General features: G+C 36.6%; 4 protein-coding genes across 9 annotated transcripts; 1 reads left to right on the top strand and 3 right to left on the bottom strand.

Moving 5' to 3' along the window:
• Nucleotides 1-21,101: 21,101 nt before the first annotated feature.
• dpr9 (defective proboscis extension response 9) lies at nt 21,102-43,305 on the bottom strand. Of its 6 annotated transcripts, none has more exons than XM_068301071.1 (8): nt 43,051-43,286; nt 42,108-42,224; nt 36,809-37,742; nt 32,203-32,759; nt 28,918-29,140; nt 28,086-28,213; nt 27,027-27,195; nt 21,102-23,821 (listed from the first exon to the last, which is right to left on the bottom strand). In XM_068301071.1, the coding sequence occupies exons 3-8, from the start codon at nt 37,218-37,220 to the stop codon at nt 23,529-23,531; spliced, it is 1,782 nt and encodes a 593-aa protein (XP_068157172.1). In that variant the 5' UTR covers nt 37,221-37,742; nt 42,108-42,224; nt 43,051-43,286; the 3' UTR covers nt 21,102-23,528. The 6 variants fall into 6 exon arrangements, with proteins under 6 accessions (XP_068157172.1, XP_068157168.1, XP_068157171.1 ...); XM_068301067.1 differs by having other exon boundaries at nt 21,103-23,843; nt 43,281-43,305; XM_068301070.1 differs by having other exon boundaries at nt 21,103-23,843; nt 42,108-42,221; nt 43,281-43,302.
• A 1,252-nt stretch (nt 43,306-44,557) lies between these two features.
• Nucleotides 44,558-45,313, bottom strand: LOC137585525 (zinc metalloproteinase nas-13). Its single transcript, XM_068301330.1, has one exon. The coding sequence runs from the start codon at nt 45,311-45,313 to the stop codon at nt 44,558-44,560; it is 756 nt and encodes a 251-aa protein (XP_068157431.1).
• Nucleotides 45,314-46,728: 1,415 nt separating this feature from the next.
• On the bottom strand, nt 46,729-61,964 carry LOC137584903 (protein fem-1 homolog CG6966). Its single transcript, XM_068300498.1, has 5 exons — nt 61,402-61,964; nt 49,461-49,821; nt 48,799-49,399; nt 47,894-48,740; nt 46,729-47,832 (listed from the first exon to the last, which is right to left on the bottom strand). The coding sequence occupies exons 1-5, from the start codon at nt 61,459-61,461 to the stop codon at nt 47,647-47,649; spliced, it is 2,055 nt and encodes a 684-aa protein (XP_068156599.1). The 5' UTR covers nt 61,462-61,964; the 3' UTR covers nt 46,729-47,646.
• A 7,988-nt stretch (nt 61,965-69,952) lies between these two features.
• Nucleotides 69,953-71,416, top strand: Or98b (Odorant receptor 98b). Its single transcript, XM_068301983.1, is given in 4 exon segments — nt 69,953-70,286; nt 70,338-70,512; nt 70,701-71,301; nt 71,366-71,416. Coding segments are annotated over 4 exon segments (1,161 nt in total).
• The last annotated feature ends 673 nt before the right edge of the window (nt 71,417-72,089 follow it).

The raw sequence follows: 72,089 nt of genomic DNA, 5'->3' as shown, positions 1-72,089 counted from the left end.
AAAAGAAGAAAGATGTTACACAATAAATTCTACACATCATTTTACATGTAATAAGTTTTTTAGTTAATTGAAAAGTTTTGTTTTTTAATTTTTGCGTATATAGGATGTTTTGTTACGCTTTTTTTTTTCTTCCTATATCTGTTCATTAATAGTTGGTACTCAAAATGGTTTTGGTTGCATCCCTAGGGCCAAGGCTGTTAACCGTCTTGCAATCAGCGGCAATTGTAGAGCTTCTCCAATATATAAAAGCTGAGCAAGGCGAACAGCAAGGATGAGCCGTTGAGTAAAGTATCCCAAGTATGGCACTCCATGGCTCGACCACCCTCATTCCCGCATTCCCACAATCCCACTGCCAATTCCAATACGATTTCAGACTAGCGGCTGTCACTCACTGCGCCACTACCGACTGCCGCCTACTGCTGACTGAATGCATGATGCATGATGCTCTTCCTCCCCCTTCTCACTCCGCTATAACTTCTCTGGCAAATGGCGATGACAGGGCCCAAGACCAGCGTTCGGTCTGGGCAAAGTTGCAGTTGTAGAGATTCGTTTCATTTCGTTACGTTACGGTTCGCTCCGTTCTGTTCCTTTTTTTTTTGTAGTGTTTGTTTGTTTTGGCATGGCAGTTTGTTGTTTGCTTTGCTGGTTGCTGTTGTTGGATGTTGAATTGGTCGGGGATTGGAGTGACTGCTCCTGCTGCTGTCGCTACCGCTGCCATGGCTCCTCCTTCGCTGCTACTACTTCTTTTTGTTTGCTTTTTAAAGTTACAATCATTCTACACATTACACCATGGCAAACATGACCCATTTTTTGTTTCTTCTTTTTTTTATTTTCGAACTCACTACCCTGTCTGAGCATCTTTAACCATCTCCCATGCGCCTTTCGTTTAGGTGTTGATTTAAAAAATTCATTTCGCCTTTTCTTTTCATTAATTGCAAAATAGGCACAACTAGTCAGAAGTCGAGGCTAAAGAACTGAAACTGGGCCTTTTCTCTGTTTGTCTCTGTTTGAAACTTCCTTTCAATAATTTATGCCAATGCTTGGCAACGAGGATACTAATCAGCAGAACTCCTGCCAAAAGCATTTTCTCCACGAGAAGTAGTCTCTACTATTTGAAGGCCTCTTTCTAGGAAGCTGTTGGCATATTTGTTTCCTGCTTTATTTTTTTTGGCAGTCACTTTATTTCACTCTATCTGTCTCACGTTTTCTCTCTCTGTCTGTTTCGGTAGCTGCCTGCATTTCCTTTGCTGCAGTTTTTGCCAGTTTTCACCATTTGTTTGCTATTGTCGTTTCTGGCCCCTGTCGTCGCCGTCTGTGGCAAGAATTTATACGTATGTATGCGAATATACGTCGACGCCACCATCAAACAATGAATTTTATGGCCGCAGTGCGTGAGTTTGTTCCTCCTTTTGCTTTTGTTTATGGAGATTTTAAGTTGAGCACTTGAAATTGATTGGAGCAACTATGGGTAAAAAATTAGACCGAAACATTTCACATAAAACTCAAGTTGTAGGGCCACAAAAGGCAACATAAAAGTCAGAAATAGGAAACATTTACAATGAACTCATTGTAGCAAGAAAGTATATTTAATGCACAATATAGACTTTGTGCGTGATAAAATATAAAATAATATTATTTTATGGTAAATTAAATTCTATTAATTGATAATGATTGAATTTTAATTAAATGTAAATTAAATTATATAACAGAAGGGAATAATAACAATATACTGACAACTGATACTCTCTATTTTAGCATTATGCGTAAAGGGTAGTTTAGTAATTATGGAACAAATATATTCAGGGGAGAAAGCAAATTTTTGAATGTTCTTAAACATGAATAGGCTGAGTAATACGAATCATTTATAAAGAGTATCGGCTAGTTGGCATTTTATAATTGCCCATATTATATTTAGCAAAAGTCTTTGATTATAAAGAATGACAAACTTTGTGAAATCCACTTTCGAATTTTCCTTTTCATTCTGTTCTTTTATTCATTTGCCTGAAGGATAACTAGCTGAAGGTTAAGCTGTGACAACTCAAAGTTTCCCTAATTTACCTAAAAATTTTGAACATGTTTTTTATTACGTTGAAAACTGTGGAGTGAAAGTTGCAGAAGAAAATTGATTTTTCAACAGTAGCAGTATGGGAAAACGCCAACCAGGTAACACAATTCTGAAAAGCTTGGCTTGAATCTGGGTTAATAAACCACAAAAGCACCGTGAACTCATGAGGAGCAACAGTAATACATGAAATTATAGTGAACTACCTAGGTAAGCAAGAGGCAATTTCAAATGGCGAGGAAAACAATGTTGTGTGTCTTGGAATGAAATGAAATGAATTCCTGATATAAAATATTATTGTCAAAATATTTTCTTATATTTATTGCCCATCATGGCTTCACTTACTTAAATGTCTTTGTTTTCGTATATTTTTGGTGATTAACTAGAAGTATCTTCAAAGAAAAGCTTAATTTAGCAGATAAATAATTTATAATTTTCTTGTTTAAGCTTAATAAATTGAAAACTAAAACAACACTTGATTGACTGTCATTGGTTTGTAATTTTAGTAAATGACTAAAATGCCACTTCGACTAACCTGTATAATAGCAATGGCTTTTGGTATTAGCTCTTGAATTTATCGATGGACTAGATGTAGAGCGGTAACGCAATCAGTAAATGCGATAATGGGAATTGAAATAATTTGCCATAACTTTAGAGTCAGCGAGCATTCAGGGAGCAAAGGTGTGCCCATTTTTTTTTATAGTAGCTGTTGCTCTAACCTTACAGCGTAAATCAAAACTGTGCACAGCATAGTTGACAGAAACGATGCCCTGGGGAACGGGGAGTAAGGTGAAAAGAGTTTTCAACTTTAACATACAACAGCCACGCAAGCTAAAATGAATGCTATAGAGTTTGTAAACACACACATACACACACATTTGCTCGCACATACATATGAAAATGGCGTATATAATAATAACTTCATGGCTGCTGCTTACAACAAGAAACAAGAACGAAAATAAAAAGCAAAAATATTGTTGACTACTTGCAGGCGCAGCGAGTCAAAAGCTGAAAAAGTTTTGTATTTTTTTTTTATTTTGAAACTGCCGCAGCTAACGTTTTAGCCCCACGTTAATGTAGAGAACATGCAAAAGTCTGAACTTGCTTCGACTACCCGCATCTCTTCTCGGTCTCAACGATGCCGCTGGTTGAAGTTTTTATTATAGGCAAACAAAAGAAGCTAATGTTAAATTTACTGAAAACGTTTGTTTCAAGTGCTTTATGATTATTTTTTACACTTTATGTGCGTTCTTTGAAGCAAATCAGGTCCAGACTCAGTCTCAGACAGGTAGTGGTGTGTTGGTCGTCTACGAGCGAGAGAGGTAGCTTCAATGAATGCATTTTAAACTGATGGCAGCCTTTAATACTGAACGATTATGCGGCAAATATACACAATGTGGGTAAATGAATATGGGGGACAAAGAAAAGCAGACTGCCCAGATAGCAATTGAAGCACAAAAGCATTGTAAATCATCTTGCGAAAATGGTAAAATGCAGACCGGGCGCAGGTAAAATGGTAAAGGGTAAACGAAGTCCAAGTTGGACATTGGGCATACTGTTTATTTTTCATCTAACACTGAGTGAGGGGTTTCGAAGAACAGGGACAGACAGAAAGAGTGAACGAGGTGAAGCATTGTGGCATGCCTTCAATGTGCCAGCGCCATGTTCACCTCTCAACCGCATTGGACACTTGTGCAAACAAAGCGAGAGCAGAATAAAGCAGCTAGGCGGCACCCGTTGAGACTCGAGTATAAAAACAGTTTGCATGCACACAGACGCATGCAACTGGCCAGCCGCAGCAGGTAAAATGGTAAAGCAACAGCAACAAAAATTGCCATTGAAAGTGCTAAGAGGTTAGATGACTAGATGGCTGCAATCTATGCCACACCTTGCCACCCACATTACTTAAAGGAGGCGAAGCAGTCATTGTGCAGCGACTACAAATTACCGACATTCACCCGCCGTTTTGCCCGCTCTCTGTACAATCTTGGTAGGGAAATAAAGAAATTTCGCCCCATTGCGCAAGCATTTAATTTTGCTTTTTTCTTGCGATTTATGTTTACTTAAGAGCAACTCATTTTGCATTTTTATTAGCGAGACATAAAAACTGACAATGAACATCTAGCGAACATCCTGTCAAAAGACAAATGTCATTTTATGCATAGAGTAAGCTATTAAAAAGAAAAAAACTAGGCAGTGTCACCAAAATGTTGCCATATAACGACTGCTTTTTTTAAATTTAATTTCATTAAAAGTATGCAAAATGGTCTACTTTTAATTTATTATTCTTGCTATTTCTCAAGTTGACCAAATACTTTCTCTTAGTTTTCCATTTTGCTGTGGCCTTCTCGTTTTTTTTTTTTTTTTTTCCATTTCCCTAACTGACTATGAAATTTTCCTAACAAGTTAAAGTGGTTCTGATCAGCCTTTAGCATCTATATTTTTGCTTCGTTTTCTCATTCCTTTTTGCCTACTTCAAGACTCTAAAGCATTTTTGCTATCAGTTCTTGGGGTTTTGGCAAAGCACCCGACGTAATGCATAGTTTGAAGAATGCGGGAAAATGAACCGACCCAGCTCCAACATAAAACCCATTAGCAAGCCAGGCGAGGCAGCAGTAGCAGCAGACGTTTTGTATTTAAGTGGAGCAAACAGCGCAACAGCAAAGTAAAAATCAAAAATAAAAATAAATTGTTGAAAAAAAAGTTTCACGCAGCTAAAAAGGGAGATATAAACAAGCTGGTCCAAGACTTTGAATGTCCTACCATTCTCCCCCTCTTCCGGTTTCACAGAAATACTGTTATTAAAAAATATATCTTTTCTGTAACAGATGAAAGGCGAGAAGGGACAGATGTTCAAGACAATGTTGATGGCAAGACATTTAGAGGAAGGCCGGGAGAATTGTTTGGTGGCATTCATCCGGCTGGGCAAATTGATAGGCCGCGCAAGTTTCTCTCTAGGAGACGAGTACACAAATTCTCGACGAGCTGACGAGCAATTACCTCCCAATCGCTTTTGGGTTTTGACCTTTCGGCTAGCCAAGACTTTAGGGCACTTCTAGCATTAATTGGAAGCAACATCGTCATCGGCATTGCCATCATCACCAAGTTGAGCAAGCCTTAGGAAACAAGTAGAAAAAAATATGCTACTCAAATATTATTTGTTTAGGCAAGCAATTAAAAGTAGATGGCCACAATATGAGTTCCTGAAGAGCCAGCAGCAATGATTGTTAAAATGTTGGCAAATTGAGTTTTTCGTTAGCTCGTCTGCGTGCCAGCAGGCAGGCAGGCGGGCGAAAGGCAGCTACAAGTGCCTATAGGTCACTTTAGGGGGCATCCTTGGCCCCTGATAATGGAACTGTGGACCAGGGCAAAATAGGCGTAAAATGAAACTTTTAAGTACTTTATGGCCAACACTATAAAACTGCCAGCAAAACACAAAACACAACAACTACAATAACAAAAAAAAAACAAACTGAAGAGGAGAAGCATCAACCATGTGGCGGTATTCCAACAAAAGTTGCCATGTAGCAACAGCAACTAAAAAAAACAAAAATCAAATGCAAGGCAGCAGCAGCTGGTTAGATATGAAAGGATATTTGTAAGTTACGGTGAAGTTACAGCAATGAAGGAACATTCGGTATAATTTGGATTATTACACCGGTTATAAAATGATTACATAACGCAACCCTCATAGAGAACAGAAACTTTAACTAAGAAATGGAGATAAACAGAATACTGATCTATGTAAATCGTTTTCTATGACTTGTTCTTGAAGTTCAGTTAGATTGAAGTAGACAGTTGCGAGAAATTGATTTAAAAACAACTAATGACAACTTTTCACTCAACTTTTCACACAAAAACGTTGCAAGGGATATTGAAATGTCAGACAAAAAATAGATAAAAACTACAGAAATTCAATAAAATGTCATTATCAATTTGCACCGCCTGCTGTTTCCATGGAGTTTAGTTGAAAACAATGTGAGTGTCAGAATGATGTTATGGCAAATACATTGCCGGCTTTTAGGCGCGTGCCGACATCAAAGGCAACGCAAAAGACAATTGGGCAATTGGAGAGAGAGAGAGAGAGAGAGAGAGAGGGATGGCAATAAAATGGTAGTGACAATCAGTCAGTCAGTCCGTTCGTCCCTCGACTGACAGTAAAAACAGGAGTCAACAGCAGTTGACAATTGAAGTTTTTCTTTGGTACTCGCATTACGAAAGCTGGGTGAACGTGGCGTATGCGCAATGTGAGATGAGGCAACACGTTCAGTCAACGAAAGAAGATTGACAGGCTGTAGAAAATGCAATAAACATCACCTAGACAGAAAACTTGCCATTGAAGTGCAAAAAAAAGAGACCAAAAGAACAATAAAATTAAAGTATATTCACTTTAATTTTTATTTAAAAAGTATATTCTTAAAAAACGATGTACTAACTAAATTAAATACCCTAACAGTGGAAGTGTATGCCTACGTATTCATGTATATATTTGCTTAGCCAGTGAAAGAAAAAAATTTATATTGAAATGGGCTTGGAAATGGCAACTTACGCACTGTTAGGGACACATCTACATACATACAATATGCTGCAGGCAGGGCAAATCCAAGTGTTTCCTCTTTTTTCGGTTCCTCAAATGTTTGCAAGCCCCAACCCCTTTGGGCGAAACACAGAGTCATACACACACACACATATATATATATACACTCACACAACTGCACAAATAGATATCTTTTGGTGATTGTCGATTTGATTACGTCAGTGGTAGCTGGACCAGTTGGTCAACTTTGTGTGTCCCATGGCATGATTCGAAGTTGAAATTTGTTTCAGCCTCTCCTGAACCAAATTATGCCAAGTATTTGCTTATTACTTTTTCTCTATCTTTGACTTATTTGGGTCTCCAATATATACGCATACACATATACACAGATACAGAGATTCTGTGTTTTTGATGCTGTACCAATAAAATTAAGGGTAGACGTTATTTGAAAAAGGTTTGGTCTGATAGTGCAAAAATGCCTGCAAATGGCTTTGAGAGGACTAAAAGACATTTATATACATATGTATATATATATATATCTATATATATACATTCGTAATATGATATGAGCAACGCAAAAGCATTCAATGCTTTGGTATTTGAGGATTGTGTGGCTAGTTGCCGATGGAATGAGAAACTGTTATAGGGTGTGCGAGTGTGTCTCTGTGTGGGGTGTTGACACTAAAAATCATTAAAGTGGTATATTTTCTTTCGGGTTTGAGAATGATTTCATTCATTCATTAAAATGAAAAACACAATGTCACCACGTATCAAATTTATTAAAGTATGGGGGAGTTTCTCGTATTAAATGTTGAAACAAATAGAGTTCGGGAAAACTTTCAATCATTCTGCCCATTTAGCCTACACCGTGTTTAGCGATTGGTATTGAAAAATGTACCTAGACATTTAATTGGTTTGCTTTTCAGAATTTCACACCTATGTATGTACGATAAGAGGGACTTACTTTTAAATATTAATTAAACAATCATAAAAGGTTTCATTAAAATTTCGTAATAATTTTTCCCAAATTGCAAAGTTTTACAAAACAAATTTCAAAATTCATGTTATTGATTAGCAAAAGCTTGACAATAATTAGTTTTTGCACAGTGTGAAAGCTAAAACTTCAATCGTTGAAAATTTGCGATATGGCTCTATGGTTTTGGCTGTTGTCAACTTGTGCCTAATGGATATTTGAGCGTTCCCGAATGCCCTGAGCAGTAGCAGCCTGGCATGGCCTGGCATTGCAAAATTTGCCCATGGACATGCCCAGGTGATGGCTGGCCGACGTTTGGTATGGATAGGAGGAGGAAGCAGTCGGCGGTGCACACACAATCCGTTCTTCTCAGTTCTAACTGGTTCTCTCATGGCTGCATGAGCGTGAGCTAATTAGGCAAAGTGTCGCCTGCAGGTTGCTGGCAAATTTTTTGTCAGTTGGTCGACAACTGTCAGTTGAATTGCCTTTTGCAACTGCTGCAACTATAGCAGCAGCGACATCAAGTGCAAATCTAATTGGAGATTTTGAGTTTTGCTTTTCCGGTTTTGTATGTAATTATAAACGAAATTATAAGCTGTGGCCTTTGGCAACGGAGATTAGAAGGGAAATTGCCAAAAGCAAATGTTCAGCTGAGTGTAGTTTAGTTCGGTTCAGTGCAACGCACCACTGAATGATGAGTTATTGTGAAGATGAGAATGTACAATGTTTGGGTTGCATTAGATGCTAATTTACACATTTTGATTTGCGGTTTATGTCGAGTCATTCGTGGGAATTGAGGGAGGTGTAAAGGAGGCAGGTAAATCACCTTTGTCCTACGCCTTCAACTTGGCCTGATAACATTATGCGGCATTTTTCTACAGCTTAATGCATAATTTGCGTCCTGGGAATAACGACAGCAGCTTCAACAGCAGCCCTCGATCTCTCTTTCTTTCTCTTTAAGGGAAAAAAGGAAAAACAAGATGGGTGGCTGGGAAATGTAGTAAAGGGAAGCTTCGTAAGTGCTTGGCAGTACTTACCGACTCTCTGACTGCCATTAGATTATTTTATGTTGAGCTGCTGCTTGGGTGGCATTTTTGGGATTTGACTTTGTCAAGGCGTTTGCCTACTCACTGGCCTATCAAGATCCTGGCCGGCTTGTATACTTCATGCTTGTATTGAATTGAGGGTATATGGGAGAAGAGAAGTGTTGACTGCATTTAAGCCTCTAAACGGCAATGCCAAAAGAAGATAGATAAATGAACAAAAGGAAAAAGAGTCAAAGAAGAAATTACTGAAGATGCCAGATTATGATACTGTTATATCTATTGAGGCTTATTTTCGAGCCAAGCAGGTAGACCAATGCAAATTGTATCCGATAAATACAAAAAAAGAATATCTTAGTAATTAAATTCAGTTAAAATTTCTTGTATAAAACATTCGCTTCTATCTCTTTCAATGTCAGCAAATATAAACATGGATTCAAAGCTGGTGACATAATTTCTATTTCTTGCGACTTTTGTCTTCCTTTCCCTTCTAATCTTTGGTGGGCTTTTATGGCGTACGAACAATCCCTTTTCCTCAGATGTTCCTTGTCAACATTCTTGTTGCTTGTTTTTTCTTCTTTCCCCAGTTAAAAGAAGACATATTATAAATTTTCTGGTCCTGACAGAGATAAGCACAAACTTCATGGCATACATGCTGAGCAGCCGGCTAATCAGCAAATAATTTGATTGAAGGACTTAGCTTTTAGGTTAATGGATGATGGGAGAACGGGGGGTAGCCGAACTAGCCGACAAATCTGCTGTGCTGTGACTAATTCACAGTAATTATACCCTCTCGATACGAGATACTTCTTGTAATTAGAAGACGCCAAAAGGGCGCCGCCTAATGACAAAAATTATGGAAGCAAAAGGCCAAGAAAATTTTGTAATTGCATATGCATAAAATGTTTTAGACGTAAGCAAAAGCAAAAAAAATGTTCCTAATATCTTATTCAAATTGAAAATGAGAACATAAGCAGACTTTCATACTTGAGACTTGGGACATATGACATATAGCAAACTCCAACTCCAACAAAAAAAAAATACATTTCGAGAAACTCAATTACGAATTCATTTCGCTTGTCAACTTTGACGGACAAACAGAGAGACAGAAAGATAGAACCAGTATGTGTGTGTTTGTGTATATCTCTTATAAGCAGCGGGCACTAATTTCAGCTTGTAAACATATTTTAACAAAGATGTCAACAGACGTGTGACAAAGAGATGAGATGACTTCTTCGAAAAAGGGAAAAGTGGAGTAAGGGTGACAGCCTCCTAGCAGAGATATATGTCTTTCATATAGAAATATCATAAACAATGTCATTTCACATGCAAATTTATTTATGAAAATAACACACACAGAAAAAGCAGGAAGAATGATACGATACGAAAAAGAAAAACCCAGAGAAGTTTACCAAAAAGACAAGGGCCAGGAACAAAAATGCCAAACAAAAAAGGGGTCAGGAAGATGGAAAGAAACGAAAGAAAAATCACAGAACCAACGCACATGCTCGATTGAAAATGAGCTGCTGAGCTCAGCGCAAAAGGACGAGGAATGAGACAACACGAAAAGCAAAACAAGAGAAAGGGCAAAAAAACCAAGAAATGGAAGAAGAAAATTCAAGCGTAAAGCAAAAGTAACTTAAGCAGCGGCAAACTGAGCAAATAAAGTGTGGGGTAACCTTGGTGCAGGATTGGTTGGTATAGGACAACAAAGTGAAAGTAACGGCACTCACTCACACACATTCTCTCACACAGGCACACACACATTGAGACCCGCACACGAAGTGCTGAAAAATTCAACAGCATGTGGCCGCATGCCGCGTGGAAGATAATTTTTTCCCTTTTTTTATATCTTGAGTAAGTAAGGGTATTTCGATTGGGGTAAACGTAATTGGCATTGTTTTAGCAATGCATCTCCATAATAGAGTATTTGCGGATCGCCTATCTTTTATTTCGTTTAACTGCCTACTACTTTGCGCTTCTTGTATTTTTGGCTTCGTTTTCGGACTACTAACGTACAGCAGATGAGTGGCAGTGGCGAAGAGGTGGCCCCGATATCTTTATGTTTCATGCAGACAACGCAAAACAATATGTGTATCGGTATGTATATCTATTTATGTGTATATAGGGCCAATATTTTGATAAGTGTAAGCAAAAATAAACAAGCCGTGAAAAGAAGAACCAAAAAGTTGTGCAATCGTCTGCTCAACAAACCCAAAACCGAAACCAAACGAAACCAAACCATTCGAGAAAGGTTAAGATTGAGCGTGTGTTACTCTAGGGAATAAATGCCAAAGCAGAGATGCCTCCTCCCCTTACTGGTAGGTGGGGACACTGTCCATTGGTTAAGAAAGTTTCAGATTCTTTTTTTGCTTACTGCAAACTGTTTTCGTTTTCCGTTTCAGTTTTCATGAGTGGAGAGTGAGTGCATGTGAGGTGTATGGCTTTTTGAGTGGGGCTACTTTGCTTTTTATGGCATGCTTCGTGGGGTAAATGAGGGAATGATTTGAGTCTAAGCAAATGGGGGGAACAACTTACTTCCGTTGGGGGAAATTGTGTACTAATAAAAATGGATTAAATATTTGGTTGAGTATTTTTAATATAAAAGCTTTTTGATGACACATATGTATCTATTCGCCACTAAATTCAACAATACCACGCTCCACCCTCTATACAATTAGGCACTTGCTCTATTTGTTTCAATCATGGTCCATAATATTATTATGCCAAGCGGCATGTGAAAGCCCAGAGCACCAAACCAAATGTCCTTGGGCATAATCAGAGTTAATTTATTTAAGTCGCCAAACCACATACATATCTATATATGCCTATATATGCGCTTATATCGTACATACATACATATAAATGTATGTATATATTATGCCGGACCAATATTTGATCATACCGAGGGAAACGTGTACACTAAATTATAATTTCGCAAGCGACCTTTACTCCTTAAGCTAAATAAATGTCGATATGTTATTCAAAATATATCAAATTGCTTTAAGTAGGCGTCTTAATAGGTAATCAAAAGTACATTTCTTGCAAATTAAATGTGCTAAACCAGGTCCCCTCCTTTTGTCACATGCAAAATGCAAAAAAGCTAAGAACAAAAAACATTTACACGTCATTAGATCAACAGCTTAGGTCTTTCACAAAATTGTGTACTTAAAATGAAGCGTCTGTCGCCTTCTTGAAAACGAATGACAAATGTGAGTTCAATTTAAATACAAAATATCTTTTCAGGGTCGACCTACGAAATATCTCGCAGAAAGGTGTAACAAAAAGAGGGTTATTAGCCAACTGAGATTTCTCCAGTATAGACTTTAGTAAAAACTTTTCAGTATACCCTTTTGCTACCCTAAACAGCAACGATGGAGTTAAAGGGGAAAGCCATATGTGTAATATTTGCATAAAAATGAAAAGAAAAAATGAGAAAAACAAAACGAATGTCGATTGTCTCATACGGATTGTGATTGTAATTCTAAAATTTCCCTTACCCTTGCCTCAGACGCTGCTTGTGCCCTGCTTTATCATTCCAAGTGAATAAACAGCAAACCCCAACCAAAGGATTTTGTGGCTCAAGAGCTTAGACATGGTCGATGAAGGGAACGGTGAAGTGAAGAGCGAAGACAACCAAAGACTTGTTGATAGGGGGTTGACCAAAGAGCCACCGCAGCAAAATCAATTCCGATTTAAATGTCTGTATTCTACCCCTAAAACGCGGGCCATGACAGAATGGGAGGAGAAAGACTGCAGCAAACAAACACAAGCGCAACACACACACAAACAAATAATGCATTTAAATACTATATACGTCTATGTATATATGTATGTATGTATATCTCTAGATATAGATATGATAGATTTGCTTCACACAAACAATTTCACTTCCACTTCAATTCGGACTATCATCATGCAATCAGTGCGAACCAAATCCAAAATCGCATGAAAATAGTTTTGCAAATCGAAAAACTTCATGCGTGCCGTCATCGTTTCATTTGAAAGAAGTGAAGAAAGAGAGAGGAGGGAAAAGTGAGGTCAGTTGGGAGTTGTTATAGAACAAATTGTATTGCATAAATTGCGGAGCCATTGTTTGAAGTGCTTGCCGTGTCCGTGTCCGGCTTACTCAATGAATGAACCAGTAAGAAGTGTATGTGTGTGTGTGTGTGTGTGTATTGAGAGTCAATGTGAATTCATGGACCACAAATTGTAGTTGTCGTTGCCAACATTGGCTGCTGATGTTCTGATGAGCGAGTGTGCATAAACATTTTCCGTTTGAATATTTAACATAATGTCACATGAACTCATAAATGTTTGTTCTACCTACATGACACACCCTGCTTTTGCTGGCAATTTTCATTTCATTTATCTCATCATCATCAACATCAACATCATTATCATCAGCATCAACATCATGGTTTCTGCTGTTGCTGACAATGATGGAATACTGTTTTGTGGTTTGATTGGTTTGCTTTTGTTGATGAAGATATTGGCTACATTGCTTCAACATTCATATGTGTATATGTATACTGTTATTTGGGAGGGGCAAACCAAACACACAATAGAATTGGTAACTGGGCGTCACGTGTGTGAATGTTTATATGTGTGTTATGGAATGAGCCAAAACTGCGTATGTACATATGTTGTGTCAAAAAATATGTTAAACCAATAACTTGAGCCGTTCATGATGTGAAGTTAATGAAGCGTCCGGCGATGCAGATAAAGGAAATTGAAAAATGATTGTGATACAGGTAAATATGCTTTGCATACATATGAAATATTTTTTAACATGTTGCCTGAATTATATAGAATGCTGTACCTAAGTAAGATATAACCAACATGTCTCTAAGAGATGGTCTAAATAGTAAATAATAATAGTTATCCCTGTCCTTCTTTGGGCTTGAACATTGCTGTTAACAATTTACTGTGCTAATTTCTTCTAATTTACGTAATCGACATTAATGTAGTTGCAAATCATTTTAATGCTTGTTAAGTTTAATTCACTAATTAGTTAGTCTACAAGATTGCCAAAATTCTCGTCTGGTGAATAATTATAGCATAATTTTTTGGGTAAAGCTTTATATCATTTTTGGCTGGTATTTATAATGTTTAGAATTTATGAACTGACCATGCTAACCGCAAGGCAACTTTTGACAACACTTCCCCTTCACCGGTTACTCTCTCTTCCCTTGACCACACCTCTTTAACTTTGTATTTCACGCTAAAACCAAAGTTAAACCGAAAATGCACATAAATCAAATGCAAAAACTTTTGTTTTCAGTATACTAGTTTTTATCGTTAGCCATGCAGACACACGCTCTGCATGTACATGTGTGTGTGTGTGTGTGTGGTGACAAAACAGTTAGTTTGTTGATGTTACTCTCTAAGCATTTCAGCAAACAAAATACAAAAGCAAACCAAACGTAAATCAACAGCAGCAGCAGCTCATCATAAAACTCATTTGGCTACAGAAACGGAAAAAAGAAATGAAAGAGGCAAAAACCAGGAAAAGAGAGTGATGACTGGAGAGAAAAAAAGAGGGGCAAAGAGGGAGAAAAGTGAGGAAATAAGGGAACAAAGCCAAACTGCTCGTTTTGCTGTCCGCCCCTTTTTCGTTTTGTGGGACCACAAAAGTTCCTCACATACACACACTGGCTGGAACCCAAATTAAGTACAACAAATGAGTTTGTAGGCGTATCCAAAGCAAACAAGGCAACAAAATAAATTTCTGTAATTGATGTTGCTAATTTGTCATCTACCATTTTCTGAGGCCATTTCTTCAGACACATTTACAGGTGGCCAGGTTTTACTCTTGTACCTCTGCAGCAGTTTAAGTTTCACTTGACTGATATGTCAGGTCGAAAGAAAAGTCTTTCTACCAAGAAATATCTCTTCTCCCGCAATAAAATTTTGATTTAAAAGCCGCAACACGCGTATGACCCAAAAAAAACAGAAGGGCAAACAAAATGTAATCTTATGCGCCAAATTAAACAGACGCCAAAAGAAAAACAGTACAAAAATACAAACAAAGGGGAATCAATTGTTGCTCTTATTGTGCCCATGGATGAATCTTTTCCATTTTAGCAAGCGATCAGTATGAAATGTATTTATATAGAAATGTGTTCTGAATATCTATTAATTAACAAACTAACAAAAATGAATGTAAATCTTTTGAATTTCTACCATTTGAAGAAAATCTTGTTACCATGACAATTCATTTTAATGTTATATATTTTAATTTCTCAGAAGAAAACAGAAACTGTAGTACAGAGTAAAACAAAAATTTGGCTTGGGCTTCAGAAAGAAAGTTAATAATGTAAAGCTTTTGGAACATTTTCTTAAGTAAATTTTTGTCGCAACTTTTTCTGTCTTTGGGCAATGTTAAGAGAGAAAGAGTCTCCGGCGGAAAGAGTCGGCCCAGGCGGAAATGTGGCGGCACAATTAAAAACAGCGTCCCATAAAAAAAAAAAAATTAAAAAGAGGAAAAAAAACAATAAGAAGAAAAATATAAGAAAAAGAAAGAAAGGGTTTCTCGAGTCTTTCTACTACTTCGTCATCTCGAGTTGAGTGTAATTAATTCCCTTTTTGGTTTTTGGCAAACATTTTACGCACTGCTTGCTTGTCTTTTGTCTTAACAAATGAAAAGTAAAGAAGAGGGCGGGAATTGAAGAATATAAAGATCGCCGCTGACAACTTTAAACTGGCGGCAACTCAATTCAACTTTTCCTTTTTCAAAGTTATCAGCGGGCCAAACAAAGCATAAATAAACTAATTCAACTTTAAGGCAAGGAAAAGTCTCTGCAGTCGATTCCACTGCTGCTGCTACTGCTCGTCTGGCAACAGTTGCTCCATCATCATCATCATCATAAGGCGACTTTAGCATAATTTTCAGGAATAATATATATCTATATACATGTCCATGTCCATGCTAGAGGTTTTTCGTAGCATTAGCAAGAGGCAACAGCTCCAGTTCAAAGTTCAACATTCCATCTCAGGCTCAGGGATTGTCAGCCTTCCTGTCCAGAAATTTGCATATTTGTGGTTGCCATTCCCGTGCCTTGCCTTCACTGCGTGTCCAACGCATGTGAAATTCTTTTTTCTCTTGTCCTCTCACGTTTCTTTTTTCTCCTCCTTTCAATCTTACACAGTGTTGTGTATGTGTGTGAAATTTAACGCCAGTTTTTGTCGCATTTTTGCCTTGGCATTTTGTTACGGTTTTTTGGAGGGCGTGTAGGAGCAGAGTTGGCAGCGGTGGCAAGCCATGGCCATAATAGACTCTGCATAGAAAATGAGACCAGTAATTTGATGGCACCATGGGTTACATTTCTTTGAGCCCTCTATTCATGTTGTCAAAAGGTAATACTAAAGCCATCAACATGTGGGCAACAGGCAAAGGATTTTGTTCAGCAACAACTTGCCAACTCAATCTATGATATGAAAGCTAACTGTATGTTACGGGAAGAATTGTAACCTTGTTCAACGATGCAACAATCAGCTCTAAAGAAATTCGAATAGACACATTTGAAATATTTCTTATAATTAGTTTCTGGAAAAAAACTAAATTGAGTTACTCTTTCTCTGAAAAGATTTTTATTTTATTTTATAAATTGTATTGAAATGCAGAACGTTGTCGAGCAAAGCTGCTTATGGAAACTTATAACATTTTTTACTGTTTGCATCTTTTTTTCCATGACTTTCTCTACAAGTAACTACCACTTTACATTTTCGTGGTAAACGTACTTATTTTTTCATCTTTTTCATTGTTTCCAAGACTTTTTATATTCATTCACATTGAAATTATTTGTACATATTATAGTTGCATTGTTGAACTCACAATTCGTTCACAACTGTGGGGTTTAATCACAGCGCAGAGGTTCAAGAGACGAAATAGAGAAGCACAAACTTTGATCTTTACTTGAAAACCAAACCCATTCACAACTCCCAACCAACCGCCAGCAAACCTTCAGTCTTTTGACATCAGCAAACGCAAAGTTCGCGCTCAATCAACCCTGTCTTGAGCCCACTTAACACGCCCGCACTTCACTTAGATTTATTTGCCATTGGGCCACGCCCTTCGCTTTCAACAATTGGCTTTGCGGCTACTTACTTCACTGCTGTTCACCGTCTCCATGTCCAGGTCCATGTCCATGTTCGAATCGGTAATGTAATGTAACTTTGTTTGTACATTGCTGTTGAATGTAGGTCTGTGTGTGTGTGTCAACAGTTTGGCAAATTGTTCAACATTGCGTATACGCAATACTCAACTCGCCGTACGGTTGCGTATGTATTTAGGCCTAAATTATTAACCGTACAGCAGTGGCTGATGTTGTAAGGCAAAGGCAAACAATATTGCTTTCCCATAAACGTGACTGAGAGGGGATGAAAACGGGCACTTGAAACTAAAATACACACGCACACACAAGCACTCGAAATGGGTCGCAGCAGCAATTTCATGAGTCATTTAACCGAGTTTTGCCACTGCAAAAAAGGAAAAAAAGAAGGATCGATGGATGGATGAATGGATGGTAAAATGGTTGGTTAGTATGTATGTTGTCGTATGGCACATGATTATGTTTATGAAACTGTGCTCCGTTTTGTGTGTGTGTGTGTGTGTAAGAGGGAGGGCTATGGTTGGTTATTGGACATTCATGTTGTTGAAGTGCGCACAAAAACATAAACACAAAATCGAAAAAAATAAAAACTTGCAGCGGATGCGAATGGGCAGAGAAAAGGTCCTTTTCTATCGTTCCATCCTACTCCTACACCCACTCTTTTGCGAAAATGAGCAAAAATTTTATGTGTCTATGTGGCGTGAGTGTGTGTGTGTATATTTGCTCATAAATACAAACAGGCAAAACGGAAACACGCAACATTCACATCCGCCCTTTGCCTTTAATCTGGGCTCTCATTTTCAAGTGAATAAGCGCAGTAAGGGGCATTTGGGAAGCTCTTGTCTATGGACTGACCCAAAAGTGCGGAAATTAAAACATATGTATTTATAGCCCCACACATGCTAGCTAGCTAGCTGGCTATCTAACTGCAATGGTAAAAACAACATCAACGACAGCCACAAGAAACAAGTTTGCCTCCAGCTTCAAACTGACCCCATATTCCATAAAAGCAGCAAAGGCACAGAGTATGCATCTGTTTCAATAGAGAAGTGTATGTGTGTAGGGGTGATGGTTTGGTGTAAGCGTGTGTAGGATAAGGTGGACAATCTGTATGATGAGCATAAAACAGGGTATATGGCATTTGGGTCACAGCTTGCCAAGATATCAAATAGCATTGGCCCATGATGTTTTCAGCTATACAGTACTTTCTGTTCCTCTTTACGATGTATTTTACGTGACTTTCATGATATAATTGTGGCATTTCACTATTTCTGTTTTTATTGCAAGTTTACCTATTTAAATTCTGATCAATGCCAGATGTCACAAATAATTTTGTTTTATTATCCATAAAAGTGTATTAAATCTTCATTACAACAACGTGCCATATTTATTTCACTTACCCATTGGTTACTTACATCCTGGATTCAGAACTTTATGCTATTCACTTGGTATGAAACAAGTTTGTTCTATGGGTGTACCTCCTGTTGCCCAAAAACAAAAAGGAGAAAAAAAAACATGCTTGCACTTGGCCTAGGCCACACTAGTAAACCGATAGGAGAAGCCCTCAAGTGCTGGTCGAGTCGAGTTCCATGCTCGCTCCCATGGTAAGTATCTGCTTCCTTGTGTTTCCAATGTTCATGTTGGGTTGCAATAATCCGCTTTGCCACGCCCACACACTAGTTGGTTGCCAGATGCTGTTGGGGCCCTTGCCCCATGAGTTAAGTGGTTGTAAAATTACTGTTTGTGGATTTTCGAATGGAAATTAATTTTCAGAAAAAAAAACTCATAAGAGATTCTGAGGAATTACTGATAACATTTGGCTTAGGTAATACTTAGGATGATTGTGAGGAATTTCATTCTTAGTTTTATCATTCAATTATTCCTGGGCGACTCTTCACTTTGAATTCTAATATTTCAGCACCCCTCTTTCTGTTGCTTTCATTGCTACTTAAACCACATTGAATCTAATTCTGCAAACAGTTTATCGTGTTAAGTATACGACGTGTTGTGCCAATGTCCGCTGAACTAGCTGGCATACAGTTTTCATTTCTTGTTCTCTGCCTTTACTACTTTTTGTGTTTTTGTGTTGTTTTAATATGCTGTAGATGGGTGTGTGTTTTTTTTTCTTCCTTTTACTGCTCTCTGCTGGTAAAAGTTTTAATTTAATTATAGTTCCATTTGTGGCCAGAGCTCAAGAGGGCAGAGAAGCATAAGACCAGCCGGATTATGGGGCCGTAATAAATGTCTGTGCACACGTAAGCATAAGAGCAAGCTTTTGTATTTATTCAACACTTGCTGGTACAAACACACACACACACTTAAACCAATAAGACTTGAACGTTGCAGTTAACCGGACCCTGCATACTCCAACAAGTACAAACTTTTTTAATGCTGATTATCTTCTAGTTTTGTATGCTGATGCTGCTGCCCAGCTGGCCGAAAAATCTAATAAAATATTTTGTTCTCTCTGGTGTGGGCAGATTGTGTTTTCGGAAACTGAACACTATGTAGAAGACTTTGATACTCAAGACGAAGATTGAAATCGGAAGCTGAAGCCCACATATTGGCCTTAATTAAGCTTTATTCGTATTTAAGTCACTATGGAAACGGCCAAATAAATGTTCGTATATAAATTTGTGACAAATAAAATAAACCACCATGGCCAAGCATTTGCTTTGCTGTTTTGCCTCGTTTCATTGATTTATCAAAAGTGGCTGCTGTAACAATTCAATAACTTTTAGTCCAGTGAAGAGCAACACGAAAAAAAAAAAACAAACGAAATTCAGAAAAAGAAGGACCACAAACAACACAGATTCAGAGAGTGAATGTGTAAGAGGCTCTCAGGCGAAACGTATGACGGTCATAAACTGCAGCATACACACACTGGGAAAGAAGCACACACGGGAACAACATCAACGAACAATGTGTTACATACACCGTAAAAAAATAGTGCTTAAAAGTTTAGCTTTTCGCAATACAAATCGACAGGAAAGTGAATGCAATTTATCCAAATCTAATATGTACTTTTATTTTAAAGACAGTGAGAGAGTAAAAGATTTTAAAAAGAAGACCATTTTTTTGTTAAGTGTATGGATGTATTGTTCTGTTTTATGGCCATCTGGTTTTCAGAGTGTGATGACAGCGTTGTTGTTTCTCTGTCATTTTCATCAACGGCGAGCTTTCCCCTCTTTTTCTGGTTGTATTTTTTATCTCTCTTCCTCCTTACTATGTGTGTGTGTGTGTGTGTGTGTAAGCTGAAACCAATGAACCCAAATCAATTCAATTCACACATGACTCGCTTGATAAACACTAGTCAATTAACACCTAAACACACAACACACTCACTGCATATCAATAGTTTAACTCTTCACCTTACCCTGTTCCACTCAAAGCGAGGTGTACTTACCCATTTAGCCTCATCATCGCCAACCAATTGCATATATTTCGCAATGGCTGCACTTCACAGTGTCAAACTACACATTAAGAGCTGATGGTTGGGGAGAGCAAGAGGTAGGGTAAGTGCGCGCACGTTAGTCGTGTGTGGGTAAAAGCCATGCATATTGGAGTGGGCATTATATGGCCTGGCCATAATATATGACACATTATGATGATGCTGGTGCGTCTGCAACTGTTTGTCCTGGTCCTGGTCAAACTTCTGTCGACATAAAACAATAAAAGTTTTTCGCTCATTGCCCACTTGTCCTTGAGTGGTTTTGCATGAAGTCCACCGGCCACAAAGCTAACCAAACCAAACAAACTACCAACCAACAATCCATGCTCTTGACCATTGCCCTATTTTTTTCCTGTGTTCTCTTGGTGCTGCTGCTGATGCTGTATCTGTTAGCTAGGGCAATTTTTCATCAATAAAATATATGTGTGCAAGTATACGTAGCATACTTTCCAGCGCCTTGCTATTAGTCGGTGGCTTTTATTGATTTTCCATCAGTGTGGTGCGCTCAAGTGTTTAACTATGTGCTAATATTTATTAAAAAACACGTAAAGCCATGTAACGTAATGGCACGTAACAGCGTAACGGGTCTAAATTATGACCCAAAGGGAGCAACGAATAGATGAATAAAACCGGCTAGCCGAGCTAGCACGAAGTCTCTGCTGTAAATGCTGTTGGCCTACATGTCGTATGATTAATCCCATTTCATTAGCTTATCGCCTGGGCCACATCTTTCTCTCCATCTCGCTTGGCTTTCGCTCAGCCATGAAAAATGATTATGCCTTTGTTTTGTTAACATTTACTTTCACTTACCCTTACACTCACAAACACACATACATATATGCATGGAGTATACACACATAATTTACTACCCATTTACCATTAAAACAACTTAATTAACAGTTGACATAATTTGCTTTAGTTTTTCATTTTTCTTTTCATCATTTTTATTTTTTTCTCTCTCTCTTTCTTTGAAATTCTTACAAGATTTCCTCTTCTTTTTTTTCGTTAGATTTCAAATTTTTTATTAAGTTTTTTGTTTTTGTTTCTCATATTTAATTGAAAGTTACTTTCAAATTTTGTTTGGTTTTCATTTTGTATTGTGTGTTTGTGTGTGTCTGTGAGTTTTTTAGCTTTAATAACATTTTTAATTTTTTTCTTATGGGTTTCGTTTAATGAAATAAACTATTTGTTTATTATAATAATATTATAAATACACATTTACATATACAATATTTACCTCAGTTTTAATTTTCCATGTTTTACTTTTCATTCACTCGCTTAGTCTATATAAAAGTGATGATGAAACTATAAGTTAAAAATTGTTAAAATGAAAATTTTGCTCACAATAGAAAATATATAAATTAAATAAAAGTATAAAAAAAAAAAAAAACTATATGTGTAAAGCATTGTTAACATTTTAGCTTTGACAACAATTTCCAATAAATGTAAAATTGCCCATAAAATGCCTGACCAAACACAATAGAATGAATTTTCCATTCGGAATATCGATGGTTTTTTTTTTCTTGCATTTTTACATTTTTGTGCAATTTTTAATGAATTTTCACATGAAAAAGCTATAGACGAGATATTGACAAAATTGGCAGATGAAAGAGGAGAAGGGAGCTGTAGAACAGAGGCATTTAACTTGATTCGTATCGTTTTTCTCTTTGTTACTTGTTTTTATATGTTTCTGCTTAGCTTGATTAATGAAACGTTTTGTGTATCTTTTCGTTAAATTCTATCAATAGGTTTATCAACTTGTCTTTTTTTTTTTTGGATTTAATTTTTTTACTTGGTTTTGCTGCTGTTTTGTCTTATTGTTTACCTGGTTATCTAAACACTGAAATGGATTCATTTATTTATATATGTATTTATCTCTATGCGATTTAGTTTCATTCTGGTTAGTTTGATGTGCTCCATGGCAAAATTTTATTGGTTTTTATTCTCGGTGTGATGATAGAACTTAGCGTAAACGAAAAGAACACATTATAGATAATTTGCAAAAATATGAACTCAAACAAATGTATATTAGGAAAAATCTGTTACACATTTAAAGTCCTTTTATTTCTTACTTTTTTTGAGTTTCTGTTGCTTGGCAAACTATAACTTTTAGTTTTACTTTTGTTTTCACTTTTTTAACACTTTGTCTAATGATTTTTATTTTTTCTTTTTTTTCGTTTTTTGTGGGTATGTTTTTTTTTTTTTTCTTAACAACAAATAAATATTTATTTTTTTCTCTGAGAATGTGCAACAATTTAGCATTTTAAACCAATCAATTAAATATCTTTCACTTGAATTCAGACCCATTTACCTATACATAATATTTATAAATATATTTATTTATCCTTCTTATTTTGTTTGTACACACATAAAAAGAAAAAAACATTTACGAAACCGAGTTCAAGAAACAAATCGGTTTGAAAAATGTTTGGTTTTTCTTTTGAAACTATCGGTTTTTCTTTTGGGGAGGAGCTTTAGTGTAATGTATTGTAAAGGTACGCTTATAATTTATTTATATATTTATTTCTTTACAGTGTGTGAGTTGTGTGTATATGTATTCACTTTCATTTTGAGTCAGTACTTGAAATGTTTGTAAGATGATCATGATTCTCCATTTTTTCGTTTTGTTCTCTGGTTTTAGGTTTTTTTTTTTTTTTCTTGATTTAAGTTACCAAACATTTATGTCCAATCGACAGACTATTCGAATTGTACAATATGCAAATGGCATCTAAAAAAGCTTCGTCAACAAAGTTTCGATTAGATTTTGTAATTTTTGAGCAGTGTTAGTTTTTGTTTTATTTCTACACAAATTACACTGAAAGTTTAGTCCTTGATTAGATCTTAGATATAAATTAATATAGAAAAGCAGACTATTTACATTCAAAATAAGAGATTTAATAATTTAAACAAAATAACAAAAATGAAAGTTTTACATAAGAAAACCCAAAGAAATTTTGTATGATACAAAGTCGTACATAAAAAAGGCGACAACTTGGCATTGTTTTTGTGTTTTCAATTCTGATTTCTAGTTTATATTTTGTGCTAAATATTACGTATACGTCGCTGATTTATAGAAAACTCCAAATAGCCCATAGGTTTCAATATATTATAGTTATTTATATATATAGTTACAGATGCTTATATGTATGTAGATCCTGTCCATGTCTGTCTGTGTATAAGTAGTTGTATTTTTGTTCGGGTTAAAGATTCTAGATTTTTATTGTAATTCATAGTTGTAATTTCAAGTCCTTTGTCGTTTCAACGCTCACCTTATGTCTGCCTCATAGATTCGACCAAATGTATTCCTTGATTGTAGTTGCCGTTGTGTTCTCAGCCAAAAGAAAAGTCTTAAAATGCACTCGACAAGGAAATGTCGTTTGTTGAAAAGACATTCAGTCCCTGTTGTCGCATCTTCACATTGCCGATGTCTTTGGCTGTGCCCTTTCGTCCGGGTTGCTTTGATATTCGCATTATATTGCCTGTGGTGGATAAGGGAGGAGATGAAGTCTCCCAACAGCGTGGCAAGCGTCCGACACATGCCCAACTGCAGAAGCACACAAACAGGTACACCAAGAGATATCGAATGGCCGAGTTGGGAGGATGCATTGGTGCCGCGTGCTGCATTGCTGCTGGGAACTCCCCTGGAAACAGAATGAGAAACACCTGTTTAATTTACATCTTTATTGCTGTTCTCATACTCAGACATTTTGGGGTTTGTGCTAAAATTAAAAGTTGTTAACTTGTCATGTGGGTTTCTTTGTGTGTGTGTGCATGTATATGTATCTCTATGTATAGAATACTAACGTAAAATACTCGCCTTTTATACCCTTACCAATCACCTTCACCTCACACAAAAAAAATCCTTTTTTTTCACAATATCATTGAGTATTTGGTTTGGTCTATGTAATCCCTTGTCAAAAAACTACTTTGACAGCTTTTCAGTTGTTAGACAACAATACGAAATAAAAACTAAAAGGAATGAAATAAACAAAACAACGTGTAAAGGAACGCAGAAAGAGTGTCATACAATAGGTTAAAAAGCCACAAAACTGTCGAAGAACAAAAGCAAACTAAAGTTAAAGCAGCCGACTTAAAACAATACAAAGTAAGTTCTGTCAGTTCAACCTGAAGCAGGTGTTCCAAATTCTCAATTAACAGTTAGTTGAAAGAACAGATACAAGATGTTTTCCAGTTTTAATTCTAGTTACTGCTTTTTCTTTAAGAAAACTTAACTAGGCAACTTCAACTTTACTTTATCTATAAAGGATATGTAATGTAATGCAATGTAATATATGAATTATTTTCCCTTGAGTACTTTAACTTTTCGCTGAATGTTAGAGCTGGAAGAGTCTTTGGTACGTCAAATGTCGTTGGCAGTCGATATTGATGCGGTAAGCCCCACAGAGAGTAAAAGCTCAAAACAATTCCTTGGCTTCACTTTCGCTCCCTTCTATCACCCCCTCTCTATCAAAGTCACTTGCTGTTTTGCTCTAACTGACTCTCCAGGTAACGATGAGCGAAACGAGGAATAAGGGGGGCAAGGGAAATGTTAGTGGAAAAGTTGCCACTGCAACATGATGGCACAACACAAAAGGAAAACACAAAACAAACTGAACAATGTTGACGGGCGGCGTACACATAATAGAAATAATAGTAGGTAATAATAATAACAAACAAAATGTAACGGCAAACAACAATAACTAGCAAAAGTAGCAGAGAAACAAAAACGACGAAAAGCGAAAGAAAAATACATAATAATAATCAGAAACAAGTGTGCCAAAGCAGTTAACGGAAGCAACGCGCATTGCATGCACAATATGGTGACAAGGATGAGTACCCACACTAGAACCAGCACCAGCAGAAGCACCACCATTCCCCACACCCCTCTTATTCGAGTGGTAAGTGGTAAAAGCAAGGCCCTGTGACATTATCTAGCAGACACGGTTGCTGCGACGACGACTACGACGAAGACAACGACGACAACGGCAACGACAACTTGACATTAGTGAAAGTCGCAAAGGAAGTGGCATGCAGCAAAGAGTGAAGTGGGATATGAGCGTATGTAGGATTGTGGAAGGATGCGGCTTGATGTGGGGGACAAGTTGTATGAGTATGTGGCGGCTGGAGCGCAACATAAACATAATTTTCATGTGCCACGCGTGCCAGATACTGCTGCATGCGGGAAAATGTCACAACGTTTTGGGGCTAAAAACAAAAGCAACAAAAAAAAAAAAAAAAAAAAAACACAAGCATAAGAAAATGCGAGTAACGTCGACTTGGAAATTCACTTTTATAAACATTTAGCTAGACTAAGCAATAATAGAAGTATATCTAGTCAACAAAGAATAAATGCAAACAATAAATGCAATTAAATGTCGAATTTTCAAGAGATAATTTAAGAAATTTCCAAACATTAGGATGAGCCTATTAAAACTCACACAACGAAAAGTATAATATGTACGAATAGTATAATATATTAAAGAAAGTTAACGAATAATTCGTAAAGCAAAAATAGTCTATAAAAGAGAAAAGTGAAGAGCAGAGTATGGCCCTCTAGCTACATTTCTTTGGTAAATTATAGTAGCAGATGAGGAGAGGTTATGTTGATTGTAAGTAGGTATAGGGCAGAGGAACAGAGAAGACTGTATGTGGTAGTGAGGATAATGATTACTGCTGCGCACACAATATTCAACCTTCCGGACAGAGTTTGCCACTCTGACTTTCTGTTTAATTTTCACGTGCCCCTTTTTTTTGCGATTTTCACTTAACCCAGCTCACTCACACTCCGTCTCTTTACATTTTTTGTCTCTCTCCATAGTGTCATCTTTTGACAGGGAATCCAGAATATTGAAACAGTTACCTTAGCAACCTTTAACTTCACTCCTCTGCAAACTGTCAATTAGTAACATTTCATCGCCCTTCGAATGACACTTTTAAATCAATATTTTTACTTCGTTTTGTCATTCTATGGCTAACGTAAAGTTGTTCAAGTGTAGAGCAGTATTTTACCAACTAGTTTTGTTCTGTCTTAGTTTAAAGTTCTTTTGTTGAGGTTTTCGCTTAGCTTGTAAAGACTCTTACAACTACAATTTGCGACAGACAACGGCAAGACTTATTGTCAACACCTAATACTTGCTTTTAAACACTCGTTTGGTTTTTTGTATTGAACTTTTTGACCTGAATATGTGCATTTCTTCGGTTACGTGACCATTTCCATGGCTTCCTTTTCGTCTAGATTTTCGATTGATATGCTGACTAAGCGCAAAAAAGAATGTTACAGCTTTAACTGTAAAAAAAAAACGTGACCCAAAATAAGAGACTAATTTAGACTAAACCACTGAGTGTAGGCTACATTAGAAAGTCAGAAACTTTTGCTTGGTTTTAGGTCAAATCACTTTGAATAGAAAGGCTTACATGTAATATCTTTTGTACTATCAGTAAGTTTTCAGGTATTATCTGATATATATTTTAATGTAGCAACTAAGTTCTTTAACTATTTCAGTAAGAGACTCATTGAAAAATTGTTTCTTAATTCATTTACATAACATCAGAATACATGGCAAGCTTAAGGTCATGCCGTCTTAACTCCTTTGTCTACTTCATTAGCGAGTAACTGATTGAGATTTCATTCTGTTGCTCCGACTCATTCTTTTATCCTTCTCACAGTTAAGCTACATTCTCTTCATTTGTTAAAGCTTTTACTTTGTGTTTTACTTTTTGTAGTTATCTTTTTATTTAGGTATTCATATTTTTGCTTCACGTTGTCCTTCACTCATTGTATGTCCTTTCTTTGTTCGTGATGTTCTCAGTTTGGTTGTTTGTTGTGTTGTCGTTCATTTTACTTACCATTCAGCACATGTACCGTTACGCTTTTGGCTTTTGCATTTGATGGATTACATTGATAATGCCCTGAATCCGATGGACGCGCTGATTTAATCAAAAGGAATGATGTCGTTGTATCACCTTTATTGGTTACAACCGAGACACCACCACGCGGCGAATCATAGTTGATAATCTGTGAATAACAAAGAGAAAAGAGATAGTGAAAGAATGAAAATGGGGAAATTACAATTTGTTATTTGAAATTAGATTTCTTTGCTCATTCATCGTTACTTTCTGCTGTTTGTTCATTTTCTAAGTCATAAAACTGAGGGACAGATTACGCATACGCACTGTTGCACAGTTGGGAAAATTAAAATAGGGAGAAACAACCCAAATGCAAACCCAAGAAGAAATATAGAATTCAACAAAGCAAAAGGACACGAAAAGAAAGATTGCGCATAAAAGCCAAAGGAAAACAATAAAATTAAATCTGTTCCAGGCAACAAAAAAAAAGAGGGAAAAACATGAAGAGAAAAAAAAGGTGAAAACGGGCACTAATGGCAACTTCTCTATAGAAAAGGTATAACAATAGCCTTAACCCTAGCCTGCGTGGTTGTTCCTCCAGTTCCTTCCCCAACAATTGTTGTCTAAATTCCCCATACAATAAGCTAGGATCCAAAAGCATGAAGTGTGTGGAAAACACCTAAAGTGGAAAACTAAAACGTGGCTTAGACAGTAACAAAGAAAAACCAAAATCCATTTTGAAACCCTTTTTTCTATCTCACTTTTTCTCTCGTCTCTTTTCCCTTTTCTTCCAACCTTTTTCCCGTTAAATGGCATTTTCTAATACAACAACAACATGAGGAAAAATTGGGGTAAAACTTTTTTCCCCTAGCAAAGCTAATTTAAAAGTTACTAAATTGAACACTAAAAGGTCTTTATTCTTCTCTTTTCTATTTATTTACATGCATATACATATATATATATATAAATTTTTTTTTTTTTTTTAGATACTAAGGAAGCGATAATCATTGACCAACGTAATTGTCAAATTGACAAAAGTTGCAAAAAAAAAAAACTTACAGCATTATTATGATTCCAAAAGATATAGGCCGGAGGCTCTGGTGAATTGAGTATGACACAGGTGAGATTTATAGTTGAGCCGCTTTCTATATACAAATCGGGTGCCCCGATAATCTCGGTCGATGGTTCTGCAAAGTAATTTTAAGACGGAAATATTAATTAATTATTGTTTTAATTTTCAATCTGACAATTATTTGTTTTTTCAATTTGTTTGTTTGTGTGCTATTTTAGAGATTTCAACGAATTTGCAAACGATTTTTGTTCAGTAGAAATCAGAGAACGGTTTTGAACCCTTTTCCCCACATTCCTGACCGCTACACCGCATTTGCATTAAGTTAATTTTCAAAGAAACCAATTGAAATGCTGAACAGGTGAAAACGAGGTCGCGCAGCACGAAATACGAGCATTTTAAAGTTATTTAATGCGAATGGCATTTTAATTTAAGATGAGTTTACCTTAATTGCATTTAACTTTAATGATATTAGTTGAGATGGTGACTAAGGAATATACAAATGATTGAAACCTGATCAGAAACTTAAGAGAAACTCAAGACATTCCAATCAGATGTAATTACATAGGTAAATGAGAGGGAAATAATCACAATGGCGAATGCATATTTCCCATTTCATTTCCCTTAAGCATGCTCAAATCAAAATCGATTTGTTTTCATTAAGAAATAGGTTAGCATGAAATTAATTGCATGATTTAGACAGTTAATTAGTATTAATATAGACGGGTTTTCAAAATGATGAAATTCCATGAATTCTTGAAGTACATTTAATGAAAATCTATTATACTTCAAATAGAACTAATTGATGTTTTCTGCACTTACCAACAACATTCAGATGAATGTAATGACTCATATGTGGCGTTGTCGATACTTGGCACTCGTAAACGCCTGAGTCACGATGTTGAGGATATTTGATTTGCAGCATCCAGTCTTCTGTTTGCGGTTGGTGTATGGCGCGAAAACGTTGATCCGATGTATAGGTATAACGACCAACTGTCAGCAAGTGTATATCTCGATGTCGCACCCAAGAAACTTGCAGCAACATCTTTGAAGGAGAAAAAGAAATGGAGGTGAAGGAAAAAGTTTATGCAAAAGATTTCATTTGTAAAGTAGAATTTATTAGGTAAACAGTTTAAAAAGTCAATATACAGACATGGCGAAGGCACAATTCGCTTTGTGTCAGTGGCACGTGTAAAATGTAAATTTTGTGTTGAAACACTTTATGTTTCTCTTTTTTTTTTTTGTTTGGCAACACACATGACATAAGAGAAAGGGCAGACCCCCTCTCAACATACCCTTATCATGACTACAGACAAATTGAAGGTAGCACCACACATATGGCCTTCTTGAAGTGGGCTTCCTCCTCCCACACCATGTAAAAACCACCTGCTGTTTAACTTTGGTGTTCTGCCTTAGCAGCCAGGCGCAACATTTTTCAATGACGCTGATTTAGGGTTTCTTCTTAAGGGAGTGCCTGGGTTCCTTTGAGTAGGGGCTGTGCTCGTGTCATACGTCAGCTGTGAGCATTTTCAATTTCAATGACAACAGCTTAGCAACATGCTGCTTAACGACAACGACAACTACGGCTACGACGACGATTCTGATGCCGCCAAAGTTAATGGACAAGAAACTCGGTCTTAAGCAGGAGCCAACGAACTGGGTGATGCTCCAGGTGTTAGTTAGCAGCAGCAAGGTAAGTATAAGGGTAAAGTTTGATGCTGCTTAAGCAAAAGTTGCGTGTAATTAACACCAAGTGTTGAAACGGTTATACAAAACACAAAGTCTCTACCTCCTACCTCTTAGCATTCATCCCCTTGTTCTCCCTTCACCATTTTTCACAAAACTCAAAGTTCAGGTCCCCAACCAACCGCAAAATTTGCTTTTTATCAACTTTTTCCCTTTCTTCACTTCGTTTTTCGCGTTTTATGATCTTCATCTTTAGCAAAAGCAACCAAAAACAAAACTTGATGCGCATTATGCTTGTTTACAGTATCGTAAAATTTTGGTATATCGATAAATATATATTTATATTTTATAAAGGAGGTGTAGCTATGTACATATATACGTATATACACATCTCGCTTGATGTTTCGCAAACACATAAACAGCCCCAGAAATCTCCGACATTTTTACAACTCAATTTGCAGAGTGAATGCAGACCTTAAAAGAATAAATTGTGTCATGAGCACGTTTTTTCTACACTTTTGACTAAAAAAAAAAAAAAAACAAAAAAATTGGTGGTGGAGTATTTTTATTAAAGATAGAGAAAATGCAAACACTCGATGTTAAAAGTGTCAAGCAATTTTATGTTCTCTATAAACTTTGAAATATCTTAAGTTAAACTCCAATCCACCGTTCCAACTCAAACGGTTGCCAATACAATTTTTTTCACCGTCAATTGCTCTAAAAATTTATACAATGAGAATAAATCTGAATTGAAAAATTGAAAATATTTAAAAATTAAATTTAATATTTCCCAATAACTATGACAATAAGTCAGGAGTATCTAAGCCATTAAAATTTCTGATCAAGCCATTTTAAAGGGTATTCATTAGTTGTGTATTCGTTTAATTTCTAAGTACTTTTTTGCATTCGTGTAGTAACTGAATTATTTAAAAGCGTTTCGTTTTTCCTTTTACAAATACATTTTTTTGGCGCAACTCATTCCCTAAGTTCATTACCGCCTGCTATGGAAAGCAAAGGAAACTGACGATGGGCGGAGGTGCTAAAGTGCGGTTATGAAAAACTCTAATGAAAAACGTCATTAATAATGTAGAAAACATCAACATCCGTTCGTTGTGTATATCATTATGGATGGGTGGATTGATGGAGGGATGCCGAGCAAAGCATACACATAAAACAGAAGGTTTTTTACATCTTGCTTGTGTTTGTGTTTGTATGGGTTAACTCAGGTGTTTTGGTTAAATCTCAGCAGCAATGATGTATTACTTTAAGGTAATCAGACGGAGGTGTCATGGGGGTGGGCAAGTTGATGTTGAACTTGCGGTTGCTGCCTTGTGGTAGTCCACAAAACTGAAAGCTAATTAGGTTTTAAACTGACAACCGTAGCAAATGGAAATCTACAGTTTCGTAAGCATGAGAATAGATGCACAGTTTGTTAGTCAAAAACTATAGATTGAGAGACAAATTTTGTGTAAACCATAAGCAGTGGAGGAAAGTTTGTAAAAAGAATAATGGAAATTTAATATATCTTCACTAATGAACTTAAACTTTCTGTTGTTAACATTCGAGCGTCTACATACTCGTTTATCTAACGAACTGAACTGACCTGGCCCACCAACATCCTCTTGGCATATAAAACTTTTCAATTTCCCCACACTATGCTCATCCCTTATTTTACCTATTCCTAATTTTAATAATCACGCAAATTAGTTTTCAAAAAACCGCAGCTTAAACAATTCTCTGACCCCATAGCAGGAGGTTCAACTGAAGGTAATCACAGCCTGCCAGGAAACTTTTACAAAAGCTTAGGTATTTCCATATGTGTGTGTGTGTGTGTGGAGAGAGCAAAAGTTTTAGGAATGCGGACAACTAACATATTATTATCGGAAAAATGGCATAGACGCCGCCGGAAATGGCGGAAGGCAAATGACTACGCCGCACAGGCTAGAAAACTAAAATCCTCATACTTCTACTTATTGTTTTCGGGTCCGATTTTTGTTTTTGGGTGTAGCCCCAGGACCGGAAGTATTGCAGGTGTATGTCGGTTGTTTTTTGTGTTTTGTGAAAATGCTTGCGGCATTTCCTTCCGTTCAAGTTGAAGTTGAATAACGTAAAATCTCTTTCCTGTTTGGGTATAATTAATCATTTTGTTTTTGGCAGGCAAGAACAATTAGCCAAAACCCGGCATGTGGGCGCAGTTTATGTGCTAATTACCTTAAAAAAAAACATTCCACCCACAGGAAGAAAAAAACTGAAAGAGTCACCCGCTAAGCTCATCGTGGTCGTCTAATATAAATCGCATTTTGATGGCAATGACATAACAATTACATGATAATAGAAGGTGGGTAGGGCAAACCAAAAGTGAGGCCAACAGAAATGAAAAATTGGCGTCGAAAATTATCAATCAAATATTTGTGAACTCACCGTTTTGTTGCCTAAATTCTTGACTCGACAATTCAAATAGGCTGTCTTGCCTAATAGGGCGGTCACATTCTTAGAAGAAGCCTTGTCAAAATATGGCCCAGCACTGCGTGCGTCTTCGATTAAATCAATGCTATTCCTATGGATGCCGGATGCAGCAGCAGCGCCAGCTGGCGAGGCAATTGTATTGCCATTGCCAATGGCCTTATGCAAGCTGCCACTGGCAATGCCAGTTATGGTGCTGCTTGAGCCACTGCTACTGGCATCGGTTGTCATTGAGCCTGAACCTCCGGCTGATGATCCTGCTGCTGCTGCTGCTCCTAATGCTGCTGCCGATGCAGATGATGATGGTAATGATGATGTTGCCTGAGCATTTTTGCTATTTCCGTTGCTATTGTTGCTATTGCTGCTTCCGCTTCCGGACCCAACGCCATTGGGAGCACCAGCAGCAGCAGTAGATGTAGCAGTTGCTGATGAAGCAACATCGCTTGCATTTGGTATGGCATTATTACTGCTGCTCATATCCTTCGATTTGTAGGAGTCCCGCTGAGCGGCAAGCACTGCAAGTAAAAGAGAGACAGAGAGCAGATGGTTACAATTTTATATAAATTTCGATCTGTTGTCAAAAATTTATCTTTATTTTTTCCAATATTTCTCGGGCACCAAAAAGTTACCCCAAAAACTATGCTATACTTTTTACTAAAACTTTATATTTAGTAAAGTTTGCTAGCTTTTAACATTCAAAACATACCTTTTACCAGCCATTTAGATAATTAGCAAATTAAACCCATACACATACACACACAACCTTTAGGGCAAACAACTTTTGCCATCTCCACTGCCTGCCTCTCACTCACTTTTGAGTTATCCTTCGTTATGTTGAGGCACATTGAACTTTCTTATTTTTTTTTCTGTTGGTTAGTTACTGTTTTCCGACTTTTGTTTTTATGTTTTTCGTTTATCAAATTTTCATGTTATACACAAGTTTCATCCTCATCAGAGCAACAACTCCCACCCCTTTTTCGCCCGTGTTGTTTGTAGTTACGAGCAATTTTTATCCAACCATTTATCCATCACTTAACTGCTAGGACGCCGCAGTGTCTGGCCCCAGACCGAGACTCACACACACATATGTCCAGTTTATATATATCCTCTGATAGATACATATATATACATATATATGTATGTATATCTCTGGGTCACTTGATACGCTTATTACGTCGCAGCTAGCGTCTTTTTTATGACACTCAGTCAAGGATGAGCATGAGGAGGATAAGTTTTAGCCGGCAACCATTTTATAGAGCCAAAGCCAGGCTAGCGACTTTATTAGATTAAACATGTTGGGCATGACGTTTTTCTTGTTGTGGTTGTTGTTACTGCTGCTCCTGCCGCTGTGGTTATTGTAAGCCCAGAGACCGAGCCACAGACACACAAAAAGACAAGAAAAAATTCAGCATAGAGATGCTTCAATATATCAATGTTAAAGAGAATAAATAATTTTTTCATGTTAATTTCGCAATTACTTCTGTAGGTTCATTACATACAGCTAGTTTATACCTACATATGTCTAAAGAGTTCCGATATATTATTTTTAATTGTTGCAATACATTGAAACAAGGAAAGACTGAAGCTTCGATGGTATTTCAGATTTATAAAAATATATTACGCTCATTCAAATATAGTTGTAATCGTAATTCCGATAAACAAAAAAGGGGGATGTTAGATCTATTAGTGTCTTAATTTATGTTGACACTAATCACTCAAGATTATTCGAAATACTAATGAAATCCCTTAAGCTACGAAAATATCTCAATTAACATGACGATATCCCATTATCCTTGATAATTCGCCATTGTCTGTTCACAGTGATGTCAGACTCGCTGAATTTAACATCTCTAACAGACACACACAGACACAAACTCACAGGGATTCATGCACATGTTATATGTCCTTCCTACACCCGCCGTTTTGGGTACACCAAACTATTAGCTTAGCTTCAGCTTTAGCCCGTTGGCCATGTTACTGACAGATAAGTCGGTAGATCCTTGCCATTTTAGCTGCTGCTGCTGCTTCTGTCATTGTTGTTGTTGTTGTTGTTGTTGTTGTTGTTATTGTGGTTTTGTGCTATTGACAGACAGCCAAAGCTAAAGTCAGTTTGCGTTGCTGTTGTTGTCGTCTGCTTTTAGCTAAACTCGCTAGTTGCGTATATGCGCTCAGTTCAATTGGCAAAACCCAAACAACAATGTTGCTAATAACTTCGCTTACCCGTTCCACCCGTCTTCCAAATAGCTTCTGCATTTTCTCAAGCCCCCTTTCCGTTTTGTCTGGCAAAACATGATAATAAATAAAATGCCTCAAGCTAGAAATTAAAATAAATTGACTGCCTGGGACGAAGACCGCAACGTCAACTGTTCGCTGGCAAACATAAATTAGAGCTGAACCAAAAAAAAAAAAAAAAAAAAAATTGTTCGCAAATTTCACCCCTCGACCCTGCTCTCATTTTTGTGTGTGGGGCAACCTTACTTTCCCACTGCCATCTTTTCGTATTTTGGCTTAAAAGCGCCCTGCAGAAATCACAAAGTCATATGCCGAGGTCGCAGTCGCTGTCTCCGTGCCCGTGTCCATGTCCATGTCCGGATCCGTGTGTTCGTATTCGTGTTCATGTCCGGGATGGCTGCTATGTTACGTTGAGTCGACGTCAACGTCAGCAGTTTGAACACAACTAGACCGCAGGGCATGTTCCTGTTGCTCTGCCGCAGCTCCTTTGCAGTCAACGTCGACGTCTTCTTGTGGTTGGTTTTACGCCCGCGCAGTTATTATTAACATTGGCCCCGTGTTCATTGTTGTTGCTCCTTCTGCTCCATTTGCTGTTGTTGTCATGAACATTTGAAATGTCAAAACTTTATCCACGTTGTCTTCTCCTTGCACGTAACTCTGTGTATGCTGTTCGTGTGTATCTGTCTGTGGCGAACTTTTAAATTTTTAAATTCACTTAAAAAATTAGAAATCGCTACACCCACCCACCCAACAAACAAAACTTTTCTTATTTAAATATTTAAAGGTTTCCATTTGTCAAATGTTAAATTAAATGGCAAAAAGCCATATGAACGCTGCTTCTTCTATAATTCTGTCTCCGTGAGTGTGTGTGTGTGTGTGTCATTTTGTTAATAAAATTTCATGACACAATTTTTGATATAAATTGTTTAAAAGTGTATTTTTACTTTCAAACGTGAAATTGTTCTGAGAAAAGTACCAAAGAAAAAATCTAAGTAATTCGAACGAAAATTTGTTGAGTATTTTGTTTTGGATTCACATCAAATAAATTTTTTATTTAAAAGTCATGGATTCAAGTGAACATGAACGAAACATTCATCGAACATGTTAAGAGATTTTACAGATGTTGTCTAAACTTTTTAGATTGCTAAAGGTTTTCAATTTGAAATTTGTTTTCAACTTTGAGATTACGAAATTAATTTAATGGCAATAAGAAATTTAAAAAGTTCGACAAATATTAAAAGATTGATCAAATGAGAGTGTTTATTGTCAAATCGAACACTTATTTAGTTGACCTTTAACATACAAATGCCGATAATATCGGAAAATATGGCTAAAAGCGATAATTCTAGAATTGAATAAAATTAACCGTGAACTCATTTGTCTACTCGATTAATTATAGCGTGTTTCTTATCTACATATATTTTACGTGGCCCTGGCCAGTCTATTAAAGCCTAATGAGTTCGCTCAGGTGCTGCCCAATGGAACTAGACTTTTCCTCATTAAGCCAATGCCGCCAGTGGCATACGAAAGCCATCAGCAGGAGCAGAAAGCTAACCCAAACAACAACGGAAAAAAAAAATAAAATGAAAGTTAAATACGAGTCTAACCATGCCAAAAACAAACATATACGTAAACCAAACACCCTCCTAACAGATTCACTCTCACTTCACCTCGCCCACCCTTTCAATCAGAGCGTGTGGAATTCGCATCGCCTGGGAGTTGGCAGAATGCCGCCCTCCTGTGCTCGTGTCCCACTCTCCTACTTTTAGGCCAAACAACATTGATTTCCCAAGACTTTTCAGGCACAGCAAAATTAATTACCTAACCTAAAAACGCAGCCCAAAAGAGCGGCCAAAAGAAATGATGTAATAAAAGAGGAAGCCCCAAAGACGAGGACAAAAATGCCGATGCCGGAGGTCGATGTCGATGCTGCTTTCTACTGAATGATTTTTTTCTGCTGACTCATTTGGGCATGACAACCAAATGAATGATATCGAAAATCGAAATCAATAAATGAAATTGGTCAAATCAATTTGGCAACACAATTGCAATTTGCCCAAGAACCGCAAAACAAAAGTGGGAAAAAAACTGGAGCACCAATTTTGATTAAAGTTCTGCCTTTGCAATGATGTCCCAAAAAAAAAAAAAAGTTCTAAGTTCGATACAAACGTCGAAATTGAAAAGGTCAATGAGGCGACTTGTTGATGCTCTACCATAAATGACTTGGCTTTTCTCTCTTTTTTATACTGTCTGCATCTTATACATAAGTTCACCCTGCTTAAAGGTAGGTACTATTTAATAACGGAACTTGAAATAAATTCTTGGAACTTACCACCATTGCCAGATATCACAGCGACGATAACCACCAGCATGCTAAGCATTATCAGTGCTCTTCGTCGACAGCTGCACGAGAAGAATCTCTTGTAGCAACTGTTGTTGGTATGTGAAGTGGATGAAGTGCTAGTTGTAGCTGTTGCTGTTGCTCTCGATGAGCTGCGGGCGGTGCTAGGCCAGAGTCTAGGGCAATCCGTTAAGCGGATTGCATCTGCTGTCGATTCTGTTGCTTTTGGTGGGGACTCCAAGTGTAGTCGTCGTTGTTGTTGCTGTTGTTGTTGCTGTTGGTGTTGCCTAGGGTTCTGGTGTCGTCTTGTAGCTATTAGTCGTTGCTTTAAATTCGTTGGTTGCTGCTGCTGCTGCTGCTGTTGTTGTGGCTGCTGGCGCATTTCCATTTGAAAAGTTGCCATAATATTTCACTTTTAGGCTTAGTTTATGTTGCCGTTTGTTTTTTTTCTTTTTTTCTCACACTTTTCCTTGCCCACTCTATCTCTTTGTGATTTAATTCTTTCTATTTGAAAAACAGTAGAACTGTGGGGCGTGGCTTCGGTGGGCGTTCTGCTTAGCGCCAGCCATTTTGCCGCGATGCGTGAAATTACCCAAATTTAGACTCTTTATTTATATCTCTCTATATATACATACATATTATATACATAGAGGAGAGAGATAAAATGTAATTCTATGCGGAACTTGTTCTTTTTTTTTATTACATTTGGTGACTCTCTTTGCTAGTTGAAACTACTTTGCATTTATTCTGCTTGGCTGATGCTGACAAATCGCTGCCATTTTCTAGCGATTTATATTCTATTTAATTTCGAATGGCAATATCTTTTTTTTTTTTTTTTTCTTGGTTTTCCATGGGATATCAGTTCATCTTCATTAGCGGGACCCTTGTTGGCCATGCCATTTCCAACAGTTTCTTAGACCAACAGCTGCAAAAGAGATACAAAGAAAAAAAGATGAGCAGAGTTAGTAAGGACAAAAAGAGAAAACAGTTTGGGGCGTTAAGAATGTTTGGAATTTCATTAAAAATTCAAACGTCAAAGTCAAAATAAATGGAAATTTGTGTGCGTATGCCGGCACGTGCTGTGTCCTTGCTCTTATCCTCCAGGTTAGACCAAAGAATGGGAACATCGTTGTTGTTGTTTTTTGTTATCTACCAGCGCGTGTCTGTGGATTGCCTTGCATCTGATTTTTCTGCTGTTTGCTTTATGAATTTTTTTGTTTTTTTTTTTGTTTTTGGTCTCTCCTTCATTTTGTAGGGAAACACCAAGAGGCCGGCGTGCTTGGCCTATATCGTTATGTGATTTTATGACAAACCAAACCAAAAACAACATGAAATACAATTTCATTTTTAAGGGGGGCACATTTTTTAGCAAATTATTTAATTGCTGATTTAAATTCCTCCTTACACCCGAAATTTAATTTGTAAGATAGGTTTATTAAATTAAATTAGCAAAACTTTGACAACAGATTGTCAGCAATTATCAATTATTTCATCTATCTCTTAAGTCATTTGGTTTAAAATTGATAATTTAAATGAAAATGATTCTTTGTGGTTTCGTTTCGTTACGAAGCGGTATTAATTATAATCAAGTTACGAAATTAGGAGCACTATTTAAGTATCTGTTCCGATGTTCCAAGAATATCGTCTCAAAAAAGACATTTAGCATATTTCCTTAGTCTGTGGCTCAAATCTATAATCTATCTAAATCTATACTTCTGTAACCCGATGTTTTTTGTCTTTTTCCTGAGTTATATTTAAAGTCACAACCAAAAAATTCTCATTTCATTTCGATTTCGATTATTTCTTTTGTTTAATTATATTCGAAACTTTTACATAAAAACTTCAACCACATGTGTAAAACCGTGTTTAGCTTCGTATAAGCCCTGGTCCTCTTAGTAGTCTTCTTAGACTTCTTGCAATGAAGTCAATCAAATCATTATTTGGTCATAATAACTAACTTTATTTGAAACCTTCTCCAGAGACCTTATTGATATTTATTAAATTTGTTATTTGACTGTTAACAGACGAGGAAAAACTTTATCCAACATCATTTCCCAAGGTGATCGTATTATGTCTATTTAGAAAACTTTTATTATTCATTTTCACAACAAAACAAACGGTAAAAAAAAAAAAAATTTTTTAAAAAAATGCAGCGACAAAACAATGGGCAAAGCAATTTTCGGTGACACAATGTCCCTGTGACAGCTAGAGAAATAATGGCACTAGAGACAAAAGAGAAAAGTACAGAGATAGATAGACATAGAGAGATAGAGTGAGAAAGAGAGGGACACCGTGAAAGGCAAGAGAACAGGGGAAACTGAAAACAAACTCGCACAGCAACTCGTCAGAGTATAAGTTACAGCAAAAGTTTCATTTAAAACTGTCGGAGCAGCAGCTATCGCACTTTAGGAAAAACGAGAAACGCTTTGCGAAAACTTTTTGTTGTTTCATTTTCAGATGCCTTTAAAAAAAAAGAAAGAAAAGAAAAACAACAAAGTTTAAAAAAAACTACGACGAGATGTCGATGTCGATGTCGAAGTCAAGGAGGACACAGGACACACACAGTTGGGGTAAGGAGAGACAAGTCATCAAGTGCAATGCCAGAGCTTGACATAATATGCAGCAGCTGTCATGGTTCTGGCCCCTCAGACAAGTGTCGATGCGTGGCAAATTCCAGTGAAATGTGCCACAAACTATTTTTGCCTCTATTCTGTACGTTGCTTGGTTTTTGGGTTTCCGTACATTTTTTGTTTTTTTTTTTTTTTTTTCGTAGCTGCAGAACAATGGCAAGAGATGTTGAAATTGTTTGTAGAGGCATGCTTCAAGGTGTTAGTTTTAATTAGTGCCAAGGTCCGCAGGCAACAGTGGGTTAGCGTCACGGCGATGGGACATTAAATTGTACAAGCAGCCCATTATCCATCCAACTCATCCTTATGCCATACCCACAGCCTCACCGTTCCTTCCGACATGCATAATTAAAGTCAGTCGCCTCATTATAATTTCCATTAAAAACAGTTCGAGTTATATCCACGTGCCTCAACCCCATTCCCTCTGATGTTTATTCAAGCGCATTGGGTCATTGGGTTGACATATTAAACTGACAGCTGTCATGTGCAACAAAGTGACTTTATATGCATATATCGCTCTTCTTCTTTCCACACACACACACTGCCTCAGGTCAAACCCCCTTTAATTAATTTAATCTATAATATCCAGGTAATTATGTTTGATTAAAACCTCCAACTCCATAAATTTACTTTAATTATGTTTCAATTTTGTATGTTACCGACAAATGAATTGTAATTTGTATTCTTTGCATTTCCAATTTATTTGTTCAAATATATTTACAAATGATTTTTATTCAAAAACGTATGCCATTAATTTACAATGTCCTTTATGCACAACAACAATAACCATGATTAAGTGAACTAACAAAAAAAAAATGTTCGATTAAGCCGAACTAAAGCTAAACTACAATTGAATGGGAAATCATTTTAATATATATTTCTTTTATTGCGATGCTTTCATTCATTGTTATTATCTAGAGTAAATGTTAAGCCTTTGTTGTTGAAAATGAAATTGCTGAGAAAAAAACGAAAGTATAACTGAATAATGTATTCGGGTTGGTTGCTTTAACCCCAATTTACACTTCCCCAGTGACCTAATATTCAACAAAGATATGTGGATAATCCTACTGAAAGTGGGCTTTAAAAAATACCTAAACATGTGTTGAGCTAATTTTCTGGTCCGAATCCGGAGACTATAAGTATGCGATTTCTAAATAACATAAAACATTTCAAAACGGGAACAGGGTCACTTATAACAAAGATAAGGTTATTTAAAAAAGATAAAACAAGAGGAAAATATAGGTCTTTGTCTGTTTTCAAACCTATTTTAAGTATTCTAAAACTACGAACAATATTTGAGAGATTGGCCTTCTTTTCCACTGGGTTCAAATCCACATTGCACAATTCGAAGCATAATGCTTGAGAATTTGGACTCAGCTTTAATTATACCTACACTTTATTGATAAGTGTACTGTGATCACTGGTTCTAAGTTTTAACGACCTCTTCGTTAAATTCCTAAATAGTTAATATTCATTCCCAATGATTATGTCAGATGTTTCATACAATTTACAAGGACAGGTTGCTAGGCCAACAAATTACACGATTATGATAAAATGGGTCACTTGGCATGTAATATTACGATGGCGAATTTAGCATCGAATGCAGATCAATCCAATAAATAAAGTGTACTTAAACAATTATGAATTTTGGCAATCCTTATAGCGCCGATGTCCAGTATAAGTCAATCGGTTCAGAATAGATTAATAAACATGCAAAAACTGTATTGTGATGTCATGAAGATCGAACAATTATTACATCAATATTTTAATGAATTTTTCAACAAATAACTCAAAATTAAAAGATGAAACAATCAAAAAGTATCTTAAATATGATAAAACCTTTTAGATAAGCTACGCTTAATTGGCTGCCTACGCAGGGATACTATTATTAACATTATCGAAAAACATAATCATACCAAGACGTAGTAGAAAGTTGTACTTCGTAAATATTTACTTTATACTTTGTCAATGAATTACTCGTGCGAGTCAAAATCGAAAATAAGACAAACTTTTGTAGTTTCTTTGACAGTTTTACTGATAGTAGTCTAATTTTGGATTGCTTGGCCAGTGGCTAATGCAAGTCGAATTCCAAAGAAACGTTATACATAGGACGCATAAGCATATGGATATTGTTTATTCTTAACTGAAAACTTTCACCCTTAACCCAATCAACTAAAATTAGTTTACCTGAACATCCATCTATTATCTACTTATATATATAGGTATATATCGGGACGATGAATTAATTATCTTGTCTTCATAGCTTTTCTAGGAAGTTAATTATGTCCTTACGTAGACAGGCCGCCGTTTACCTTATTTCATTAGCATAATTTCATAGATAATTTTAAGTATATAGACAGATAATCCTTTCATAATAAAAGTATTGATCGAACACCCACCTGTTTACACACAAACACACACACACATACGTTGTGTATTTGTCATAATGAAATGGAAATCCTCAGTTGACCTTAGAACGAATACAAAAAAAAAAAAAATAAACGCTATGCCACAACAAACAATTAAAAACGGACACGCCCACCTCACCCTTCCAAATACTTCGACACATGTCCCCAATGACGTTTTGTATATTAAACGATTATCGACAATAAAAAATAATTATTGAATAATTAATTAGCCTACTAAATGGAATCAGATTTTACCTTTATTTGTGTTAGCAGGTTTCTCTTCGGTTTTAATATTTTTGTCCTTGTTATGTATATATAATCATTTAATTGATTTGCGGCTTTCGATTTTTTTATTCACACTTTTAGTTTCTACTGTTTAAAAGGAATTTTTATAAACCATCAAAAGGGTTGTTTAAAAAACGTAAAAAAAGTAACAAAAGAGAAGGAATCAAAAGCAAGAAATACAAAAAAAAAAAAAAAAAAAAATGATTTCCTTAAACCTTTTTGTGTGTGGGCGTAGAAGGGTAGCCACACACACAACCACCCCCACCCACACACACACACACACACACACGTGTGGGAACTCTGCCGTGTGATTTCTGCGTTTAATGTTCCCTTTTTTCTCTTTCCCCCCTTTTTTTTTATTAGAAATGCAAATTGTTATGGGTTTATTTTTATTCCTTTTTTCTTGTTGTTTGTTGGTGGCCTTAATTTATGTGCCTCAAATGTATTTTTTTTTTTTTTTGGGATATTTTGTTGTAATTTTCCTGATGAAAAGTTGCCAAAAATTAGGCTAAAAAGTTAGGACCAGTTGACGGGCCATGTTGGCGGCCTTCAAACCACACAACAACATCAACAAAAAGAAAAACATGGGGGGGAAGAAAGTTCAAAATAAAAAAATGTTGTTCAAACTTTTACAATGCCCTTGAATTGAGGGGAAAAAAAAAACGTAGAAAGTACCCAAAACGACAGGTAAACTCTTAATGGAAATTATTTATTAACAAATTGTATGTCGAAAAGTTCTTAATCAAAATGTATTAATTTGTTGTTTTCTTTTTCGTGGCTTTTGTTTTGCAAGTTGTTAGCACTATTTTTCACTTTTACACACTTTGCATATTTAATTTGCTTTCTTTTTTTTTGGCTTTAATTATTTTATTTTATTTCCCAAATTTGCTGGTTTTTTATTATTATAAGTAACCTTTTCTTAGTGCACATTGAATTGAACTTTTGTTTTTATATTTTTGGTTTAAAACTTGGCCATTTGCCGCACCTAAATGTTTGGCCCACTGTCACTCTCTCACAGTGGGTGGAAATCTATTGAGGTTGTCCCTTTATCCTTTTATGCTTTCTCAATGCCCCACTGTGTGATATGTTGAGTGAGCCTGAACCTGAGCCCTTGCCTGTGCGTGGGCGAGGCGTTTCAGTTACCGCTAGAACGACCGAACGAAACGACTGCACTGAATACACTGAAATCGTTTGGCAAACGATTCGCTGTTAGGGCCAAGCCAAACCAAGGCGAAGCCAAAGCTCTTTCAAATGTTGGCAAGAAAGAGATAGAGCAAGAGAGAAAGCTTTTCTGGTGGGTTGCACAGTGGGACAAAGTTACGTTTGCTCTAATAACAAGCTCGTTTAGCTCACTTCCAGTTGGAAGTTTCGGTATGTTCGAAAAACTTCACCGTTCTCTTAACTATTACTCGTTTTCTTCTCTCGGTTTCTTTCTCTCTTAAGCTATGTTATTTGTTGACATATTCACAAGAGTCTCGAAATATAAAACAGAATAAAATGTTTGCTCTGGCTCGTGCTAATGGCCAGCACCACGGGCTAAACACCACAAGCCACCGCCAGTTACATTAGATGCATCTTTGTGGCGGCTACAACTGACGAAAGATTTACGATTGCCTCTCCATTGTACACTATTCTTTTGCGTTAATTGGACTCACTTCTCCCAATGGCTGCAGTTTTCAGTCCTCACTTACATAAATAGACAGAGCAAGAGACAGCCAAATAGGCAGCTCCAGACACTCCGCTTTGCTTAAGCACTTAGTGCACATTAAGTGGACTTGGTCTTGTTCTTGGGATTGGAATTGCTATTGGCATAGAGTTTAGTTGCGAGATATGTAAGTTCAGAGGTTTGGGTGGGGTAGAATGGGTGGATGAGTCTGTGCGTCGTTTGGCTGCCTGCCCAGTTCAGCAGGCTGAGGGCCATTCTCTGGCTCAGCCTGTCCTCAGAGTTAACTGACACTTACACATCGCACACTTATGCCAAATCAAACGCATTCAAGGATATGGCAGAATTCTGTTCAAGAGCTTTGAACTTTAATCGAAATTTGCACAGAATTTTCATTAAATTATTTAATCCCTGCAGCATGTCTAATGTCTAGTTATTCCTCTATTTTATCATTGTATTCTGTTATTTTTAAAACTATTTTTTAATTAGTTGGGTATTAACTCAATATAGCAAAGAAAAATATTTATAAGTAACCAAAATTGGCTGTATTTATTAAAATTTTCTCTTTAATAAATATTCCGAATTTTGTCTCGCACAGCTTTCAATTGACTTTGTTCTCTTTAATTAAATTGTAATTTTTTTTTCAATATTTCTTATTATTGTTAAAAAGGAAAAGAAAAAGCTTATATGACTGCATTTTTGTATTTATTTCTTATCATATTTTAATTGCCCATCATCACCAAAATATTATTTTTCTTTAACAATTGTACATAATGCGAATTTTAGCCAAATCTCCTTCAGATGGTCCACGCGTTTGTCCCATATCTCTTTCAACCGCCTTTCCTTCGACCAAAGCGCGTATGGTTGGCTTAGTTGGATCCTTGGCAAAGGCATTCTTCGAATAATGCATTACGCTTTGATAGTCATAGGGGACATTAAATGTGGTAGTCTGTTCCATGGCCATGAATTGTGACCAATATTTACGTGGAATATTATCATAATCAATTTCCACATATTCGTTGCGATCCGGACGACTTTGTTCGTGGAAAAGACCCAGCACATGCAGCGTTTCGTGCTGAATGACACCCGGCATGGAGAGACAACGCTCGGTCAGCTGAACATCATGGGAACCAAATTGTAATGGCTGATAGCCAACACGAGTGCCGCACATATTTTTTGACTTTTTGAAGTAGACATATCGACGACCGGCCGGAGGATTGCCAGTCATTTCCTCAAACTGCAGGCAGGTTTGATCATTAAAGCTGGTCACGGCATAACGAACATTTGAGGCTTCAATTTCGCTGAAATTGTTGGCTATTCGATAGTAGATCTTTTGTCCTGGCCAACGTTGTAGTGGTGATTGCAAGGCATTACGGGTCTTTACCTCTGCCTGCTCATCATCCACATGAATCTCATTGTAGTAATTCTCATAGTCCTCTATGCCCTGAGACAGGACCCAAGTATCCCAGAGACCAACTACCATTAGAACTGGTAAACACACTTTCAAATACATTTTGCTTTTGTCAAATACGTTAAGTGCACTTGGTCCTTTTATACTTAATTGCACGAAATTACTTATACATTTTATTTAATTATCTTCCTCAATATGCTTGCCCCCATTTACAAAAATTTAACCATATCATATTCATTTGGTTTACGACCAAGTTGAATTTGACTTAACTTTGTTGACTAAAGGTTTGTAATATAATTTGCATAACTTACAGTGTTTATATATTTCTATACGCAGGTATGATAATAATCTCCACCACAGTGCCGGCCAGAAATGTTATACAGGTAAGCACCAGTTTAAAGGTTAATATCTACTTCAGAAAACTTAGAAGTTAGACCAAAAATAATTCTCAACTTTGCAAATTAAGCTTAATTGATTTTAAAAACTTGCATTTTCGTTTCCTACAATTTAACCAAGTTTATCTAATCATTTTAAGGACATACGGCATGCAGGCTAATTTTAAAATTTTATTAATTTCACCCTAAAAGTATGCCACATATAAACTTTATAAATTAGCTGAAAAATTATGAGTTGAATATGTAGAAATATAGTCATAACTTGGTAATTTAAAAACCTATTTTGATGCCAGTCTGTAAATATCGGTAAGAAAATCCTAAAATATTCAATCCATATCTTCCTGTGGCAAGATTGGCGGATTCTAGGGCTAAATAACGAAAAGACGATGCTTTTACTCAGGGCTCAGGACTCTTTTTTGAAACTCCAAGGGTTAGAACTAACGATCTGCTCTCAAGAATTTTCAACATCCTTCAAATGGCATTTCTAACCGAACTAACCGAAAAGTCGAAAAAAACACAAGTGTCCTTGTAACTAAGACATTTCAAGGACTATTAGGATATGTATCTGCTTAGTAGACTTCACGAATTGGATTCTCAAACAATCCCCACTTTTCCTGGATTTGGATTTTTAATCGAAGATTTAAAAAACAAACAATAATTTTCTCAAAATTAGAAAAACGGCCAAAAACTCGCAAAAATCCCAAAATATTTAGTTGGTAGTCTATTTGATGTCTAGAAAGGCAGTTGGACTACCATTTTTCCTCCATCCTTGTTATAAAGTATTTATTATTGCAATATATATTTATTGTATTAATTGGAGGTTGGAGAACTTTTATGGCCACCACTGTATACGTATGGCCACCTACACTTACATTTATGTTTTGGGGTTGCATTGCCTTTTACAGTGCAAGAATGCAAAGTGCCTTCAGCCTGGTTAAGTAGTCCAAATATGCATCTATGTCATTCATCGCGACATTCCTTTTGGCTAACAAATTAGATTCATTTATTTATTTATGTATGGCATTTACACACGTATAGTACTTTCATTTGATATAAGCATATGTATGTAGTAATTCGATTACCAGATGTGTACAAGAATAATAAATAGAGATTGTAATGACATTTTTGTTTTTCCAAAACTCTGTTTTTCGTTTTATTGCTTGAGGGGCACAAAACGGCATCCAGTTAAGAAGTTGGGCGGGTTTTTCATATTTTCATTTTTGTTTTTCTTTTGTTAAGACTAAATATGCATTACAATAGGGACCAAAGTGTATGTATGTATGTGTGTGTGTGTGTGTGTATCTAAGAGTCAGTGGATATGAAGACTGGTGACAGGTGTGGTGGCTGTGTGAGATTGCAACAGCTAATGAGGAGAAGTATATAGTTTAGCTGTTACATTAAGAACAACATACACACACACCAACACATACAAGCTGTGGTGGCATTTTTATACATTTATATAATATTCTTTTATCCATAATTCATACAAAATAGAGTAGCAAGAACACAATAAAATAATAATAATAATAATATTTAAATTAAACAAAATCAAAACACTTTTTTTTTTGCAAGCAAGCAAATTTTTAAATTGCATCTCTAATTAATTCTTGCATTCTTTGTTTGTTTCTTTGTTGTTGTATTTATCGTTGTCTATATTCATTATCATTGTTAACATTAATCTTCGTCTTTATGTGGTCATCCATTTTTGCCGCAATTCATGGATTCCCAAAGCACTTTGCTTGCAAACATCACAAATCAGTTCGTAGTCATATTAATTAACGCTCTCCTCCTTAAACTCCTCGTCGTGCTCTTACTCCTATTCCGTTTGTTACTTCACAGTAATCTTGCACCCATCAGCTCCATTATCTCTCCCAGTTATAGTAGTTTGTAATTTCTGATTCTGATCTGGATGGCGGGCGGGCGTTTTTTGAGTGATTGAATGATTGAACGATCGAGCGAGTTAGTGAGTGAGTGAGTGCGTGAGTCAGTTTTGAGGGTAAATTGAGTTGAGATTGACTCTCGTCTTATCCAGCTTAAAGCCTAATGCAGCTCAATGAACTCACAAAGGGCGGCGGGCACTGCCTGCCTGTACTTGATGTCATGTTTTTTAATGGTTCGCGCAGCCAGGCACGCCAATGTCGTATACTTCATCGGATCAATGATTTTGTGTAAAGGTGTAGGGGCCAGCAAGGACTCAAATGTTTCGCCGGAATTATTTTTCGTATCCTAAGAGTTGACAAAAGGGATTAAATACATCTTTGAACAATAAATTCTCGCAACTACTCACCAAATGCGCTCCTCCTTCGAGCAGGATGTGTGCCAATGGCTCCACATATGGCTGCAGTGTGGCTGCCATATGCAATGGCGTATTGCCAACATCATCTACTGCATTGGGATCGGCTCCCACCTCAAGGAGCGCCTTGGCCAATGTGGCGGATGGAAATTGACACGATGGATAGCGTCCGACTAGAGTTCCCTCGCGATAGCATGCATAGTGGAGGGCAGTTCGTCCAGAGCGTACATAAACTTTGAGACGGTTGAGGCGATACAATGCACTCATCACCTGATGCTTCATATCCGGGCAGAAGCTCTCCGTATCCAGCAGCGAGCTAAGCAGGCAACCAATGTGTAGAGCACTAACCAAGGTGCGACTGAGGGCATTGGGATCATGATTGCAGTCATGCTGATGAGCAGAGTGAAGCGTCGTTGATGAAGAGGAGGTCGATGACGACGTTGATGAGAAGGAGGCTGAGGTGGCTAGTGTTGAGGAGGCGGAACATGATGGTGACTGTGTGAGATGTTTGCTGGCCGCTGGATCCTGTTGCTGCTGTTGTTGTTGCTGCTGCTGTTGTTGCTGCTGCTCCAAGGTGAAGGCCTGACCTCGTTCCACCTCCAAGACGGCCTTGTGGAAAATGGTCAGCATGCCATCCGCCTCAATGGGCGGCACTACACGTCCTCGCGGCAGCAAACGACCCGCCTCGACAAGCATAAAACTAAATAGCTCGGCGAATGAGAGCAACGATGACTGGGTCATGGGGCTGAGGGGTTTAAGAATTTTCTGTTGCATGGTCAAAGCATATGACCAGAGCTCAATGCAGCGATCGAAACGTCCAGCGTCGGCATAATGGGCTCCCCTGTAAAAATATTTTAAATGTAAAATCTTCCAAGTCTAGAGAATAGAGTATTGCTTACCTAAATCTGATATAGTAACTGGTATCCGGATGTGTTGGACCTAAAATACGTTGTCTGATGACTAAAGCTTGCATGCGCATCTCATCTGGATCCAAAACCAATTCCTCTAGCTCCTCAATGCTGGTCACTTCACTGACTAATTCATAGGCTGGCACTGGTTCTTGAACCTTTTTCTCTAGAGGCGGTTCCTGGGCGCGTTCCTCTAGTGCTCGTCGCCACAAGGTCAGGGCAACAGCTATATCACGTTTCTTATCCACATAGGTGGCTCCCAGCAATTCTAGGGCATCGATCCTCGCCTCACGACTAACACAGGGCAATGTTATCAGATGCTCCACTATGGGCATGTGTCCGGTGACGCTCGCCGCCAGCAGCGGAGTCATGCCATAGTAATCCACATCCATGGTGGCGCCATGTTTCAATAGCAATTGCAATATCTGTAATGATCCCGATTCGGCACAATCGTGCAACGCTGTATTCCCCTTGATGCTGCAACGATTCACATCCGCATTCAGTGACAACAAATACTGTGCAATGCGATAGTGTCCCTTGTAGCAGGCAATCATTAGGCAGGTGTGTCCATGTCGATTGGCCACTTCAAAATCTGTCAAGAAGTTAAAGAACTCAATTATAAAGTATTCGATAATAATTCTGGCGAAACTCACCTGCATTATGATGTACCAGATATTTAACTATTTCATAGTGTCCATCAAAGCATGCGGCTCGCAGGGGCGTCGAGTTTGTCCTTGTCGTGCTATTCACATTCGCTCCCCGACGCACCAGCATCTTGACAATGCCCAAATGTCCTGCCGCTGCTGCACACCACAATGGGGGGGCATCCTCAATGGGCTCGCCATCGAAACTAACGGAGCCAACTTGCTGCACATTGGCGCGACACTTTGTCAATAAATATTCTACAATATCGTAGTGTCCATTGCGACACGATATGACCAACGGTGTGGCTCCATTCACTTTCGCTGAGATTAATATGGCAATATCGGCGGCACTTCTGTTTGCAAGGGTTGCCTAAAGGAGGAGAAAGAAAGGAAAATCATTCGTTTAATGTTATTACAATATTATTATTCCTATACTCGTATATATATCGATTATAGTTAAATGGCAAAGGTACAAGGTTCTTGTCAAGACAAATTGTCTGGCATTTATCCATGAATAATTTCAAGTAATGCGTTCCACGTTTCTACTTTACTCGTTACAGAAGGCTTTTTTTCTCACTTTAATTTGTCGCTTTTAAAGCATTGAACTTATTCTCGGATATTAATGAAAGATATTCCCAAATGACTTACCTCCCGCCTAGAATTGAAGGCAAAAGTCCAGTCGTCTCCGACATTCCTCACATAAAAACAGATTTATGACGTCGGCAATAAAATTGCAAAACGACAACAAAAATGATGTCTAAACATTTGCAAAAATGAACTTTTCTCAACTGGCTCTGGCACATGGCACTTAATTGCTGCATTTCGGGGCACAATTTTTACTCTTAATGCACAAATTTATGTTGTACAAAACAAATTTGTCAATGCTAAAACTATGGAATATTAAGTTTTGAGTTAACTTTAACAAGGTTCACGTTAACAAAACTAAACATTGCAAATTAAACATTTGCAAAAAATACTTTTCAAATTGAATCAAATACAATTAAAGTTTAAGAAGTGTTTCAATCAAGATCTTTTCCCGGTTTTAAGTTATATATAACAATAAGTTACTTAATTAGAACCCGGGAAATAAAATATTGTCTTACATGAACTGTGATTAATTTGTTGATCTAAACCTACCTAACCCCCAGCAGGTTGAATCATCATTCAGCATTTGTTTTTATTTTCATTCAAATAGATAATAGTCGCGTCATTCATTATTAAAAAGGTTGGGTTTGTTATCAGAAAATGTATTTACTATGGGTATCTATGGGTGATTAAAAATCATGATGCAATATATAATAACTTCCAATTATAAATAATTTCTATATATTATAATTAAAATTTCATACACACACACACACACATGGAGGGCATACACAACACATCACATTGCTGCTAATTAGAATACTTGCACAAGATAAAAACAAATGATAGACTGATGGGTTAAGGGGGTGGTGAAGGGGTAGGGAGGAATGACAGTGGTGGGGGGTTGCTTGCCAATCAGCTAAGTGTGGCTGTTTGCCTGCTAAAGCTAATTTCAAATCTCTTGTTTTTCTATACATTTTATATACATTTGAAATTGAAATTCATTTATGTGAAACGTGTTTCGTTGAAGCTTTATGTTAATTATAATGCGGCGCGTGTAAAAGGTGTAGCAAGTAATAAAATGGGAGAGGGATGGAGAGAGGGGGGAGGAAGACGATAGGTTGGTAAACAAAATGTGTGCACAAATTTTTCGCACTATAAAACGATTAAGAACTTGAAATATTTTTATTTAATTGTATTGAGAAGTAGTTTACCCACTTGAGCGATTGGATTGCAATTAGGGAAATACCTTGGAATTGGAAGAGCCAAAAACCCGTTAAGTGAACCTGCTACCACCCCACTACTAGGCAACTTAAGTCCAAAGTAGAGGGATGAGGTTTGGTGTGGGGGGCAACCCATCAAACTCAATTAGAACATTCGACATTAGATTGTCACATGCATTCGTCACGACCTCCACCACTTCTCACCCCTTCAAGAGACAACCAACGCCTCTGCAGGAACCAGAAATATTCTCACATAAAAATCTCACACAAAAAAAAGAAAATAAAAAAAAGAAACGACAAAAAAAAAACCACACACTCTGGCAAAAGACCTTGTGAATGCCGTGCGGCTTTTTTTGTGTTGTTCTCTCTTTGTTTAATACCCAGCAGATATTTGTTAATAAAGTATATTAAGTTTTGAAAAGCCAAATTCTAAAAGGCTCATGTCATCACTATTTTCAAATAGCGTAAACAAAGAAGTTACTAAATCTTTGCCATGAGAGAGTATTTTTCCTTTTTTCTTACCGTGTATTATAAAAAGTATAGGTCTATAAAAGAGATTTTGGTTGAGATCAGATTCAATCACTTTTCCAATTCAAATTAAAGAAATTTTACCTTATATTATATGCATATCAGCAAAAAAAAAAAACGAACATTCAACAAAGATTTTTGGATGTATTTTATATCAAATTATTCTGCAGAAAGGGCATTTAAATCGAATCGTTCCGCCAATGACTTAAAGAACATAAATTTCTCTCTCTTTTGCGTTGTTGTTTTGTCGTCGTTTCTTTACCTAACTTTTGTTTCCTGCTTTCTACAGCAAAGAATTCTTTTCTTTCTTTCTTTCTTCTCGATATTGTTCTGCGTCACAGAGCGATCTTCCCCGTCAGCCACCTCTCATTTATCGACACCTCAGAGCGCGTGACAAGCGAAAAATAAAACTGAGAGAAAGAAAAAAGTAAAACACGGGGAAAAGAAATACAACATTTTGGCAACATTTTTTGCTGGCAAAGAAGAAATCGTTGTGTATTTTCAAAATAAACAACACACACACACACAAAAACAGAAGAAAAGCCCAGAGTGGAGAGAAAATCGTTGAACAATGGAAAAATTACGCATTAATTTCAATCGGCATCGGCATTGGCGGCTAGTGAACTTTTCGCTTTCGTTTTGAGCCAACCAACCAACCAACAGCTGTTTGCTTTTCCGCATTTCAATTAAATTAATAAAAGAAAAAGAAAAAAAGACCGCCCCATCGTAATAATCATTATCAGCATGGATCATTATCATCATCATGATGAATGAATCAGCTGGGCTCTGAGACGAGAGCATGCCACTTTTAACCTTGGCTTTTTCGGTTAAAATGTTTAAGCCAAATCTGACAATAGGAAGGCAAATGGTGGGCGGCCTCTGTGGCATAAAAAGCAAATGGCACGTGAATTTCGACGTTGCGGCGGCGGCTCAGGGACTGGAAAATCAATCAATTTATACAGGTTGCGAGCATTATGCGATAATAGATATGACCCCCATCGCAATGGTTCAACGAACGACCCTCCCTTCCACCACCGCCACCATCACATCGCATAATAATATTGGATATCTGGCGTAGAGAAAAGAATTATGAGAAATTGAACAGATGGGGCTATAATTTACAATTTAGATTGAAGGCTTCTACTTATCATTTTTTCATTTGCCTTCTAGAGACCTTTTTCTTGTTCTACATTTCTGATAAACAAACAAAATACATACATACATATATAATAATATAATTTAAGTTGCAAACAATTGATAGAAAAATATAACTGGGTTATCTTATAAAACAACAACAGAAACTTGTTTTGTTTTAGTTTTAGTGTGGATAGGCCTGAAGTTCATGGGTTTATCAAGAGGCAGATACGTAGCTATTTCCAATACTTTTCATTTTTACACAAACTTTTAAAAGCAATCAACAACTACAGGCCAAATGAGTAACTATTTATAGTTAGACTATTTAAGCTTAAGCTTAATCAAGTTCCATTTAGGAAGTTTTTTTTGTTAAATTAAAGAATGGAATGGAATTGTGGACAGAAACAACTTTAATTAAAGCAGCTTAAATAACAATAAATGCAATACATTGTATTTACTTTACCATTGCATAAGAATAAAGCAAATTTAATCCTTAAATAGAACAAAAATACTGAAAGGTAGTTTCATCGGGCATAACTAAATGGATTGTGGATTAACGAATTTGTTATGGAAATAAAATATTTAGGTCCAATTTATTTAGGTTTAACAGTTTATTTAAATTTAAATTCAAATTTGATTTCCCCTTTTGCTTAATAAATAAAATTCTTAGGTTTTCATCTAATGTAGAACCTTTAAAAATTAATTAATTTCATTTTCCAATTCCCAGAAACTATCAAAGGACTGAATATTGTGAATATAATGAATTTTGATATTAGTTTTAGTTTGTTTTTTGTTTTTATCAGTGTATTTCGGCCACTCGTCTCACTAACTATAATCTTTATTGCTGTACCTACTAATTAAAATCACCAAAATCAACCGTTTTATATTTTCAATTTATAAAGGTGATAAAAGCAAATCAACTATAGGATTTATGTCAAGATATATGTATGTGTGAAGCTAGATAATTTTATTTAGAAAGCAAATAATTTGAAGGACGTTTTAGTAGAAAACCATTTCATTTTTTTCAGTGTAGAATGCAAATTTTTGAATTAGTCGCCGGCTCATCAGAGAGCACACTTGACTTGACTCTTGACTAACTAATCTTGATTGTTGTACTAATTAAAATCACTAAATATTTCCATAAAATATTCAAATTTTCCACAGCATGCATTTTCTTAATTTACATTTATGTATTTTTCCATAGACCCCCAACCAACCAACTCAGTCCGACCTTGACCCTAGAGAGTGGGCGATTATTGTCCGTCGTCCATCAGCTGTGTGAACCCATCTCAATATAAACAGCAAAATGATGCTGATGGTTGATGCTCCCGTTAAAAGCACCGTTGACCTCAAGCAAAAATATACACAACAAAAAAAGTAAAAAATTTATTAACTTTACTTTTAAGCTTTTGTTTTGTTGGCTTCCACCCTTGAGGGGACTGCGCAGTCGCGTAGACGCCACAGTTTAGCTAACAAATAAACCAAATAATTGAGCTCTCTGACTGATGATTTGAATGTCGAGTCGAATCCAAGTTAATGCCAAGCAAAAGAGACAAACAGAGAGAAGAAGAGGGATAGATAGAGACAGAGGCGAGACATATTCGTCTACTGCATAGATATCGACATTGAACTCGTTCAATGTCAGAAATTATCATAAATTATGCGTATAAACCGAAAACGAACCAACTAACAACTAATAAAATAGCAGCAAAAACAACAACACCAACAACAACAACAACAACAGCAATTACAGCAAAACAATGACAACAACAACAACAAAGGAAAGTTTGTTTATTACACGGAAACAAATAATAATTTAACTATGCTTTAATCGCCATTTAATAGACTTGAGACTTTAACTCAAGTCAACATGAGTTTAGGCTGACATTTTCCCATAACGGTAAATATTGTATATGTGTGTGTGTGTACATTGGCAAGGTCGTTGTCTATCCTTCTCAGTCTCCCCTTCTCTCTATCCCTCTCATGCATGTGAAACATCTAGTTAAATACACTTCTAAGCCAAATACTCTGAGATATATCAATTTGCATAAAATAGAAATCAACTGCAAAAGTATGTAGTAGGTAGGTAAATATGTACATACATACATATATACATTCAATTTTTTTATATGTATTCTTGTTCAGCTGATTCATTGTGGCAATTTACACATTATAGTGAAAACTGGTTTCAACAGCTGATATCTACTGCTTTTAGCTGGGCACTAAATACGTTGAATTAATCAAATATTAAACCACTCACTAGAATTTATTTCAAATGAAACCTTTTAAAACCTTTGAAATGAAAAGGAAAGTAAAATGCTTGGCATTGTAAAGTGTATGACCAAGTCGGTGTACCGGAAGTCAATGCCCCGCCTCCTCCCCATTGGTCTTGTAATTTCTGTTTTGTTTTCACATTTGCACAAACAAACAAAAACAATTTGTAGCAAATTTATAAATTTGTTGTTTTTCGGGAAGTACAAATTGTTTAATTTTTTTTTTTTTTGTTCATGCTATTTTCTCAACTCGTTGAAATGAAAACATTGCAAAATTTTGTCTGAAAAGTTGTGAGAAAAATGCCATTTACTTGCTTTCCTTGTGAAAAAACAAACAATATTCGTCTATCTATGTATGTATATTCTGAATCATCTGTCTTGGGGGGAAGTGGGGAATTCACACAAAGTGAAATTCGGGGAAATTTTTGTGCCAATCAATTAAGAAATAAATTATGAGAGCAAACAAAAAAATAAAATCCCCCAGAGACTAGAACTTTATGGCTGAATGTAAATATTATTCGCGTAGTATTTAAATTGATGCAAATTCAAATTTTAAACGTGTCCAAATAAATGCTTAATTTCCAATGTTCCATTTGAAAATTAGTTTTATATTCAAATTTACTTATATATTAGGAAATCATCTTCATTTATTTTAGGTAATAAAATGAAATTACAAATAAAAGTTCAAACCTTTTATTAAAGAATTTCGAACTACTTGAAAGTTTCTGTAAATTGTTATCTTTTTTTACTCATCTTTTTAATTTTAATATGAAATCGTTTTTAAGTCAAACTTTTTAACATTTCAATTAAAATTTAATTTTTGGCTTAAATGTTCTCTCTAAATTTTTGTAATTGTTTTTGACCAAAAACCAAATAAAGTTTTAAAGTTAATTTCAAGGCTGGCCAACACATTGAAAACTTATTGAAGGTTTTTTAAAGATTTTAATTTTTGCTTGTAATTGAACAACTTAATTGTTAAGCAAGGAAACCAAATTATTTGTTCTCAATTTTAGGCAGTAGATACTTGATTTGAGATTGTATCTTTTGGTTGACCCCATGATGATTTGTTAAATTTTGAAAACAAACATTTAACTGAACACACATTCATCGTAAGTCTTGAGTAAAGAATAAAATTGTGCAAAATTCCCCGTGGCCATAAAGCGATAGTTAACCGCCGTCTATTTGTTTATGCATAAGTACATATATCATTTTTTTTCTTCATGTTTTCCTAACATTTGCACGCTGCATAACATTAAAACTAATTAGAAAAAAAGCGAAAAAATACATGAAAAACAGAGAGAGATAGAGAGAAAGAGAGAGGGGGAGAGAGGAGTCTAAAAAAGCAAATTTGTTGTATGCAAAAGTGAGTTGAGTTAAGTTGAATTTGAGTTGGTCAACAGCTGTTTTTGAGGTTGAGGTTGGATTCTTTTGCGTTCACTTGGTAACCTCAAAACGCGAATCTATCAAGTGTATGTATGTGTGCGCGAGTGTGTGTATTTTGCCTGAAGCTGTTTTTTAGCTTAAAGTGTTTTTAAGCTTGGCTTGGCTTGTCTTGGTCGTGCCTCTTGCCTCTTGGACCCAGCTTCTTTTTCTACTTGTTTGCCATTTAACTGCTTCTTGATTATTAGTTTTTCAGTGCCTTTGCCTTTGTGTGAGTGTGCCACTGTATGTGTGTGTGTGTGTGTAAGGTCAGAGCCAATCTTGCTTGGCGTCGTCGACGTCTGGTTTACTTTGACTTCAATTCTTTGTCATTGCTGTTCGCTTAGTACAAGAACCCAACTCAATTCAACTCAACAGGGGCTACATACACACACCACACACACACACATACGCACATGTATGCTTTTATCTGCATGTGTGTGTATATATAGTATTTAGCCTATTGAGTACACCAAAGAAGAACACGAGGAAGGGCAATTAACAGTCACAAAAAGATAACAAACAATTGAAACCCCAGGCTCGACCACTTCGAACTCTCTATCCGTGTGAATGAGTGTGTTCATGTCTTTGTGTGTGTGTGTGTGTATAATGATAGCGTTCATTGGCTTTATCTTTGGGTTCTTGTCACAGTGTACTTAACAAATACACTGTTCCAAAAATATTCAAGTCAAAATTGCAGCTGTTTTTTTCTTTATCATAACTAATTCCTCCCCCTCATAAATTGACCCAGAACCATAGAGAGGTCACTCCACCCAGAGGCAAATGTACTTTGCTTAGGTTTCCCAAAATTGTAACTCGTCGATAAGGTTTGTGTACTTAAGTAGCATTATCACTATCCAAAGGTCATTTATATGTAATTTAAAGCAGGGAAAATTTCAAAAATAATCTCGTTTTGTATCCCAAAATGTGTACATTCTTCGTACATCATTGGTTAAAGAACCAGACGATTCATCTTTCTGCACTTTTTCTCTAAACCAACAGGTATCTTTAGTTAGTTATTGTTATTGTTAATAAATACCTAAGAGAAAAAAATATTATTATAATTCAAATAAATTAATTGAATTTAGAGTTTTATTTTTTAAATCTTTAAATACACTAATTTACACAAATATTTATAATCACTTTAAATCTTTGCCTCTCACTAATTTTAGTTCTTCAATTTGTTTTAGACTAAACTCAATAAATTTCACATATTTTTTTGTTATGGCGACTAATTCGCACAGTGTATTTTAGAGTAAACCATTATGAACGCTGTAATGTAATGGAGGGCGGGGGGATGAATGAAAAGGGAAAGGCACCTATCAATTGCGTGCTACCGCGCACAAATACATTACTCCTAGTTTATTTGCGAGTTGGCAATGTATATATGTACATATGTATGTATGTACATTCATATGTATACAATATATTATAAAATTCAGTCGATTTATATCGGTTCGTTTGTTTTACGTTCCGTTTAAGATGATTCAAGTTCGTCGCACGATTAACTAAAACAACAAATCAGAAAGATGAATGTCCGTCACTCACACACACACTGAATAAATACAATAGGTATAAAGATATGTCTTAGTCTACAAAAATCGGCTTATCACTTGTGATAATATGCATATCATTCGCTTGGTTTATATTGTTTACCTTAACATAAGTCACTACACACGCTTTTAGTTATCATTAGAATGGCGTCTAGAGGAATGATCTTATCGTTGTTGTTCAGTTGCTCTAAATTTTCTCATGGAGTGTGTTTTTGACCATCAACAACTGGCTATTTCTTCTTCTTTGTCTTCAGCAATCAATCAATCTAGCCTCGATCACGTAGAGTCAAACAAATATAATGATACCCTCTCTTCTCTTCTCCCTCCCTCTATCTATCTCTTTCGTTCATTGTATATCTATATTTCTCATTTACTTTAGCTGAGTATGTACTCAAGTAGCACTTTATTTATGTACTATACATCACATAGAGTTGGTTCTCTCCTTTATTTTTGGAACAAACATAAACAACAACAAAACCAAACCAGTCCAAGTAGAATATAAAATAAAAGCTCATTAAAATAAAAGCCGAAGTTGCTACACACTTGAGGATATTGAATTGATGGGTTCGGGAAATATAATCTGCCAGTTTTGCTAGTCTTTTGAATTGATTAAAACAATTTGGAAGAGAAATGACGTTATGCATTGTTGACTATTTGGAGTAATCGGCCTTTTTGCTCGTTAGAACTTGTGAAAATTTATTTAAACGCAACAAATTGAGTTACTTCAATGGTTTTACCATTAGTTCCAGTTAGTTAGGAGAACTATTTCAAGGCTACAAATATCATTAGAGTGACGAAAAGTTAAACTATTCGGACTATTTTTGGTATATTTAGACAAAAAGAATAGACTTATTTGGAGAGGGTATTGCGAGAGAAGAAAAAGAAACCAGTTTCTTGGTCTAGAATACGCTGCATGCACAATCCGAGGAGCAGGTTGCTTGACTTCTTCTATATATACTACATACATACATACATAGATGTACATACTTATATAGACAGACTATAACCCAAAAAAAAAAAAGAATAAAACAAAAAAACGCATAAGAAATCGAGGCTATTTTGAGAAGAGAGCAGCAGCACATACGAGGCAAGAGTACAATACATTTACCTCACCTAACCACACTAAATGAAGTGACACATTTTCATGGCCGTCGACGACGACGACGGCGACTACAACGCAGAGGAGCGATGAGGAGGAGAAGGAAGTCAAAAGCGAGCCTTCGTCTTCCTGGTGATTGAACGCTTTCAAGGATAATTGTCCAAAACCTGGTCTGTTCTCTCTGTCTCTCTCTATATATGTACATACTTTTCGTGGTGTGTCTCCCAAGTGCGTTCACTTTTTGTGGGCGTAACTCTGACAGAGAATTAAAGTAAAGCCTCCAAAGCATAATTTGATGAACTCAATCGCGGAATTGCGGAAGCAAATGCAAAGCGACGTCAACGACGTGAGTTTTGAGCTGTTAATTTTAACGTGTTTAACCACAACACCAACAACAACAACTACGTGGCCCAAATAAAATTTGCTAAAAATACTACGGGGAAGAGAGGGGGGGAACATACACGCGTTTATGTATGGAAAACAGACAAGTTCAATTTTTTCCTTCTTCTTTTGTCTTTTGTTTGTTCGATAAGATTAAAACAAAAGACATGCAGCAGCAGCAGCAGCGAACGACTGAGGAAGTGATTCAACGCGTCAACAAATTTTTATTCAATTCGGGAATTTTCATTTAAATTGTTTATTCTTGAAGAAAAGTTCAAAGTAATATTCGATGACATTTTTGCTTTTTTTTTTTTTCTTCTTTCGTTTTCTTGTTGCTACTGTTGCTGTTGTTGTTGCTATCCCATGTGGTAAATAATTGTTGAAATGCCCAAAGTGAGCTAAAAATATAATAAACCATCCCCCTGACTAGGTAATCACATGCTACCTTTCACATAAGTCGGCAAAAGGGTATATTAGATGGTCAAAATGTAACTAGAAAGATAACTAAGAAATAATATTAAAAAAAAAAAAAAAATTTTGGAAACCATAAGAGAAATGCAAATTTTTGTTAGCTCAAGAAGATTTTCTAAATAATAGCTAATAAGTTTTAGTTTTATTTTATTTGAAATTCCTTAAATTTTTGGCTCAATTAAAAAAGAATTTAGACTAAACTGAAACATTCGATCACTCCAAAACGCCAAAGCAAGTTAACAATTAATGAATATTTGTTTTACATCATAATTTCCATTGCCGTATTTGTTTAGGGTATACCTCCAAGTCGGTGGAATGGAATGAGCTTTCCTTTGTGTGCCAATGTCAAGCATAAAGAGCAGTAGCCATACATATGTACATATATAGATATCTTACAAGCGGCTAAGGAGGAGGTGGTTGGGATTGGAGGGGCAATTCGAGGGGTACACTGCAAAGCTTAAGAACTTTGTTATGCAAAAAGCGTGCCAAGCATTGGCCCTAGTTTCAGCCCTGGTACGCCCCCGCTCCACAAAACAATCAGCAATCACACACACTTGTATTTGTATGTGTGCATAGTTAAATCTATATATAAATATGTATGTATACTTGTCTATACATTTGTATAGACAAACATATATATTTGTTATTGTTTTGAGTTAGCAATGTTGGTGCAGAGCAAGTGGCCGCAATGCGGCTCAATTTAGAGATTAAACAGCTAAAAATTAATTTATTTGACATTTCCTTTAAATTATCTACTTATTTGATTTAAAAAAAAATGAGTAACTGCTTCGAAAATTATTAAAATATTAAAAAAGTAGCGGTAATAGTTTTGAGTTTGTCTAGAAATAGTAGCTGTAAATTGATTTTAGCCATTTCTGAGTTTTAGCTTGCTCATCACTGGCCGAAGAACATGCGCGTATGTATGGCTTAGCGAAAAGACTATGTGTTTGTGTGTGTGAATTTTATTGATTAGTCACAAGGCTAGCAGCTGAGATTCTGGATATATATATTTTTTTCTTCACTTTGCAACAACTTTAAGTTGCCTCACACACACACACACAAAAATCAAAACATAAAATCCACTTCAGAAAAACTCGATTCATTTCAAAAATAAAAGACCTATCGAAAATTCTAATTTCTAACCAATCGAAAAAGCGACAAGTGCGATGTTGAGGTGCTGGGTATCTGCTGACTGGAACAACGTGGAGCAAAAAGGCACTTGGAAACAAAATTTATGAAGCAATTAAGCTTAGGTTAACCTATAGATTCCTTTCATGAACTCACCTTCAACTGTGCCAAATTGTTATCGCGTGCAGCATTAAAAACGAGAAATTTATAATCCATTTTCTGTTCTGGTCTCAAAATTGCATAAATGATTTGTTGAGAGCCAACAGGGGACCAAAAGGGGGGCGCTGCCGTAGACCGGTGTACCGATGAGATTCTTCTATATTTCCTGGTAATTTTTTGTTTGTTTAATTCTTCTGTTATCTATATGCTTGTATCGAACGTACGTTCTTTTTCTTGTTCACAAAAAAAAGAACTCTTAACCGAGCCACGGTAATGAAATATAACAACAATAGCCGCCCGTTGCCCGTTCTTCTTGTTGTTGTTCTTCGTTTCTGCCTGCTTCCGTATTTGTAATTTGTTGCAATTTGCGCACTTTTCTTCTTGGCTAACGACCAGGAAAACAGTCGCTTGTTTTCAAATTATTTCAGCTATCACGTCACTTGTCGTTTTTAACAACAATTTATAAAACTATTTTGTTATTTATCTGGATTTTTAAAAACGAATTTACCGACGACCGGTCACAACAGAACCGCTCTCTCCGAAAACAAAAACAACAATAACGAAAAAAAAACAACAAAGTGACCAACTCTAAATAAAGTGAAAATGTAACATTTAGTGTGACCAACTTCGAAATGGTTCGCCAAATACTAGATTTAATTTTTAACAGTGAGTTAACTCAAAATGAGCATGTTAGCGCGAAATGAGCATATTGTTAGCATATTATTTTACAGAACTCACACTGTGCTATTAACGCATAGTTATCAAATAGAGATGTTTGATTCTTATCGATAGAACTACCTGACCGGTAAATTTGAAACGATAACTATTGAAATGAAATAACATACTGTTACTATTAATTTGCTGATATCAGATTAATATTTTATAGCCAATAAATGTATCTCGGCAATTCTGAGATATAATTTAAGGTTTTATTTGGATTTCTGCGAATGTTATCATAAAATAACTGTCTTAATTTCTCTAATATTCAGCTGCAAATACTTTGTATTGAAACTTTTGTCTACTTTGAAAGTTTTTTCAAAGAAGATAATTTTCAATGTAAAAATGTTAAATGTAATTTTTAAATCTAAATATCTTTGAAACTTTTGTCTCGAAAATTATAAGAGATCACTTAGTAATCAACAAAAATCTTAATCAATTATTGTTCAAAATGTGGCTCTTAAAATAAATAAAAAACTTAAAATTTGTAAACATGTTTTTTCTATTCTATGTATTTTGTTCCAAGTGTTTATCTTCTAATCAGTGCTTGCTGTCTGCCCGCTCCTTTTCGAACTGACGTAAGCCTGGATTTTGTAAATTTTCCGGACACTGCGTTACGTTGACAATTTTCAGTTGGCAGGCAGCAAACAGTTGGGAACAAAGTACTAGGCAAAAGTAAAACAATAAAAGCAAACCGAATGCAAGCGTTTTCCGAGACCGCTGACAAACACAGCTGGTGGAGTACCGTGCCATGCCGTGCCCTACTCGAGCCCGTGCCCGTGTTGAGCTTAAATGGCAAGTAAACTGCAGCTAACCGTTTGCTTTGCTAATTTTCCGGGACGCCTTGTGCTTTTTCTTGGCAATTGTGTGGGCGTTGTGAGTGCGCTAGGGTATAGCAACAATAATACTAACAATAACAATAACAACAACGTAAACGAGGCTAGGTAGGTGCTGAGGGCGTGGCTGTGCACTTGCTGTTGCTGCTCTTGCTGCTGCTGCTTATTATTTGCACTCGGCAAGGCCAAAAGCATAATAAATCGAGAAAGCAATGGCTAAGGCGGGATAGGATAGGTGGTACATAGTTTCCTGGTACAGGGGCAGGGGCAGCCTACTGATGGTGGCAGTGGCAGTGGCGGTAGCGGTAGCGGCGCACTTGGAAATCTTTTATTCATGAATGCCGGCCTCCACTACCATAAAAATTGCACAATTTGAAGCGCCTCCTCCGTCGGAGACATTTGGGCACACACACACACAAACAGGAAAAAAACGAAAGAAAAAAGTAAAATAAAATAAGGAATGGTAGGGGGTAAAGGGGAAAACGTAGAATGGTAACGCTCTCAAGGATTTCGGCAATGGGTCTTGGGTTTGGGTCCTCTCATCCTTGGCTGATGCTGCAGGCGATAGTTGCATAAATCATACAAACCGTGCGGCTGGCTGTTGTTGTCCTCTCTCACTCTCTCTCTGTCTCTTTCGGTGCACGCAGAAGGACTTTACGACACTTAAGCCGCCGTTCACACAGAGTCCTCAAATGTCTGAATTTGATTGCGCGGCCGCAACACCATCTTGTCCGCGTCCGCAAGCAAGACTTAAGGAGTTGGCGGCGCCGCCCTTTACCCCATTCCGCCATAACTGGAACATTTCCTCCACCTCAAGAAAAATAAGTTTTTCCACTGGTATTATTTATGAGGGTTTCGCTATCCCCTACCCTGTTATTATTTTTTTTTTTTTGCCTGCCCCTGTTTTGGGGCCACTTCTTGGACTTAAATATTCAGGATATTACAGGCGACGATACTTATGAGTGAGTGTTGAGTTTGCAATTGAAGATTCAGCAACAAGTCTTCAAAATCTTAAGAAATCAAGTTAAAGTATTTCATCTATAGCATTAACTAGGCAGAATGTAATCATCAAAGCTAAAGCCGAAATTAAAATTAATTTTGTTTAGAAAAAATCATAGATTAGAAAGTGAACTCTGAAAGCCAAGTTAAACTGAATGAAACTCGATGTATTTGCTGTAGTTTGTCCTTTTGTGATTATTAATCCAGTACTGTTTACTAACAATTCTGAAGCCTTGGATAAAGATGTCAATCGAGTTAAAAATCCTGTGGATATACATATTTAGTTTGCAAACAAATGTTTGACAGATTTGTGAGAAATTTTTGACGCAAAGTCACCACTTTAGAGTCTTCACCTAATCATGATACCTACAACAAGCAAACTCAAGATCTGCTTCAATTGGCCTTGGTAAATGTTGAACATGGCCAAAGCATGCCAATGGCTGGACACCTGGCTGGTTGCGGGGGTTCCCATTCCGGACCAAAAACCGCCCCGCCATTTCGTACAGTACACAGCTTTGGGCCACGCACTTCACAGCACTTAATTTATGACTTGGCCAGCAATAATTCAAAGTCATAGGCCTCCAGAGACCATTCAGAGTAGTACTCGACCATTGGGCCCATATACGCAATGGCTCGCACCTCTGTCCGTAAAGTGGATTGTGGAGTGGCATGGAGTGTTGGAGTTGGTACACAGACCAGCAGCATCAGAAGCAGGAGTAGCAGGAGCAGCATGTTGTGGCTAAAGAATTTTTAATTAAAATATTAAAGCATCGCCCCGTAAGGTGTTTTTAATCTTGAAAATTGTTTTAATTGTTATTTAGGATTTGTTCTTGTGGCTGTTTGTGGCGCAATTTATGTGCGCCTAATTAGAACAGACATGGACTGGGTCAGAGGTGGAATAACCCTCACTCTCCTTCACTCTCTCTTCCGCTTTCTTGGTGTACGCTTTCACATTTCTCTTTGTATTTTTGTTGTATTTATTGTTTTTGTTTCTTCATTTTTTAGCAAAAGCCTGCTTCATAATTACCATATTTTCAAATTACCATACGGCAAGTGCGTCCGGAGGCCATGACCATGGTCATGGTCGCCCATTTTGCCTCTGCCTGGCGGCCATAAAAGCTAATTGTATGCGTGCGTGGATGAAACAGAAAGCCGTGTCATGGTGGATTCTCCATCAGCATCAGAATTTTCATCTCCATCTCCTTGTTTATACTCCTGCTCTTTGCGCGGTGATTTATATTTAATTGTTGTCATTATGGCCATCAAAATCGTGTGATGTTCGCTACCCAGCGGCCATTACACCTGCCAGAGTCAATGTAGAGGCTGTTTTTTTGTTCCTCCTTCTCGACTTTGCCTACTCTGCCCTTACCCCTCTGGGAAATTCCTCTTGTGGCAATTAATTAAATTTTATGCTAAAATTTTCAGTCTTACGCGTATTCGTTTTGTTATCATTCTTTGTTTATATACCATTAATTTTTTTTCTTTTTTGGCTTAAAGATTCTCTAGCGATGGATCACCCTAATTCACTTAATATGTTAAGTAACCACTCTTAAATTTCTCTAAAGAGCATTTCAGATGCCCTGCGCATGTCTGGTTTTTGTTTTCATTTCCATTTCATATCGTTTCTCGTGCCGTTTGACTCAGCTTCGTTTCAGTCGTTAACCGATTATGGTCTATTATGGTTGGATGATTACTTTACGCCTTTCATTGTGGGCCCCTCACATACACTGGCACTCACACACACACTCCGCAGAAGGTGTGTGTCTGTGGGTAAAAGGATTTAGAAAGTAAATTACATGTTTCTGCAACTCAATAGTTCGTTAAATGTGTCAATTGCCGAGTATTTTGTGTCAACTGTTAGAATAATTGCCGAGTATATGACTAATTGATGAAACCAAATGTTAAATTAGTTTTCACCAATTATTGCAAATTTATTATTCAACAAGGAAATGGCAGTCTGTTGCCTTAACTTCAATTATAAAAGCAAATGAATAAACTTACGAAGTAAAGACACTCTCAATTCAATTCACTTATTAATGCAATTTCCATTCACATTCAGTTATTTTGCTCAATTTACTTTTATGATTTACACAAATAAATTAAATTTCATATTCATTTTTTCTTTTTTTTTTAATTTTTACCTTTACGCAATTAAGTATACACATACACATACATACATACATAAATATGTGGTCTACACATTCAAAATACAAATTTAATGAATTTACTTATTTTTTCTGTATTTTTTATTAGTAAAATTAAAAATCTTCAAGATTAATTTAAATTTACGTTCATTTCAATTCGATTTTAAAATTTCGAATAGAATAGGAATACGTTACATTGAAGAGCCAAATAAATGGGAGAGGGTAAAAGAAACCCGGGTATACCCTTTCCATCTGATATCTATGTCTGTAGCAAATGCTTTCAGAAGTTAACTATACCCTTTGATGGCAGCTAGTGAAGGAAAGTGTATGGGGAAAATGAACCACATTCATTTGTTATATTAATTCAATATGCAATATTAATGTTGCTTGCCTTTGCCCTCATTTCGTATCTGTGCGTGTGGGTTTTATCACATTTTGTGTTCTCATTTGTATTTTAAATTGGTTATTTAATTAAATCGAATTAATACTTTAATTAAATTGATCAATTGAGCAAATTGCTAAATGACTTTCAGCAATGCGATTTACTTACAAAATGGAGAATGATGATTGGCATGAAAAGTCTAGGGATAAAATGCAGCTGGCCTGACAACTCGCCAAAAGTATTTACATAACAACAAACAGAGAAAAACAAGCGAAAAAACAAAAAAAAAAAAACGAAATATAACACATAACTGTAAGGATGGTTCATTTTCCCACAACATCCAAAAACAAATTACTTTGGTTTGTTTATTTGCAAAAATATATTTCCCCCATTTGGTGTAGACAAAAGGCAAGAGAAAGAGGAAAAAAGCGAAAACCTAAAATAAAATACGGCCTCGTCATTTGCAAATTCGACAGTTTTTCTTCGAGCGTAAACATACACACACAACACACACACACATACAAATAGGCAGCGAAATGAAAGCAGTGGAAAATGGCGACTAGTCCCCCCCAGAAAGTATGTAAAATTGAGTTTTTTTCCAATGGCAAATAAATATGATCTGGGTAGTAAAAGTAGCTCATTAAATGATGACAGCGGCAAATATGAAAAACATGCTCTAGGCAGTATAGCCAAACAAGATGAAGCGTAAATATCCGGCAAAACAAAACGCTACGACTTTAGGATACCCAAGGATATCAAGTAAATTAATACAATGACTCACACTTCTCTGACAATTGGACTCACTGAGTTAATAACTTTTATACAACTCCATGCCAAAGAAACTTTTTATGTATTAAGCAAGATTTAATATACCCTTTTAATGATATGTGCTTACAAGGTATTAAAAAACAAAACCACATTCGTTTATTACTGAGATACAGTTACACAAAAGATAAGTAAGTATTTCCATGGAATGAAATTGTATATTTAGCAACCACAGTGAAGTAGAGGGAGGACTAGGACTGACAGTAATTACAGGTAAGGTTTTTTTTTTTGTTTGGGTTGGACTGGAGAAAAGGGGAGTAGGGGTATACCATAGATTTGCAAGTGCTTAAGAGAGCTCGACAGCGACAACTCAAAGAAAATATGTATTCAAGTTGATTGGGGCGGTGGTTCGTTCTACCCAGGAAAATGTAAAAAGTTTCCACTCAAGAGTTCACCAAATTCGCATAAATTCTATGCGTGCCATGGCAGCCGTGAACTTTTTAATGTATTTTAAAACACTTTCCACTAAACATTTTAAGCAAACTGCGTCGGCAGCCAAAGGCAGTCGGGACCCCACCAGCTCACCAGCTCACCAGCCCACCAGCTCGGCAACGATGCCAACTTGACTTCCTGTGTGCGCGCAGCAAAGTTATCCTGCCTGGCTGCCCTCGCGCCAGGAGCTTCTTGCTGTCGCTGTCGCTGCTCGAGCTGCTGTTGCACTTGCACGAAAATTCCATGGAGGCTGAAATCAAGTATTTCATTTTGGATTCAACTGCTGTCCGAGCATTGCAATGCCATCCAGAGTCAAGCCAAAGTGCCACCAACACAACGCACAGACAACTTAAGACGGACCGACACAGCAAATACACTTGATTTAATGCCATTTTTCGATTTCAACAAGTTAAACATTTACGAAAAATGTTTCTCATTTCCTTTACTCATGTATGTGCAAAACATTTAAAGCAAATAATTCTAGAACGTTATGTAGGCAAGAAATCAGAAGAACTTAGAACCTTAGATTGAAAACATTAATTTCAGAGACGAAATGTAATCAGCGTTCGGGGATAAGCCCATGATAGCCCATTTTCTATGACTTGGCCAACAGGCCACACTTGACATCAGGAAGGGTAAATCCAAGTGCAACAAGAATAACAGCAACAACATTATCAAAAGTGGCAATAACAATGCCGACTGGCCAAAGTTCTTGGGAGTTTTACGGGCCCTCGCCACTCCTCTTGCTATACTCTCCTTTCCCACTGTAGAATTGTGCCAGTTACCAGTTGAGAGAAGTGAGTTTCGAGCAAGTTTTTACGCTACAAAATATATACTATATAAACTAAACTCTATTTTGCCTTTGCCCAAGTGTGGGCGTGGTTGTCTGTCAATGTTTGGTTTAGGTGCCAGAACAGCCACTGACCAGGTCCAGTTTGCGAAAGTTGCAAAAACTTTCTTGATGTAGCCTTCGAATTTGGTTCCTTAAGCCATCTTTCCGTCTTTTGCGGTGGAAATTTTAATTAATTATTGCTCGAAAAGTGCTAGGTAATCGCTTAATGTCTTTTGTTAATAATTAAGCTATCTGAAATTGTTATTAATTATGCTATCAATATTTGTCACCGCAATTCGCACTTGGTTAGCAAACATCTAAGTGGCTTAGCTGAGCAAAATGTTGCTGAATGTGTAATTGCATTAATTTGTTGCAAAACTCAATGAATGTTTGCACAAATAGTTTTGACCAACTGTTGAGTAAAAACTTGAGCAAAAAGCCATGATCTGTGAACTCGAGGAAGCACCGAAAGGACCTTTCAACACAACGCACCCTGTATGGGCTTGGGATATGAGTGTGGGTGTCTCTGTGGGTCTGGGTGTGTGGCAAAAGTTGACACGAGCTTAGCAAGTAACAAAAACAACAACAGAAGCAAACATTGAATAATTAAAATATTTTCGAAATAAACTGAAATGTTGAGAGCAAATAGAACACAAAGACAAAACTCAAGTTAAGCAGAGAAGGCAACGTAAAAGGGACAACAGTAAAAGTTTTCACATTTGAAATGCGGCAAAGATTTGTTTAATTTTCATACCCTTTTTGGGATAATCTTAACGGGTATATTCAAATGGGAGGGGTCTAAGCCTTAAGTAAATGTTTACTATAGAAATCATGCCTACAACCAGGATTCTAAAAACTGTTGAAGAATACTAGAAAGTCTAGGATTTTATTTTCTAGGGTACCTTGCAGATCGATGCCTTTTGCTTACTTAAGGGATTTTATGTAGAAACGTTTGCCAAATATTTGCAATGGCCAAGAGATTTGCTTGCTGCACTTTACAACAGGCAACCGAATTCATACTCAAATCCGAACATTCAAGTCCAATGCGCAAAATGGAAACTGGGATTTCTGACCAGATTTAAGAAATGGAATTGGGTTTTAATTGTTTTTAATTAAGTATAATTTATTGTGCAAATATCAAAAAGTTTAGTTAGGCTTATGAATTTGCATAGAAATAAGAATATGTTGTGAAGGACAATGCCAAACAATGCCATGGAAATGTAAAGCATTCACGTTCTTTTGTCCTGAAATTATTCTAAATTTTTAATCATATTCTATTGATTTTCTAGTCACTAATGAGCAAAATTAGCAGGTGGCAATCACGACCCTATAAAAGGCTGGTGTCAAGTCATGAGATTAGTCATTAAATTAACTCTAAACCATGCTGACCGACGAGTTTCTAAGACTGCAAGCAGTCTACTTTCGACTTTTGGGTTTCGATATACTAAAAGCGGATAGAAATAGTGGAAAACCATATTTTAGGAGAACCATTTGTAGCATTTTGTCTGTGATTACATTTCTGCCACTAACCATCACATTTGGTCTACACAATATTAACAATTTGGATAAACTAACAGATACTCTATGTTCTGTACTGGTAGATTTATTGGCTCTTTATAAAATTGGACTCATAATTTATTTGTATAAAGGTTTTCAACAACTCATTGTAAGGTTTCGCCTTGTTCTTGAAAGGGGTGAGCATTAATCGGTTCTTGGTTTTAGCTGAAGCGTAAAATGTCCCTCTTTTTCAGAATGTCTACAAAAAGATTATGCCAAGATTGTCACATGGGAAAATCAACGTGATCAGTTAATAAGTAGATTGTATAAGAATTGTTTTCTTTTAGCTGGGCTCTTGGCTTGCATAATGCCTCTGTTAGGTATGTTCAGCTCATATTGGCAAACTGGTCACGTAGAGTCAAGAATATTGCCCTTTCCGAGCATGTAAGTAAATAAAACAAAATATAAACTCTCTGTGCGTTTAAAAATTCAGTGAAATTACTATAATTGTTTATGACTCTGTCAAAAGCATGTCTTCTTTCTGAGAAAAAAACTGGATAAACCTCAAATATTTTTATATTTCTAGCTTACTTTAAGGATTTATTCTTTTATCCTTCTCTTCCGTTCTAAAGGTATCCTTGGAATAATGAACATTGACCTTTTTACTTAGTTGCCTATTTATGGAATATTGCTGCCGCCCTGGGCGTTATATTGCCGACTGTGTGTGTAGATACACTATTCTGTTCGCTGACTCATAATTTGTGTGCACTATTTAAACTCGTTCAGTACAAAATGCTGCATTTGGAAGACGACCATTTGAAGGAATCTGTAGAGAAACTAGCACACATTTTCCATTTGTATGAGGAGTCCTTAAATCTTGGCGATGCATTGAATGGCTACTTCAGGCCACTCATATGCACAGAATTTCTGGCGGCTTCAGTGCATTTGTGTGTCCTGTGCCTTCAGTTGTCCAACAATTTCATGCAGCCCGGTATGCTATTCTATGGTGCATTCATAATCTCCATACTGGTTCAAGTTTCCATCTATTGCTATTGCGGTGAACGTGTCAAAACGGAAAGCAGAGGTTTTGCCTGGGCCATCTATGCGAGCAACTGGCCTGGGGTATATAATCCAGGCATTGGACGTTCGTTACAGATATCCATGATGCGTTCCCAGCGAGGCATTCACATTGATGGTTACTTTTTTGAAGCCAATTTGGCTACACTTATTTCGGTGAGACATACACTATCAGAAATTCCATTCCGTTTTCTCAAATCAGTGCCACAACTCATTGCAGATTGTACAAAAGGCTGGATCATATATAACGCTCTTACGTTCGGTCACTTAAAACTATATAATCTGTAATCAACTTGATTGTGTGTAAATTGTTCACTGATTATTAAAATCAAACTTTAAGCTGCACTAATTAAGCCTTGTTAAAGGCAATAACTACAATGGATATTAATATTGCATACTCTTCCCAAGAGGTATGCATAAATGTATGCAACGCTTAATTTTATTTCCGCATGAGTTACAAAAATATTTCAATAGGCATAGTTATTGATGAATATTAAGAATAACATCGCAAAACAATGCCAAATGGTTTCTTTCAAACTCAATCATCAAATCCAGCATTTACAAGGGTATAGAAACTGCCGCACAGATAATACTAGATGACCCCGGGGCCAGTGGTTTCTGGTTAAAGCCTCTGTTTGTGTCCGCTTAATGCCTGGCCTGCATTGTTGGCAACCCTCTCCGACATTGAACGCACGCATACGTAATATTTGCCAATTTTTATCCTTTTTTTTTTGCTTTATTTTCTGTTGCATACATATCCTCGGCCAACATTGCGGTTGTCTGCACGTGCCCGAGCACGATTATGTATAAAAGTGTGACATGGTCAAAGGATTTTAACGATTTAACTTTGTTGTGCCCATAGATATGGTCGCCATGAGCGTACAGACGACATTGGCGTAGATATTCGTTTACCCTCAAGGATAGTAGGCAGAGAAGAGATATAA

The sequence above is a fragment of the Drosophila tropicalis genome, unplaced genomic scaffold (assembly GCF_018151085.1).
Source record: "Drosophila tropicalis isolate 14030-0801.00 unplaced genomic scaffold, ASM1815108v1 contig_878, whole genome shotgun sequence".
NCBI classification, from domain to species: Eukaryota; Metazoa; Arthropoda; class Insecta; order Diptera; family Drosophilidae; genus Drosophila; species Drosophila tropicalis.
This window is presented reverse-complemented; position numbering and strand designations above follow the sequence as displayed.

Excerpts from the sequence above, each read along its gene's own strand:
- LOC137585525 (XM_068301330.1), bottom strand. The coding sequence starts at position 45,313 with ATGTATTTGAAAGTGTGTTTACCAGTTCTAATGGTAGTTGGTCTCTGG.
- dpr9 (XM_068301067.1), bottom strand. The coding sequence starts at position 37,220 with ATGGCAACTTTTCAAATGGAAATGCGCCAGCAGCCACAACAACAGCAG. Across the intron at positions 29,141-32,202 it reads AGAATTTAGGCAACAAAACG|ATGTTGCTGCAAGTTTCTTG; the intron begins GTGAGTTCACAA and ends TCTCCTTCAAAG. Across the intron at positions 28,214-28,917 it reads CATTCATCTGAATGTTGTTG|AACCATCGACCGAGATTATC; the intron begins GTAAGTGCAGAA and ends ATTACTTTGCAG.
- LOC137584903 (XM_068300498.1), bottom strand. The coding sequence starts at position 61,461 with ATGGATTATAAATTTCTCGTTTTTAATGCTGCACGCGATAACAATTTG. Across the intron at positions 49,822-61,401 it reads ACAATTTGGCACAGTTGAAG|GCAACCCTTGCAAACAGAAG; the intron begins GTGAGTTCATGA and ends CTCCTCCTTTAG. Across the intron at positions 49,400-49,460 it reads TCTGGTACATCATAATGCAG|ATTTTGAAGTGGCCAATCGA; the intron begins GTGAGTTTCGCC and ends ACTTCTTGACAG.